Source organism: Carya illinoinensis, chromosome 8, assembly GCF_018687715.1.
Source record: "Carya illinoinensis cultivar Pawnee chromosome 8, C.illinoinensisPawnee_v1, whole genome shotgun sequence".
Lineage (NCBI taxonomy): Eukaryota > Viridiplantae > Streptophyta > Magnoliopsida > Fagales > Juglandaceae > Carya > Carya illinoinensis.
This window is the reverse complement of record NC_056759.1, coordinates 5356397-5424925: the sequence shown is the minus strand read 5'-3', so window position 1 is coordinate 5424925 and position 68529 is coordinate 5356397. Positions and strand designations below refer to the sequence as shown.

The 68529-nt window shown below is 35.5% G+C and overlaps 5 protein-coding genes and 1 long non-coding RNA gene across 8 annotated transcripts; 2 read left to right on the top strand and 4 right to left on the bottom strand.

Annotated features, from left to right (window-relative positions):
* The first annotated feature begins 20751 nt into the window (after nt 1–20751).
* On the top strand, nt 20752–26900 carry LOC122318407 (calcium-transporting ATPase 1-like). Its single transcript, XM_043135713.1, has 7 exons — nt 20752–21586; nt 22114–22168; nt 22250–24201; nt 24325–24483; nt 25188–25359; nt 25471–25769; nt 26279–26900. The coding sequence occupies exons 1-7, from the start codon at nt 21410–21412 to the stop codon at nt 26525–26527; spliced, it is 3063 nt and encodes a 1020-aa protein (XP_042991647.1). The 5' UTR covers nt 20752–21409; the 3' UTR covers nt 26528–26900.
* Nucleotides 26901–28604: 1704 nt separating this feature from the next.
* Nucleotides 28605–31085, bottom strand: LOC122318227 (cyclin-D5-1-like). The gene is made up of 5 exons (XM_043135430.1): nt 30534–31085; nt 30342–30428; nt 29964–30255; nt 29735–29868; nt 28605–29597 (listed from the first exon to the last, which is right to left on the bottom strand). Exons 1-5 carry the CDS (start codon nt 30780–30782, stop codon nt 29385–29387), a joined length of 975 nt encoding a protein of 324 aa, XP_042991364.1. The 5' UTR covers nt 30783–31085; the 3' UTR covers nt 28605–29384.
* Nucleotides 31086–36838: 5753 nt separating this feature from the next.
* On the bottom strand, nt 36839–42001 carry LOC122319146 (interferon-related developmental regulator 1-like). Of its 3 annotated transcripts, XM_043137081.1 has the most exons (13): nt 41778–42000; nt 41379–41535; nt 41059–41139; nt 40493–40575; nt 40293–40408; nt 40032–40142; nt 39722–39831; nt 38672–38984; nt 38521–38598; nt 38382–38432; nt 38225–38311; nt 38010–38087; nt 36839–37148 (listed from the first exon to the last, which is right to left on the bottom strand). In XM_043137081.1, exons 1-13 carry the CDS (start codon nt 41785–41787, stop codon nt 37098–37100), a joined length of 1326 nt encoding a protein of 441 aa, XP_042993015.1. In that variant the 5' UTR covers nt 41788–42000; the 3' UTR covers nt 36839–37097. The 3 variants fall into 3 exon arrangements, with proteins under 3 accessions (XP_042993015.1, XP_042993017.1, XP_042993016.1); XM_043137083.1 differs by lacking the exon at nt 40032–40142 and having other exon boundaries at nt 41778–42001; XM_043137082.1 differs by lacking the exon at nt 41059–41139 and having other exon boundaries at nt 41778–42001.
* A 1827-nt stretch (nt 42002–43828) lies between these two features.
* Nucleotides 43829–45388, bottom strand: LOC122318765 (transcription factor bHLH84-like). The gene is made up of 5 exons (XM_043136370.1): nt 44726–45388; nt 44366–44620; nt 44207–44272; nt 44028–44093; nt 43829–43933 (listed from the first exon to the last, which is right to left on the bottom strand). Exons 1-5 carry the CDS (start codon nt 45386–45388, stop codon nt 43829–43831), a joined length of 1155 nt encoding a protein of 384 aa, XP_042992304.1.
* A 4546-nt stretch (nt 45389–49934) lies between these two features.
* On the top strand, nt 49935–51722 carry LOC122319198. The gene is made up of 2 exons (XR_006245035.1): nt 49935–50140; nt 51520–51722. It is a non-coding gene; the product is annotated as an uncharacterized LOC122319198 (long non-coding RNA).
* Nucleotides 51723–52055: 333 nt separating this feature from the next.
* LOC122319197 (adenine phosphoribosyltransferase 1-like) lies at nt 52056–60385 on the bottom strand. Its single transcript, XM_043137152.1, has 7 exons — nt 60102–60385; nt 59141–59254; nt 58857–58967; nt 58385–58477; nt 56500–56649; nt 56057–56115; nt 52056–52332 (listed from the first exon to the last, which is right to left on the bottom strand). Exons 1-7 carry the CDS (start codon nt 60334–60336, stop codon nt 52279–52281), a joined length of 816 nt encoding a protein of 271 aa, XP_042993086.1. The 5' UTR covers nt 60337–60385; the 3' UTR covers nt 52056–52278.
* Between the last annotated feature and the right edge of the window lie 8144 nt (nt 60386–68529).

Genomic DNA, 68529 nt, shown 5'->3' with positions numbered 1-68529 from the left:
TTAAGTGTCATATCCCTGCAGATTGTGATTGCATTATGCATTATTTCTTGTACTAGAACACTCCTTTAAAACAATGGAATAATTGGTTTTCTTTTCTCTTTTTCTTTTTATCTTTTTCCCTTTTCCATCTTTTTGGTACGTAGTTGCCATAAGGAATAAGCTGAATTACTTTCTAGGAAAAAACTAAAATATATAATCAGGAACCTAGCTATATATATTATATATTAGCAGCACATAAATATTAAATGTATATTATTGTGGCGTGGAGCTTATAATTAAACAAGGGCTAAGACTACTTTGCATCGATCATCGATCGATGTATATACTTCTCGATGATCGAATTCATAGATCAAGTCAGTAGATCACGTACAGCTGTCAGTACAGATATGTGAACGAATATTCAATATAATTAATAAAGAAACTAATTAATGACGCTGAAGACACCATAAAAGTATGCCTAACTAAGGCATGATAAGTACTCATCATCATGTTATTTCTCTTCGAAAACAAAAAAGAAAGTTGATTAATTATTTGATAAGCTAGTATTAAGTGGATCATGATACGTCTTGTCCCGAAAGATAAGAGAAAAGGAGGCCAGTGGCCGGATGATGGTGCTAGCCCTTTGCCTTTGCCTATAATATAATAGCAAAGCTGACGCAGAAGATGATGATCCATGAATAACATATCACATGCAGCGTGTAACACAAATGATAAACGCAAGAATAATATTAGAACAGAAACAAAGTACTCAGTACAAGATCAGGGATCCAAGGATCGGTGCCATATATGCATCTCATCAGGTTCAAAAGGCAAGAAATCATGCAGATGTTCTATTCAAGCAGTCGATGATCATCATTTTGTTGTCGGAAATGCTCGAGACTGTAGCTCGGTGTGAACATTCCATATATATGGAATCTCCATCTGATTGAGAAGTAGTGATCGGTAGGGTCAGGAGAAGAATCAGGTTCAAATATTGTGGGGGGTAGTCTTCAGCCCAAAAAAATATATTTGCATGGCCCATCTTTTTCTCGTTGTCGCATCCAAATCATTGGCCACAGGATTGACATCCCCGACATCGCTCCTGATCATCTCTTTTAATTGGAATTAAGTTCCCCCACATCTTTGACAAAGATTGGCCATGCCTCTCTCTCTCTCTCTCTCTCTAGTCCATAGCTAACTTTTACCTTTAATTTTTGTTGAAGGCACTAGAACCAATGAATGCATGCTTAATTTCAGGAGTAGCGTTATTTATGTTTTCATTAATCAGTATTACGAAGTGCAGAGGGTATATATGTATATATGCTTTGATCTTGATCAGTGTCTTTCTTTCTTAATTTTTATTTTTATTTTTATTTTTATTTTTAATTTAAATGACGCTACGAAACAACAGAGCTTATACAAAATGCTTTTGTGGAGTATAAACTCTATTTCACTTGAACAGATCAATCGGCCATGATGATCTAGTCGAAAGTATTAGTATTTTGTTCATTTTATTTATTAATATATATAATCACTTTTCAAAACATAACGATCAAAATATCGAAGACGGCGGTTGTTTCAAAATAGAGATAATTTTATCTTATTTTATATTAAAATTTTTTATAATTTCATTCTCAAACATTATTTAAATATAATATTTTTTAATTTCAACTACTCAAATTTTTTTATCTAATTATTACTTAATTATTAAAATTTTCTTAAATTTTTAAATAAAACGTAAAAAATAATTTAATATTTTCAAATCTCAAAATAAAAATAAGATTAAAAAATTATATTTCAATGATATTTTAATTTAATAATACTTTTAATCAACTTTTTTTTCTATCATTTCCTAAAACTTAATAAAAATATATATCTTAAGTCAAATAATTTTACTATTATTTATAAATCATTTAACCACTATTCACAGAATTTTCATTTCATATCATTCCCTAAGCATCCCCTAAGGTGTCATTTAAGAACTCATCTCATTTCATCTTATCATTGTGGCCTTACCCTTCCCAAACATCACTAAAACATAAAATATTTTTTAATTTCAAATCTTTAACTTTTTTATCTAATCATTAGTATCTAATTATTACAAATTTTTCAAACTTTCAATTAAAATATAAAAAACAATTCAACTTTTTTAAATTTCAAAACAAAAATTATATTATAACAATATTTTAACTTTATAATATTTTTGTTTAACTTTTTATTTTCCCTTTTTAAAAACCTAATAAAATATCTTAACTCAAATAATTTGATTACTATTTACAAACCATTTCACTATTATTAACAGATTTTTCATCTCATCTCATTCCCCGAACGACGCTTAAGATTATATTTGGACACTTAAATGAGATCATCTCATCTAAAAAAAGTTCATAATTATTTCTTTCGCAAACATGAAATACAAAATACTTTTCAATTTCAAATCTTCAACCTTTTCAAATGAAATATGCAGCATGAGCGTATCCTAATACTGTACCTAGCAAAACTCTATTTGTATTCAATTTTTCTCTATTTTCGCAAAAACTAATAAAACATCCTAACTCAAATAATGTCACTACTATTTAAAAAGTTTTCATACCATCTCGCTACCCAATTATGCCCTAAATGTTATTTCTAATCATCAATATTAGGACGAGAATTATGTAAATTTCATTCTCAAATGGCTGTATTAATTAAGTATGAATAGGAGCTAGAACCAATGATATTGCTTGCAAGTTCTTATTTATGGCACAAATATCTGCAAGTACCTAATTACAAAAGTAAAATACCTAGCTAGTGATCAAAACCTCATTAGATATACGACAATTATGCATGCAGTCAAACTAATATACATCATATTTTCTGTACCTAGTTATCTTTCGATCAGTTTACTTACAAAATTTACCTTAGGAATGATATATAAAATTAATATACACGCGCATAAACCCTAGTACTTGCACCACTTCTTTATGCCATGGGACGAGGGAGAGGGAAATGCTCCTTTTGAAGAATGACCTATTTCGCACTAATCGGCTCCTTCGAATTGTTTCCTGACATTTATGGTGAAAACCTAACTAAGTAATATTTAATATGACAGAGCCCAGCTTGTACCGGCCAATCACGAGACTGATGCCCACGAAATAATTAAAAATCGTGAAAATGGACCGTACCCAACTTAATTTGTTTAGGTTCCATTAACGAGAGAGAATTAAAAAAGCGTGTGTGAAGAAGATGGGATCTTCGCTGTTTGCCGATAAGGTCATAATTAGCGCCACGCCTGGCCTCTGCCCAGCGGTATTGGCCATGCATATTGATCATTCTGAAAACATTAATGAGAGCGAGAGAAAGAGAGAGAGAGTCGTCTACAAAGCTAATTTACAGACGATTCGTACAATTACCTTGTGGAGATCGACCTGTAGAGTTGTAATTGGTTTTATGCACGAGTCATTAATGTGCTCATCATTCTTTAGAAACCGGCAAGCATATCCTAACTTTACGAATAGTTGAGACAGAGACTTGAAACTAATCCGGCCCACTTTTTTTTTATGTTTTTTTAAAATACGGATAGATATTTATGCATACAGAATAGATCATTACTCTAAAACATATAATTATCTCTTGATTAAAGTGATTACTATATGGTTGCATGGGACAAATATGTATATATAAATTAATATGAACATGCACCCCAGCTGGTAAAACGTGCACGCAAACTAACAAAGCTGAAAGCCGCAAACTGATCTGTAACATTAGGGGTCATGCTTAGCAAAATGAAAATTATATATGGGACATGGCAGGACATGCATACCGATTAATAAAAGAAAAGAGCAATCAATACAAACAAATTATAAAACTTAATTAGGGTTTTATGCATAGACAGATGATCAGAGCGGCAAAAAGACTTAAAACCGCTTTGAGGCTCAATCGATGAAAGGTAGAACGACGGAAGGGAGCGCAGTGGTAACAATGATGGAAACTATCATCCAGATTAGGGCCAGGCCTAGCTCGGAGGTTCGAACAAAGGGTCACAACTCACATGTTTATTAATGCCATCGATCCACGGCATGACGGCAAGTGTCTCTCCCTCTTGCAGCCTTGCTGGCCGCTTTTAAAAGGATATTGCAAGTGAAGTGTTAATTTGACAAGTATATGACCCAGCTGCATCAGGCATCAGCACTGATCGATCTCCTGCACTGACTCCTGTCGGCAAGCTGTAGCTTGTGGTACATGATCCAAGTAGTCTGATTTCTGCATGTCACGATTGACGGTCGGATATTGTTGGCGTGAGATCAAGTACTGTATCATATTGGTAACTACAACAAGTAATATCTGTTGAGCAAGGTATGAGTTCGTTGATAAATTAGTAAACTTTGACAGATATAATGCAGATTAATTAAACCTATTTTCAATTTCTAAGTATTATTTCCTAACTTTTGATCGAGTTTTCCCCCCCTAATGCACGGGCCATTAGGAAACATATGAATCATGATATACTTTACTTGTTTACCAAGAAAAGATCTTTAGAGAAATTTATAATAGGATTAGAACTTTAGTTTTGCTCGAGGGCGAGCTAGCTAGCTAGTGCACGTGTGTCGATAAATGTTTTTTAGATTGTCATACTGGATATTGCATGGTCATGTCTCGTGTGCTAAGACAAACATTAGATTACACGATGTGATCTCAAATGATGGCGTGGGAGATTTTGAAAAGAGTAGTACATCCAATCCAATGCATTATAAATAAATGAGATAAAGTCAGCCTAGCATGCGCCTCGAAACTGCACCTCCCACTTCAGCTTGGCCGGGGGATCTCATGCATGTATTTTGACATTTGTTTTTTCTTTCTTTTGTTTTTTCATATGCGCATTTTATTTTCTCTCAGATGATCAAATTATCAATTTTTCTTGCATGTAAGATATGCACCCAAAACTATATTAATATACATTCCCACTTAGAAATCTGACTGGGAAAATTGGTCACGTGATATATATACATTTTTAGTAGTCAATTCTTGAATATATAAGAACGTATATAACATGTTTATAGAAGTTTGGTATTGTAATTTATCAAGGTTTTTGTAGAGTCACTACAACAAAAATGATTTTTTGGGACGAAATTACTTTGGGACGAATTGAAAATCGTCCCAAAAAGTGGGATTTAGGAACGAAATTTGAATTTCGTTCCAAAATGACGATGGTTATGCCATACCGTTCGAACGCGTTCGAACGGTATTCTTAGGGACGAATATTTTTGTCCCAAATAAGTTAACCGTTCGACCGTTAATGATTAACCGTTCGAACGTTTAATTTTCACCGTTTGAACGTAATATTGGCGCGATAGGCAAAATTATTTTGGAGGGAAATTGATAAACCGTTCGAACGGTTAATATTAACCGTTCGAATGATGCATATTCACCGTTCAAACGTTATTTGAATCGTTCGAACGGTGACAGAGTTTTAATTTTTTAAGTTTTTTGCCAAATTATATTTAGATTAACTAGTAATTATAAAAAATTGGTTAATTAAATAATATGAATAATCTAAATTAAGAATTAGTTTAGAAAATATAAAACAATACCATTGCATATAACTTAAATACTGAATTTACAAAACACAAAATATTGTCCATACAAAAAACAGGAAATAAATAAATAAAATTTATCATAAAGTAATTAAGACCCCAAGTCTTTGCACACTTCCTCGACTGCAGCTATACGTTCCTCTATTTGTGTCAGTCGAGTACTGATGGTGACCTGAGTCGCAGACATGGCAGCAAACTCTGTACGAAGCTCAGACACAGCAGAATGGATCTCCATACGCACTGCATCGATCACTGCTGATGTCTGCTCGCTGATCGCTGCACGCACTATGTCAGCCATCTCCTCACGAGTAACACTGTGGACTGATGCCTCGGCCCGTGTAGATGTCTCTGCAGCTGCAGCTGAGACTCCATGATCTCCCGGCTGTGCATCTCTGTGAGGATCAACTGGTTCTGGAACATGTGCACGAAAACGCAGTCTCGAGTGTCCCGTGCTGCGTGAGAGGGTGGTGCTGTTTATCGGTCCCATCGGCTCCCGTTTACGCTCAGCAACATCTGGCACAACACCAGCACATAGTAGATATCGGGTGATCAGGACTCCGAATGGTAGTATATCCATCGAAATGTACCGAGATTCTGATCGAATCCTATCGAATATATATCCCACCAAGTCGATAGGAATGCCACGAGCGACCCGTATCATAAATTTCGTCCGATCAATGCCAACTTCTGTCTTGTGCTGCCGAGGGTCAATATTATTGGCAATTATCAAATTTAATATCTTAAAGAAAGAAGATAAATCTGCCTGTTTGATGCTCTTCGTCCCGTCATACGGTGGAGCATCTGGACCGACAACCAAATCCCTCACCTCGTGATCAGCAAGGGTATCGACCTCATCAGTATAAACTGATGCCTCCTCCTCAGCTGTCTCCGCCTCAACTGAAGGATCAGACTCTCTAGGCACCACATTCGGATATGCATCTGGCAGCCTAGGAATACCGAGATGCTCAGCAAGTCCATCTCGTGAAAATACAACGGGTACTTCTCGGACAGTGATACTGTAGGCCCCAGAATCATCTGCGCTGGCACTGCCGAGTTCTCTATAGAACTCAGCAACAATGTCAATGTAGGAGACTGGCTCCCATGCTTCCTCCCGTTCATCCAAGATAGGTCCCCAACCACGATCACTGAATATTGAGGGCAATGAATGACCCTCCCAGATAAGACTCTGGAAATCAGAAATCTTCACTGGTCGCTCCAGTGAAACTGTCCTCTCCCGAACTGGACCACTACTACTCTCACCAAGATTGCGTCGCTTACGTGCCGGTCTAGAAGTAGACATTATAATCAACCTGAAATTTATAATTACAAACTAGATATATAACATTAACAAGAAAAATACAATAAAGAACTATTTACAGTAGTTTGAAACAAACAGCAATTTAATAATATTTGCCATTCTGAACAACATTATCAACAATAAATATGTCACTCAATATCAATATTAATAATATAAATATAATATTAAACACCGTTCGAACGTTTACCGTAACGGTCGAACGGTTACAGACAAACCGTTCGACCGTTTAGTTATATCGTTCGAACGATGTAACTTAACGGTCGAACGGTTACAGACAAACCGTTCGACCGTTGATTTATATCGTTCGAACGTTTACTGTAACGGTCGAACGGTTACAGACAGACCGTTCGACCGTTAAGTTATAACGTTCGAACGCTAAGCATAGCGTTCGAACGATATTCGTCGATCGGGATTCCAGGCCGAGTCGACTCGGCCATTGAAATCCATGGAATCCTTCGATTCCCTGGATTTTACACCAAAATAAATGCAATAGAAACCTAAATAAATGTTCCTAACATGGATTTATGCAAATCTACCGATTATTTTGATGTATAAATCGGTTTACCCTAACTTAAACAATTAATCTATCAAAAACCTAAATCTAAACGGTAAAATGCTTTAAAAATGAAAAATACCGGTTGTTAGAGGTAGGGGCTTCGAGTGGGCACTGTTGACGGCGGCGAAGACGGCGTTCAACGGCGGAGATCGACGGTTTGGAGGCTTTTTCACGGAGGAAATGCGTGAAAATGACGTCGGGATGGGCTTATATATGCAGTACCGTTCGAACGGTACGTTATACCGTTCGAACGAATTAACTAAATATTGATTGCCATCCCTAATTAATCGGTTTTCAAATATTTAAATGCAATATTCCGTATTAATTATATTAAATATAATAATTAATTCAATTATAATATATTTTAATTGTTAAAAATATTAAATGCAATATATTTAATGCACTTATATATTATTAAACACTATGTATTATATATATAATTTTTTGGCAATTTATAGTATATATTATATTATATTTAATTAAAATATATTATACTATTGAATATTATATAGTATATAGTATAAGTTATATTATATAGTATAATTAATATAATATAGACTACTATATACATGAAGCCATGTTCATGTATTTATATAACATATATATTATATGTGATATTAACTAGTACCACATATATATATACTAGTATAGATGACACTATATATATTAATAGTAGATATTCTATTATTAAATATCTACTATTAATATTATAGAAATAAACATTATATATATGCATGTGATACATATAACCCTATGCTATGATACCATATATATGTTATATATAATAGGTTAATATATGTAGTACTTGTTGATTATATTAGATGTAATATGATATTTTATACTATATATGTTACTAAACTATATAATATATGTTTGATTATATATTATATAGTTATATTACTATGGCTCTAAACTATAGTATATTTAGAAATTATTATATTTAAAGGTATAGTGCAAAAAAAATACAATAAGCAACAATATAATTAAACGTTCGAACGGTTTACTATTGGCGTTCAAACGTTTAATAGTACGTTCGCACGTTTATATTAACGTTCGAACGTTAAATTAGCGGGGGAAATTATTCCTGCTAATCGATTTGACGTTTGAACGGTATAATATAACCGTTCGAACGTTAATTATTAGCCTTCGAACGTATATTTTCACGTTCGAACGTCAAATCGGCGGGGGAAATTTTTCCCGCTAGTCGATTTGACGTTCGAACGTTCATTAAACAACCGTTCGAACGGCAATGTTCTGCATTTACACGACAGAACCTCACAATCTCGGACTCGTTTCAGTCGACCGAGCATCACTCCCACGCTCATTTTGTTCCAACCAACGCCATTATTCTTCAATCTAGCCCTCAAATATTACAAACTCCTATCAATCTCTTATATTTTCGGATTAAGAGGTTGTTTTTACCGTTTGGTGAAGAGTTTTTACCGTTTGGAATTTTTGAAGCTTTATCTCTCCAAATCAGGTATTCTCCTTAAATTTGACCTCATTTTAGTTTTTATATAAGTGTTTTCGTTTGCTTACATGAGTTAGTCATATATTTTGCTATCTTTTGATGTAATATGGACTGTATTACTTGGGGTTTTCGGAGGTTGAAGACGAGTGATTTCTGGATGTAAACCGTTCGAACGGTACGTGTACCGTTCGAACGACTGTATAGGAGATCGAACGGTCACGAACACCGTTTGAACGATTTCTTGGGCAGTGTTAAAATAATTAACATTTTAAATGCAGGAGTGTAATTAAAAATTAAATATATATAATCTACATTTAATAATACTTAAATACTTAAAAGATTCAAATAATCAAATGAGAATGAATTAAATTACAAATCATCTAAGATTTGTTACAAAACTTAATTATTTATGATGTTGAATTATTTGTTTGATACATGTTAAATATTGGCATATCTTATATTGCTTGTTCATCAATATTAGCCTTAGACCCGTTCGAGAGTTATCAATCCGCCTTAATTGAAAGATTGATAACTCTTGAATTGTCCAGAGTGGACAGTTTGGAATTGTAAGATCATTCTCGCAAACTATCGAGCTATATCTGTTATACGTCCAGCATTAAGATTTTGGCAGATTTATCCCTTGTTCTCCGGATATGCAGTTTCGGTGATGTTGTATCGACGATGGATAAGTCGGTGCACACAACCAGACGAGCATATTTGGAGAACTATGGGGATATGCTGCCGAAATTTTGTTGGGCGTGACAGATTATAGAGGATAGGTTTGCGACTATGATCTTACAGTTCCGAATGGGATAGGACCAACTACCCGGTGTAAGGTGGCATACTCCTTGATTGATACATGATACATGCTTGTTTGTTGATGCACACGTGCTTGTTTATAATGAAGATAGTCAGCATGGATAAGAGTTGGATGCGAGTTAGCGATCGTTTGGGTCAGAATTACAACGTATATGCTGAAGGTGTTAAGAAATTCTTAGAGTTTGCATTGGGTACATGTGATAGTGATGGACGTATTAGATGCCCATGTAATACATGTAGGAATTTGCGCTCTCATAAGATAGACTTGGTGAGAGAGCATCTGTTTGTAAAAGGTATTGACAAGGGTTATACTGATTGGGTCTTACACGGGGAACCATATCCAACTTCATTCGATACTCCACATGAAGAAGAAGCTATCGATGAAGATGTACAACCAGATGTTGTTGGAGATGAGTATGATGAGGATATGGAAGAAATGTTAGGTGACATCGGTGCGGGAATGTTTATGAATGAAGGTGGCACGGACACATCAAGTTCAAATGATGGGGGTCATAATACTTTTGCACGATTGTGGAATGAGTCACAACGTGAGCTATATCCAGGATGCAGAAGACACAGTAAGTTGTCATTTACCGTAAGACTGCTACACATAAAATCAATGTGCCGATTATCAATTAAGGCTGTCAATATGTTACTCGAGTTGTTTAAGGAGGCACTGCCATCAGATAATACACTTCCTCGTAACTTCTATGAAGCAAAAAAATTGAAACGAGGACTTGGATTTGATTACAACGTAATACATGCATGTAAGAATGACTGCATATTATTTTGGCAAGAGAATGAGCAGTTGAACGAATGTCCCATATGCCACGAGTCAAGATGGACATCTGACAAACAAAATGTGCCGCAAAAGGTAGTACGCCACTTTCCATTGACACCTAGATTACAACGATTATATATGTCACGTGCAACAGCTGCAGACATGATATGGCACTCATCAGCCAGAGTTAGAAACGATGATATTTTATCACATCCTGCTGACTCTCAGGTGTGGAAGGAATTTGATAAGGAGCATACATGGTTTGCAGAAGAACCACGTAATGTGAGACTTGGGTTGGCAACAGATGGATTTAATCCGTTTGGGAACATGAGTACTAGTCACAGTACTTGGCCAGTCGTACTTATGCCGTATAATCTACCACCGTGGAAGTGTATGAAAGATCCATATTTCATGATGAGTTTGCTCATTCCAGGTCCGAGATCGCCGGGAAATGATATAGACATACACTTACAGCCATTGATTGCAGAATTGAAAGATTTGTGGGAGAATGGGGTTGTCACATTTGATTCATCAACAGGCAAGTCGTTCAAGATGCATGCTGCGGTTTTATGGACAATAAATGATTTTCCAGCATATGGAAACTTGTCAGGTTGGAGTACTAAGGGGAAAATGGCATGTCCAACATGTAACAAACATACTAAATCTGAATGGCTCACTTACGGGAGAAAATTATGTTTCATGGGTCATCGTCGATTTCTACCTGGTGATCATAGATGGCGGGGAAATTCACAAATGTTTGATGGTACTGTTGAATGGGGCCAACCTCCACCATATTTGTCTGGTGAAGATTTACTTGCACAATTTGTAGATGTTGGTTGTAATGAATTTGGTAAAAAACAACGAAAGAGAAAACGAGCTACTTCTGAGTTGAATTGGACTAAGAAGAGTATATTTTTCGATCTTCCATACTGGTCAAAGTTAAAATTACGGCACAGTCTTGATGTTATGCATATTGAAAAAAATATATGCGAATCCGTATTGGGAACATTGATGTCAATTGAAGGAAAAACGAAGGATACATTAAACTCAAGGAAGGATTTGAAGCGGTTGGGAATAAGACCGGAAATGCAGTTGCAAGAAAATGGTTCGTCCGTTTACATGCCGATTGGGTGGTATACATTGTCAAGGAATGAAAGGGCTACTTTTTGTGAGTGGATAATGAAAATTAAATTACCAGATGGTTATGCCTCGAATTTGACAAGGTGTGTGCGAACAAATGATTGGAAAATAACTGGGTTAAAAAGTCATGATTGTCATGTCCTTTTGCAGCGTATCTTGCCTATTGGTATACGTGGGTACTTGACTAGAGACGTGCGCGTGGCTTTGACTGAGTTGGGTTTATTTTTCAAAGACTTATGTGCACGGACATTAAATGTAGAAGCTTTGGATCGAATGGAACGGGAAATTCCCATCATATTGTGTAAGCTAGAAAGTATTTACCCACCGTCATTTTTCGATGTCATGGTTCACCTGGCCGTCCATTTGCCACGTGAGGCTCGACTTGCAGGACCAGTTCAGTATAGATGGATGTATCCCATTGAACGATTTCTTGGGAAGTTGAAACGAACAGTTGGTAATAAAGCTCGCCCAGAAGGATCAATTGCAGAAGCATATATTGATGATGAGTGGCATACCTTCTGTTCCAAATATTTCCACGGAGTTGACACTAGGTTTGATCGGCCAGAAAGAAACTTTGACGTTGACAGAGCAAGACAACGAAATGTGTTTTCCGTGTTTTCCCAACAAGTACGTCCACTTGGTGCAGTGCGTGGTTATGACTTATGTGGAAGAGAGTTTGAGAAAGCTCAGTGGTACGTGCTGAACAATTGCCCTGACATAGAGATTTACTTGAAGTAAGTATTAATCTTTTCTTAATTTAGTATTCGCTCATTTACTTTCGCAAAATTCTAATAATATAAAATACATGTCGTAATCATCAATTTCAGTGATCATATTAACATGCTCAAGGAACTAGGAGTAAATGATATAGACCGGAAACATGAAGAGGAGTTTCCGAGATGGTTTGAACAACGGGTAATGACATTACATATGCGACACTTCATTCAATACAAATAGAAAATATTGATTGTTTTTTTTATTGATATAATAGACGTTTTACTTAATATGTAGGTTGTACAAATGCATGCCAATAATCCAAACGATATATCAGATGAATTGTATGCATTAGCGCGTGGCCCATCGAGACGGGCTACAAGATATTCTGCATGTATTTCTCGTGGTAGTAGGTATCACACAATAGATCGAGATCATTATAGGAAAACACAAAATAGTGGTGTCCTAGTTGAGGGAAGTCATGATGGAGAAAATATTGATTTCTATGGAGTGATTGTTGATATAATTGGAATGAAATATTTGGGGGAGCTTGCAGTGTATCTGTTTAAGTGTGATTGGTGGGATTTAAGCAATCCTCGAACTGGAGTCCGTGATGATGAATATTTCTTGAGTATTAATACATCAAGAAAATGGTACGAGGATGATCCATTTATTTTAGCTTCTCAAGCATCTCAAGTATTCTACTTAGATGACCCGAAGTTGGGAACTCAATGGCGAGTAGTACAAAAATATGCTCCAAGAAATATATATGATGTTATCCCTCAGGCAGAAGGGCGAGATGAAGAAGAAGATGATGCCTCTACTCAAGAAGCATACCAAGAGAGTCAGCCCGTCTTTAATTTGTTTGTGGATTTGAGCCAGTATGAGATGATTCCATTGAATAGAGAAGATATTGAGGCTGAAATTGTTGATGCGACACTTGAGCAAAGTGTTGATTCATCTGAACTATCTACAGAAGATGAGACTGAATTGTCAAATGATACTGATACAGATAGTGATTGACGAATTATATTTTCACATTACGTGATGATGAGCACTATTTTACTTAATGAATATTGTATCAGTTTTTTGAAATTATGCCTCCGAAGAGAAAGGAAGTGCGCAACCCATCTCCACCTGTTCCTAGCTCTCCTTCAGACTCACCATTAGAGATTGACTCTACAGAACAAGGTAAAATTCTAATAGTCATAAAAGTTATTAATTAAGATTATAATAGAAAATTGATTATAATGTTATATATCATGATGACTTCACAGTACAATCTCGTCAAGGTCGAGGCACTACGAGAGGCGTGACGTTGGAAAAATATCGTAAGGTGGGTAAGATCAAAGTTAACATTCTTGATGAACATACCGGAGGCGAAGGACAACCAGCAGCTTGGCTTGCATCGCATGTGGGTGCTCTTACACGAACTTATGCACCTTTGGCAACAAGTTCATGGAAGAAAGTCCCCCAAGATGTTAAGGACCTTATCAAGAAGCGTTGTTTGGTAATGTTTAATAAATGAAATTTAATTGGACTTATAATTTTATTTTACTTTAAAGTTAGAATATTATAAATGATAATATTTTTGTCCAAACTTTTGTCTGTAAGGATGATTTCGAAATAAATTTTGGTCGGAGAGAGGAGCGTAAAACTGTGGAAGAGCTTATGAGTAATGCATTCCGCAAGTATAAGGCGAGGTGTCATGAGCATTATAATAAGTTTGAGAATAGTGAAGAAGCACGCCAACATCCTTTTCAAGATGTGCAACCTTCTGATTGGGAAAAACTTTGTGACATGTTTGAGGATTCATCATATAAGGTATAATTAATTTAATTATTTTAGTCCTATTTTTAATTTCGCTTTCTAATATTTTCAATTCTTATGTAGGAGCGAAGTTCTATAAACAAAACAAATAGATCAAAATTGAAGATTACTCATCATGCAGGCTCAAGATCTTTCCACCGCCTCTCTAAAAAATTGGTATTGCTATTCTTTCATTTGTATATAGTTAACTGAATATATCAATCATAATGACTTTATATCTTAACAAATCTTTATTATAGCAAGATTCAGATGCCAATTATGATCTGACAAAATTATATGCTGCATCACATACTAATCGTAATGGAGAGTGGAGTCATCCTGATGCCCGTGAAAATTATGTAAGTATTATAATTTGTTTTAAATAAATATATTTGAATATTTATGATGATATTAACTCTTTATCTTATGTGTAGGATAAAATGGTTGCCCTGCGTGCTGAATCTGCGTCAGATCAAAATTCCTCAAATACAGATGTTGAGATTTTTACACAAGTTCTGGGTGAACGTTCAGGATATTTGAGGGGTTTGGGTCGCTGTGTAAAACCTTCTCCCTCTTCCTCTTCTTCCGGGTCTGCCTCTATAGCTCAAGAGAATGCGAATCGTAGAATTGAAGAATTGATTGCAAAACAACAAGAGTTAGAGGCTCAATTGGCGAGACAAGGAGACATGGAGATGCGCCTCAAACAACATGAAGAAGAACAAGCAGAGTTCAGGAGAGATATGCAACTCCAAATGCAACAGCTTATGCAACAGTACAGGCCTCCAACCAACTGATGGTTTTTTACGTCTAGCTTATGACATTATCTAATTATGTATGAACAATGCTAGTTTTATGGTTATTTATTTCTTCGCACTTATTATAAAACTTTTGTGAGTAATTAAACAGTTCTTAATTTATATTTTTCAAATAATATGGATGTCTATTTAGTTTTTTTATAATTATTGGTTTTAATAAAAATAATATCCGTTCGAACGACAAAGTCACGTTCGAACATTAATGGGCATGCCGTTCAAACGATAATGTAACGTTCAAACGTCAACTCGCAAACCGTTCGAACGATACCAGATGCTCAAAAAACCGTTCAAACGCATGACATTACCATATCGTTCGAACGTTGATCATCACCGTTCGATCTCTTATACCGTTCGATCGTCTCATTTAACGTTCGAACGTATTTCTACTGATCGTTTGAACGTATCTTGATAACCGTTCAAAACAAACATTGACGTTCGAACGGTATATGAGAAGCATTCGAACGCCATTCTGGGACGAATTTTAACCGTGACAAAAAAAAGTATCGTTCGAACGGTATCGAACGGTCACTTTCAAAATCGTTCCAAAAGATATATTTTGGGACGAAATTGTGTTTTTCGTCCCAATATATCTTCTGGGACAGTGATGTTGGGACGAGCTTGGGACGAAATTTTTTCGTCCCAAAAAATCTTTCGGAACGAAATCGATATATTTTGGGACGAAAATTTTCGTCCCAAAATATGTTTTTTGTTGTAGTGAGTGAATGATAGTGTATATGGAAAGTGCAATATATAATAATTTTAGCAAAAAATCTCAATTAAGTTGTTGATTTTAATTTTTTCATCTTTTCGATCACGACTTCCTTGTATAGCTAAACTAGCATGTATATATGTTTGTATATATCTCGTATATATACTCGGACCTTTGTCTACTTTATGATGCTCAATAAAGTTTTGTTTATTAAAAAAAAAAAAAAAAAAAAAAAACCTTTGTCCATGGGCGATTGCTTTGACCAAAACATAAAACATGTTCATGTGTGGTACTTGATTTTAAAGTAATAAAGAGGAGAGAATTAAGGTGATGAAGATAAGGTTTTGTTTTAAAAAAACCCACAATTTAACTACAGTTAACACTGTCCCGTCCAGTGATAGCTAGCTAGGCCGTGATTGTTGTGAAGCAATCACACATGGGCAGGGCGCAGGGGACCTTGCATGACGAAGTTATCCACCATACTCCTCCAACTGGGGTACACTACAGCTAGTGCGTCCTCTCAGTCGAACGTTACACGTAACTTATTTGGGGGGAAAAGAAGACTTTTTTTAAAATTAAAAATAAAAAATAAAAAATTAAAGAAAAAAGTAGACTCTCAACACAGATTATACTGAGTGATTCGCGAAAAGGTGCTGAAATGAGTAAAAAAAAGAAAGACATGCAGAAGGATAAGAAGACAGGACAGAGAGTCAATCAAGTAAATTGCAAAGGCATATGGATGTGATTAGACTGCGCCTGCACGCGTGCATTAACGTAATGTCCCCCATATTTTCTCCAATGGTGGTGGGGTTTTCCCCCATCACTACCATGATCAACCACTTGCAGACGATCCGGATGCACTAGTCTTTTGTACCTGTTCATATATATATATATATATAATATTTGTATATATAGAACCCTATCATTCCAATCTTTTGATTTCTGTCATAGTTATCGTTGAAAACTTTTTAATCCTTTGTTTTGTCATCATTTTTCCCTTTTTCTTTTGGATCCTGCTACAGCCCAGATGAAAGCAATGGTGGCCACCAATAGGCTATTGATTTTTATTTTTATTTTTTTGCTTTTTTTATACTTTTTTTTATATCTTTAAATATTTTTTTAAAAAAATTCAGCACATCATTTAAAAATCCTTCTTTAATTATTAAATAAAAAAAAAATCGGTGACTTTTATCCGTGGGAATAACATTATTCTTTTCTTTTTGCCTAGGCTTTCATTGCATTGCACATAAGTTGACCATTAAAAAAAGGGTAATTTACTTGTCTTAAAAGAAACGAATGTCTTGAGTTCCTTTCATGCTCAACTTGTGGTCGATACCAAAATATACACTAAACGTAAACCTATACAATTAAGATGGGTCTACTTTACAACCTGGATCGTGTGATACAAAAAACAAATACGACTGGCCCATCCACCTAATCCTAATAGCCCTCTCCGGGCTCCTTCTGCTTTCATGAGTTTCAAATGGGCCGCGACTCTACACGGGATCTGACGACGTAAGAAGTCCATTTCGTGCTATACGGATTTAGTTCATCATGTCCCGTATTAATTTTTTGATAAAAATGGAACCTAGTGGCGAGCTTTCTCAGGCCGGCTGTAACGAGGAAGGCATTGGTTTTTTGGCATTGTGATGTTAATGTGGTCAGTTTTATATTAGGAGGATAATTTGGGCTGGTAGACTTAAACAAATTGAACTGGCCCAGGACGTGACTTCTTAAGTGTGGCCCATCGAGAGAAGTTGTCAGCGATTGCAAACGTGCATAACAGTTGGGGCGGCTCAGACTGCCCGTTGTCTGTATAGTCGGAGTCACCGACACAGATGGTATGGGTGGTGGGAGGGATATTCCCCACCCGGCCCCAGTTGGTTGGGCTTGGGCAAAGGAATCAGGTCTTACCTTCCAGTGGTCCCAGAATCACAAAAAGGGCCCGACCTTCTGGTTGTGTAAAAAAAGGTGAACCGTGCAGAAACCATACAAAGGGGGATAGATGAGATATGTAGACTCTGACATACCTTGTGATATCCAGCATTAAAAGACCTATACTAGTAAGCAAACAGAGGATGCGTACATTCCTTCATTCGTCAATTGACGAATGAGACCAAAATTTACCGCATCTCTCTCACACCATTGGGACGCCATTTGGAAGCCACACCGCATTAAAAATATTACTTTAGACGCCAAGTCACATTAAATATCCAGGCTAAAACAACTGCAAGTGAGACAGTCAAACCTTGGCACAAGATATATAATGTCCTCTCTTGAAATATCGTATAAAAGATGTGTTATAGGTACAAAAAACTCTCTCTCTAAACTTTACAATTGACTAGTTATTGCTCTATACACGAGACACTGACTTCAGTATTGGAGGTTCTCAAGCCCACCTTCGTCCTTGTATTTGCAAGCGGAGATCGCAATATGAGTTGCTAGAGCCTTGTTTACGTTAATAGGTGAAATCTTATTTATCTTTTAACCTACCTTTTCTCTCTCCAATAATTTAAGATTAATCTTTTCCAAAAAAACAAAAAAAGAAAAAGAAAAAGAAGCTATTCCGGGCTAATATGTGAGAGTGCTTTTATGATCTAAAACAAATAATAGGGTTAAAGAAAATATATTTAGAAGTCTTATGTTTTACCCACCTATCACATTGCTAATGTGGAAAATTTTCATATCAATTATGTTAAAAAAATATTTGTGTTTTATTTTTAATTTTTATATACATAATTTTGCGACAGAATTAATGATAAAATTACTTATTAATGATGGATAAACGAAATAATAAGCCGGCACGTCCTTTTGCTATATTAAATCTATTTTTTATTTTACCAATATTATTCCAAATAAGAGCATTGGCAAAATGCCAGTGCGGTATAAATTAAAGCTAACATCCATCAAGATCGACTTTTGTTACAATTCTTCAATAGAGTAATGCTAGTTACAAGTTTTAAATATATAAATCTTGTACAATCCTTTTGTTAAAATGGAAGCTGTATAAACATGAGTTTTTACACTTTTTCATGGTGGGTCTATCTTTTTACAAAAAACTTGCATGAAATTTTATATTTGGAGCTTGTATATATATCATTTCTCATAAGTATATAAGGAAATATAGCTTTAAGCAAAATATTTTTAATTGTTAGTTTCTCTATTTTTTTCAATGGTAGTCATCAATGTAAGATGAAATAATAATAATAATTTAAACAACCTTATGCCTAATTTAGAAATTGATTGAAGATATCTGAACTTGCGCATAAGCTAAAGAAAAACTCTACACTCAGTCGCCTGGTATAAGCGCCGTGTAAGCGGGAGCTGATGTGGTAAAATAAAAGCCTAATGCACCACCGTTTTGAGCAAAACGGCCTTTAAAATCTATCTAAGCATGAGTTTTTCCACTACTACAACCTAAATTATAAGCTGAGCCATTATTAAATATCATTGACACAAAACTACTCACATCAATTCCTACACGATTCTTGACCAAACCATTAGCATCATCCCCTAGTATAAAACTTGACAGCAACAACCTCAATTTTAGTCTTCCCAGATCCTACCTAGGGAGAGCCCAGATGCAGTATTGCAAAGCTCGTTGATGTTGAAACCATTTGGAACCATAAGGAAATCCAAATCATTATTACCCGTAGACATCGAGAATGAGAAGTATGTTGAAAAAGAAACTAGATTTCTGGAGTTACCTTCCACAAGTTTAATGGGGCTCTTGTACATAACTCGTCCAGCACTCGAATTCGCTAGACCTGTTAGTTGAAAGCCGCCATCAACAACCTTTGCATCCCCATACAGAGCGAATTTGGACTCGAGTTTTGAATCATTATGAAATTGTGCGAATGAAAAAGAATAAGACAACGATGTGCTCGGAAATGGATAATGCGGCCATGGGTGAAGTGGGTTTTTGCTTAATCCTGGTTGTGTATGAACTGTTGAGTTTCTAAGGTTTGTAGGGCGGACCCATTTTCATCCGAGATGAATTTTTCTAGGATTCGAGCTCAAAAAAGTATAAGCGTGGCTCAGTATTCTATTTTTACTGTTTTTTTTTTTTTGGGTAATAGCGATTTGACTTGGTATTATGAGAAATAATTTTTACAATCTGTAGATGTAGTCAGTGTGCAGTCGGTTGTAAAAAAGTGAATTAATACGGGACACTGATTGTATAATTATAAAAAATTATTTTTATAATTTTTTTTATTCATTTTGTACAGTCGACTGCACACTGATTGTATTTACCGACTGTACGAACAAAGCGCTGATATTATTATATTCAACCGACTCTTTCGCGACTGTATCCAGCAGAATTGCAAACCAAATTTGGATAAATGCACAACCCAATGTGGGATGAAAAGTACTTTGCATTCAGAATCAGTGACCATGTTGGTGCCAGTTCATCCCATGTGATCCTTTATTGTATTAAGTCAAAGCATGCGGACGCTTTGTAGTATACAGAGTGGATCTCGGTCACGACGGTCAGTCGGTCCCATTATTTTTATATGCGCCGCGCTACATGTATGTCAATTCATATAATCATTATTAATATTTTAAAATTTTATATTAAATATAATAAATAATTTAATTTTTTAAATAATATTAAAAAATAATAACATTTTCATCTCATTTTATTTTAACTATATAACTAAACTGGCTTATACTACATTCATCGACATTGTTCTTTCACGGATTGTACACTAAAATCCCGTCTAAAACATCGGTAAGCATTTTTAAGAAATAAAGTGATATATCTAAAATAAAAAAAATTATAAATTAATGCAATATGATATATTTATTTTATAATAAAAATTAAATAATCCTATTTTATTTCTTTATTTTGACCGCTCATATATATATATTTATTTATTTTTTAATTATTTTATTTATTGATTAACAAAATGACTATAAATATATTAGTATTTTTTTTATATTTGTTAAAAATATTAAAAAAAATTAAAAAGGATAATTTGCCCTAGCCGCTGCCGCACCCTAGCAGCACTCAAAAAACTTTATTTCACAACGTAACAGATCTGTGTGACTATTAGTTATTTATGGAGTTCAACTATGGCAACTGGCTCATCGCTTTTTTGAATAGCCGCCCCCTAGTTGTGTCTCTTCTTATAGTTCTTTCTAGGTAGATGGATATTCCGATAGGAAATGAAGCCCCTGACCATAGTTGAAACAATTTAATTTGTTTTTAAAATCAGATCTTAACCCATACACACTGATTTTGATTTGGTTTGCACGATCTTGAGTTTTCGAAAAAATAAAAATCTTCACTTTATCATTTACTTTTTGAGTCTTGACCCTCGCGTGGACAAGCTCTCATATACAGTACCAGCAGAGAGTATTTTGAAATTTCAATTTTCAAATCAAAACCTCGTGGTCTGGTCAATTCTTGTCTCGTGTTTCAGCTTTCTCTCAAAGCCGTTAGGCAGGGAGTGATACCGAATTCCATGACCCTTTGATTTGAGCTGGTCAATTCCGGCTTCTTCTTCTTGTGCTATCTTACAAAGCCGTCTGGCGGAAAGTGATACCGAATACTTGATCTTGGAATACAATTCCTTTTTCACTGATTTCGACGCGATTCCTTATTCTTACCGAAGCGTCCTTTTCTTTCTATGTGCTAGAATTAGTTAGATAAAGGCTAGGGTTTCTGCATATATAGGAGCCTTTCTTGCTTTTTTGCTTGCTGAAGGGAGGAGGATCCGAGATGGAGAGCTACTTGAACGAGAACTTTAGCGATGTGAAGCCCAAGAACTCGTCGGAGGAGGCGCTTCAGAGATGGAGGAAGCTCTGCTGGCTTGTGAAGAATCCTAAACGGAGGTTCCGATTCACTGCTAATCTCTCCAAGCGCTTCGAGGCTGAGGCCATCCGTCGCTCCAATCAGGTTGCAATCCCTGTTCTGTGGAGTTTTTCCAACTGGATATTCTAGTCATATAACATAAATATTTGCCACTAATTTTGATACTAGTTGCTTAGACTCCAAAATCCGCTGTGTTGAGGATCTGTATGGAAAACCGACGAGCTTTGATCACCTAGGTGCCTCCGAACTTGGGATCTTCATAACTTCACTTGGACGGTTCTTTTTTATGGGAACCTGTCTACCTTTCTTGAAAATATTCATGTCGATCCGTGTATATATATATATATATATATATTTATATAAGATTCTGCTGGATTGAGCATTGGCGATGCATTAATCGGATTTGTTGAGGAGCATACCGAGGGAGAAGTGGATTCTGGTTTGATATTAATGTGATTCTGGTTCAAATGCAGGATAATGATAACGAAATTGAATTTTCTTAAAGAAACTAAATTGTAGCCTACTCAACTAATAATTTCCTTACATATTCTGGCTTTCATGATATATCTTTTCTAATTTTACATCTCTTCCCTTGGTGTTGAACATTGTAGGAGAAGTTTAGAGTTGCAGTTTTGGTTTCACAAGCTGCTCTTCAATTTATCAATGGTAAGAATCTTAAGCTGCTCAAGTTAAAACTTGTATTATGGTTATACTTCATCTTATTGACTCCAACTTCAATTCCTGTAGGTCTAACTTTGTCCAGTGAATACACTGTACCAGAGGAAGTCAAAACTGCAGGCTTCAAAATAAGTGCTGATGAGTTGGCATCCATTGCTGAAGGCCGCGATGTGAAAAAACTAAAAATACATGGTGAGGTTGAGGGTATTGCAAACAAGCTTGCAACTTCAGTCAATATTGGCATTCCAACTTCTGAGCAATTGCTGAATCAAAGAAAAGAGATTTATGGAATTAATAAATTTAATGAAATCCCACCACGAGGTTTTTGGATCTTTGTGTGGGAAGCCCTTCAAGATACAACCCTTATGATTCTTGCTGTTTGTGCTTTTGTCTCTCTTCTTGTTGGCATGATTATGGAAGGATGGCCGAGGGGTGCCCATGATGGCCTTGGAATTGTTGCCAGCATTTTGCTTGTTGTACTTGTCACTGCCACAAGTGATTATAAACAATCCCTGCAGTTCAAGGATTTGGACAGGGAGAAGAAAAAAATCACAGTTCAGGTTACCAGAAATGGATTAAGACAAAAGATATCAATATATGATCTTCTTCCTGGTGATATTGTTCATCTTGCCATTGGAGATCAGGTCCCAGCAGATGGACTTTTTGTTTCTGGGTTCTCAGTGTTGATAAATGAATCCAGTTTGACAGGAGAGAGTGAACCAGTTAATGTCCATTCTGGTAATCCTTTTCTCCTGTCAGGAACTAAAGTTCAGGATGGATCATGCAAGATGCTCGTGACTACTGTTGGAATGAGAACTCAGTGGGGTAAACTGATGGCTACTCTCTGTGAAGGAGGAGATGATGAGACCCCATTGCAGGTCAAACTTAATGGTGTAGCAACCATTATTGGTAAAATAGGCCTATTTTTTGCTGTTGTTACTTTTTCTGTTATGATGCAAGGCCTGATCAGCCACAAGCTGCAAGAAGGGTCCCACTGGATCTGGTCTGGAGATGATGCAATGGAAATTTTGGAATCCTTTGCAATTGCTGTTACAATAGTGGTGGTTGCTGTTCCTGAAGGACTGCCTTTGGCTGTGACGCTAAGTCTTGCTTTTGCCATGAAGAAAATGATGAAAGATAAGGCACTTGTCCGTAATTTAGCTGCTTGTGAGACAATGGGATCTGCCACATGTATCTGTAGTGACAAGACTGGGACTCTAACTACGAACCATATGACCGTTGTGAAAGCTTGTATTTGTGGGAAAATCAAGGAAGTAGGGCGCTCTAAGGAGACTTTAAGTTTTGGCTCTGAAATTCCTGGTTCTGCTTTGAGTATTCTACTTCAATCAATATTTAACAACACTGGAGGAGAAATTGTTAAAAATGAAAACGAAAAAATTGAGATACTGGGAACGCCAACTGACACTGCTCTTTTGGAATTTGGGCTATTGCTTGGTGGGGATTTTCAATCGGAACGTCATGCATTAAACATTGTGAAAGTTGAGCCTTTCAATTCTGTTAAGAAGCGAATGGGAGTAGTACTAGAACTCCCAAATGGTGGTTTCCGGGTGCACTGTAAAGGTGCTTCTGAGATAATTCTAGCCGCATGCGACAAAGTCATAGACTCGAATGGTGAAGTTGTTCCACTTAATGAGGCATCCATTAATCATTTAATGGATACAATTGAGCGATTTGCTAGTGAAGCTCTTCGAACTCTGTGCCTTGCTTATATGGAAATTGGAAGTGAATATTCTGTTGAAAGTCCTATACCAATAAAAGGGTACACATGCATAGGAATTGTTGGTATTAAAGATCCAGTTCGCCCAGGTGTCAGAGAGTCTGTTGCAATTTGTAGATCAGCTGGTATAACTGTTCGGATGGTTACTGGAGACAACATAAACACTGCAAAGGCAATTGCTCGAGAATGTGGAATTTTAACCAGTGAGGGTATAGCAATTGAAGGCCCAGAATTCCGAGAGAAAAATGAAGAGGAATTGCATGAGATTATTCCAAAACTTCAGGTCATTATGTGCTTAATGACATTGTTTTGTCAATATATGGAGTGCTCTTGAGCTGAAATCTAGCTCTTTACAGCAAGCAGAAACTTGTCTACTACGGAAAATCTAATTTTTCTTCGCATGCAGGTCATGGCTCGATCTTCACCACTTGATAAGCATACCCTTGTAAAATACTTACGAACAACTTTAGAAGAAGTTGTTGCAGTGACTGGTGATGGTACCAATGATGCCCCAGCGCTCCATGAAGCAGATATTGGACTAGCAATGGGCATTGCTGGAACTGAGGTGTTGCCTAAACACTGTTACTGTAGTCTTGCCTGAAAATATATTGGAAATAGATTCTTCCTTGCAAAAAATAAAAAAGGAGTAAAACAGATGGGATTGTACATGTTTATCATTGCTAATCATGTTTAGACACAAGGTTTCGCTAGTGCTTTTTTTTTTTTTGGGGGGGGGGGGGGGGGGGGATTGGGGATGTCGAAGTCATTATTTTCTGGTGCACTACAAGACTTGGAGCATATTTTTCATGGGCTGCTCTTTATACGTTTTTAAAGAAGACCTTGAGTGCAAGGCATCAAGTTGTGGGTGGGGTTGAGTCTTAATTGCACTTTCTTATTGTGCTTAATAATGTTGTGAATTCTTTCTTGTAACTTTTGGCATGATAAGCTGTCATATTTCAAAAAATAAACCATGTACAAGAGATTAGGATAATGGTTGACTGTTATACTACCTTTCATTTTAACCATGGAGGATTTGAGCTTAAAACTCAGACCATGAGGCTTCTCCTTCTGTATTTGGACGCCTAGATGCCTCATCTTTCACCTTTAGAACCAATAGGGAATTTTCGTATGGACTAATTGTCTGCTGATTAGGTGCCCTTAATAGTTGATATTGTAGTTTGTTCTTGTGTCTTGTGGACTGGTAACTTGGCATTTTCAAATCTGCTTACTTGAAAACTTATGTCATAAAAATTGAATGCAAATTCTCAGGTGGCTAAAGAGAGTGCTGATGTCATAATCTTGGATGACAACTTCTCCACAATTGTTACTGTGGCAAAATGGGGACGTTCTGTGTACATAAACATTCAAAAATTTGTTCAGTTTCAGCTAACAGTAAATGTTGTTGCCCTAATTGTCAACTTTTCTTCTGCCTGTTTGACCGGTGAGCAGATACTCATCTTCTCTTTCCCGTACCGTTACCATTTTACAATAAGCCACTTCCTGTAATATTCTCTCACATTCACTCTTTTGTCCTCGTGGCATGTGCTCTCAGGAAACACTCCCCTGACTGCTGTGCAGCTTCTATGGGTCAACATGATCATGGACACCCTTGGAGCACTTGCATTAGCCACAGAGCCCCCAAACGATGACTTGATGAAAAGGGCACCAGTTGGCAGGAGAGGAAACTTTATCAGTAATGTGATGTGGAGGAATATCTTGGGGCAGTCTCTGTATCAGTTTGTCATAATTTGGTTTCTTCAGACCAGAGGAAAAGCAGCTTTTAATCTTGATGGCCCATATTCAGATTTAGTATTGAATACAATTATTTTCAACTCGTTCGTCTTTTGTCAGGTAATTTTGAATTCTTCGGGAAGTACCACTCTAATCTGATTTAGAAATTTTTTGCTTTGACATCTAGAGCTGTATGTGAATACATACATATATAAACATTAGGTTGTTGCTAATATTTGTGACGCAAGTTTATGTACTGGGTTCATTATTAATGCATGATACTTACTACTATTATAGCAAATAATATTAGGAGCATACCGTTGGTGACTCAGTCTTCCCTCCATACATGCCATTGTGATATATTCTTCATCTATATTTTTTTTAGGCAGATACTTAATCTAATTGAAGACTGATTTTGATTTATGTATGAAACTTCTAATGTGATTTGATTGTGATGGACTTGTCTAGTTTATATAAATGTCTGGTTGTAACATTGAATCTAATTAATAGTTGGCTGCCATGATTACAAGTATGACTTAAACTAATACCACTCTTTCATCCCTCCTCGTGAGAGCTGCAATCTTGAACTTACTTGGACTATGGAAAATACCCTTGAATGTCTTCTTCAGGTTTTCAATGAGATCAGCTCTAGAGAGATGGAAAAAGTAAACGTCTTCAAAGGTATAATGGAGAACTATGTCTTTGTGGCTGTGCTTACTTGCACTGTCTTCTTTCAAATCATCATCATCGAGTTCCTTGGTGCATTTGCAAACACAACACCTCTCAGCCTGTGGCAGTGGTTCATCAGTGTTTTCCTCGGATTCCTTGGGATGCCAATAGCAGCCGCTCTAAAGATGATTCCCGTGGGATCAAATTGAGATCAGCAAACTGGATACATAATTTGGTTACTACACCATTTTACATCTGTGGTTATAATTCAAAACTGATCTGGGTTTTCGTACTGTGAAATTTGAAAGGCATAGCAAAAATTACAACAAGACCCACGACTCAAGATGGCCATTTCAACATTTGGGGGAGAGTTTCTATTACACGTTAGACTTCTTAACCTCCGAATTTTGTGATATGAATTAAAGCACTTGCCTGATCATGTTGCAGTTGTATTACAATGTCATCAGCCATTATATTGATGATTCATCTCTTATAATCTTAGCTGACAGATGATAGCCCATGTTTTGCACTAAATGGATGCTATTTATTTCAAGTGAAATGGAGATGATCTCATTCCCTGTCTGTCTACATTGCTTGGCCTTTATGAATCAAGGCATTTATGATGGCCAAAGAAAGGAGATCGATCCTATAACATAGCCATGTCGAAGGGGCCGCACAAAGCAGATGACTATAGTTTACTCTTGCCTCTTGAACGGGTAAAAGGAAGAATTGCTTAAAGCAATACCACTTTTGCAAAGTAATTGTCTTATTGAGGCAATCGATCACCTTGATTACTGGGAAAAGTTAGTCAACCCAGTTGACCTTGTGATGAAAACATCACTACTAAAGTAGATGCAAGTCTGAGAAGGAAATGAAGTTGGTAGGTCTAGCAGAGAGAAACAAAAAAACAATGTAATTATTAAAGATTGCAATGTATAAAGCAAACTGAGATAAGAATGTCCTACCTTGGTAATAAATACATAGAGCCAAATTAAAACAAGCCGACAAACACGAGGATAAGTTTAACCATCTAATCCTCATCTATCTATAATTCTCGATTCAATGCAGGAAATGAATTTCTGTGTGTGTGTTAGGAACCTTATTTATGTCGTGGACAGGATTGGATTGTGCAGTGTCAAAAAAGTCACAGCATTCAGCTGCATGCGCGTACCTGTTCCTAGTAGAAACGCAAAGCAGGACCAGCCATATGTAGGGTCAGTGTGTAGTTAATTATCGGCCAAGTTTATTTTATTATTTTTAATATTCATGTGACTTGATATAATATCATATATAAAATTACTTAATTTATTAAAATTTGATATGTAATAGAGAAAAACAACTTTCCCAGAAAGTTGGCATTAGGATTAGGAACTTTACTCGACAACGACCAATGGTAAATAACGTGGGCATTAATGTCTCACTTCGGCCCCTACACATGCAAGGAGCAGAGCAATGGTTCATCATGTCAATGGCATCAATGCGATCACGAACACCTTACTCTGTACCAGCCACGTCTCGTCACAGAGAGAGAGAGAGAGAGAGAGAGAGAGAGAGAGAGAGCTTACGATATTATAGGACGGAGATCTGGACCGTATGATTGTGAGTTTAATTTTTAGCACTAGTCAAGATGCCATTTTCATGCCAGCAAAGAATGCAGCTGGTGCAGATAACAATGTCAGCCAAAGCACTAAGTACTTTTTTTCCAGTTTTGACCGAACAGTATTGATCTTGTCTCGCCCCTACACAAACACAGTTTTATCCCTCCGAACGTCAACCTGATTTGACCACATCTTTGGGTTTCAGCCAAAGATCATATCAGAGAAAATAACCTTTTTGTGTTTCGATTTGTTTTTTGTCTTTCTCCTTCTCTGTTTTACTATTCATTTTTACTTCATACAAGGCAGCATATTCCATCATTCCATCCTATCTTATTTTCTATAAATTTTTGTTCCTCGTCATCCTATCTTTTTCTTCAGTGAATATGCAAGCTTTTATCTTCATATCAGAAACCAAATTTCTCAAAATTGTTCGTTAAAACATATAATGAATCCATTTCTTTGGGGTCTAACCGAGCAGTTTTTAACTTTTTAAACGTTGAGACGAGAATAGTATGTTAAGATGAGTTGATTTGAATTGTAAATAATAATATTTTGTAAATTCCATGAGATGAATGATTTTTTTAAGTTGAGATGATTTTAAAATAATAGATTTTATTATTAATTTATTTGAAATGAGTTGAATGTTTAACAACCAAACATAACATAAGTCAGGATCACTCTCTCCAAATAAAAAAGATTATCAAAAGTTATCCTTTTTAATGATGTAAGAACAGAGCTAATTATATAGAAACTCAGCTGGCTACGAAAAATGTAGCCAACAGTGTCTCGAGTTTAATCAACAAAGAGAGATATTCCTATGGATTCCACAAACAATGTCTGGAGTTTCATGTGCCCTCAACCCAGCCTAGCCAGATAGATCTTAACCAGAAAAAAGAACGGTGCCCACCTGAAAGGCATTGCCCCGAACATTCAAACAAATCCAATCACATTCAACTTTTGCACGAGCATTGATCCATTAAATCACACAAACAGCTCCTTGCCCCTCTTTCTCCCTCCGTCTACCTTGCTTTCAGCCTTTTCAAAACACCAACAAAGCATCCCACCAAAAGGCAGCTCGCAACAGTCATTGCAGACCCACAACCCACAAAGAAGAACCAGGTAGAGAATTGATCATGAAAAAAAGAAAAGAAAAGGATGAACAAAAATGAATTGACACTCGACTGTTTTACACGCAGCCTCCCCCAACACACACACACACACACACACATTCCCCCAGTTTTCCCCCCTTACACAGTGGATCAGCTTTTATATGTAGCCCAGAGCTTTGCTTTTTGGTCTCTCTTTTTCTGCACTATTTCTCTCTTCCCTTGTTGTTCCTAAGGGTTCAGGTAAATCCCAAACCATGTGCATCAATTGAAGCAATTAAAGAACGTTCAGAAGACCAATGATGATCATTGAAAAAACCAAAGTTATAAATGTTTGGAAAACTCTTAACAGTCAAATTTCTCTAGCAGAGTTGATCATCAGGTATGCCGCAACTTTGATCACAGGCACTGAATGTAAGCCTTCTTCTTTTATTGGTAGTAACCGAAGAATTTTCTACAACACCAATAGGCCTCAATTGGGTTGGCGAAAGATTAGGCGAATTTATAACCTTTGGGATTTTAAGATTCTCCATATCTAATCTTCGCATCATATCATAGCATGAACACACATCATCCTGTGACAGAAAAGGCCAACACAAAGTCCAAACCCCATTAACAGGAATCTACTTCCTTATTTTTTTTTATTAAACCATATGAGAGAAATAAGTTTTAAAATAAAATATAGATACAGATATCCGTAAAAGGGACTCACAATTTCGAGAAATCTACGATGGGAAATGGAATTCATCTTCATCTCCAATGCTCTTCTTGTTAATCTATCATCCAAAGCCAACAAGGCGGAAGCAGCAGCTATAGCAGATGGTCGATGACCAATTAAATTGACCTCTAGATTGAAGAACTTACATCAATACATTTATATATAAACATATAACAAGATTAGAACAATAATATGAATTCTAACATAAATGTTCATGATGTACCTCTCATTAGAGCTAACGTGATCTCCACAGTTCTAGACACTATATTGCTTGGTGGAGACTCATCGCACAACTTGGTGAGGAAGAAATAAAGAAAAGCAAAAGGAGTGATTGAGCACATCCGCCATTCCAATGTGCTCAATACCAGAAGCTCCATTCTCTGAATGACTTTGCTGTCAAAGTTATAATCCTCTAACAGATACTTTGATAACACTGGAACTTTTACCTCCTCCATCTTCGCAGCCAAAGAAAGACACGCCACTGAAAGTAATCTAATAGCCCACAATTTTTCACTCTGAAAAAGATTAAAAATTCATTATTGATAGATGGATTGCGTTGAAACAAAACACAGTCCATATCGAAAAAGAAAATAAAACTTACAGAGATGGACCTCCTTGAAAGGAATCTATCGAAGTATGTCATAGACATATGAACTGTTTGGAAACTAAATCCGAATTCTGCTCTGATCTGGATCCGCGTATAAAGACAGACAAATCAACCCGAATTACAATGGTCATGTTAAAGTTTAATCTAGCTAAATGAAAATACAAAGGAAATTGAGGTGAGACTAACTTTGAGAATCCATGTGATAGCTTCCAAGCGAGCACGTTTGACCCAGTTTCCAAAAACCAAGGATTCATTTTTGTTGAACCCATAACAGATTTCTCTTTCAAACATAGTGTCCATGTACTCATCTTCACAGTCATCGCAAGTCGTAAAGTTAATGAACGTGTCCTCTACCAGCTTGTCATCCAAACAAGTCTCACTTTCTTGACAAAGGAGGCCAGAGATGGAATCATCATCCACTTTTAACTCCTTCATTTCCTCTCTCTCTCTCTCTCTCTCTCTCTCTCTCTCTCTCTCTCTACATCAAACAGAAAACCTAAGGCATGGTAGGAGAGATGCATAAAACTGCTAAATCCATGATTTGGAGAGAGAACACGTGGTTTACCGCCATGACCAAAAGGAAGAAGTAGATGGAGAAGTGGAAATGGGGACGGGGAGCTATAATTCAGCAAAAGATGTGAGAATTTTTAGCGGTTATAGATATTGATTCTGCGTTGTCTTTTGATGTGGCGAGATTGTAGGAGTTTTTTGTTTTGGGGTTGGGCGTGGTCGGGACTCGAGAGAGTGTTTATAAATGGGTAATGATACATTTAACCTCATTTATTACTATTTTATTATATAACTGTTTTTTTCCTTTTCTTTATGATTCAGAATTAAAACTTTCAGAATTTTTTTTAATTTTAACAAAATAAATTTAATTAATCAACATAATCATATAAATTAATTAAAAATAAATTTAATTTTAATAAAATTGATTCGAAGAGTAAAAAAATGTTTCATTTTTATATAAAATTAAATTTATTTGTAATTAAATTATATAATTATGTTATTTGATTAACTTTTTTTTAACTATATAAAAATTTTAATATAAATTAAAAAAATTAGATGTAAGCTCTTATTTTTAATTTTATTATATAAAATGTGATATATTTATTACTATTATATAATTATTTATTAAATAATTTTTTATTATTTAATAATAATAAATATATTACATTTTATATAATATATAATGAGAAAAAAAAAATAATAGTTTGTTGTATAACATTTTTATATTATAAATTATATCGAGGAAGACCATAATGTTTGACTGTATGCTTTTGTTTTCAGGGCACGAACTGTTCGGGGGAACTGCAGGTTATACGCGAGTTCTTGGAGCGTGTGGACACGGTCCAATGGGAAGAGATTTTGTCACTGTTAGTGTCAGGTGAGCGCCGTACATGGGGCCGTACCCATGAGGCGTGGGTTGTAACTTGTAACTTGGTCTTATGTGATTGGAGAGAGTTGGGATTCAGTGAGGTACGATCCAGACGGTGGCGTCACCAGTCAAATTATAAAGATTAAAGGGCCTGCCGCATTGCTACAATCACACCGATCAGCCAATTTTTTTTTTTCTCAAATATTTTTTAAACTATTTAGATATTTTATAAAAATAAAAAAAATCACATATTCATTTAAAAATACTTACTTAAATATTAACTAAAAAAATAAAAAATAATTTTGATAAAAGATTTCGGTAGAAATCTTACGTGGAAGAATACTTTTCCTAATAATCACTAAAATAATAAGGAATTGACAGAGGAGATTTATATAGGAAAATTATATAAGTAAAACTATTTTTTATAATTTTTTTATAACCACGTCTTAAATGAGTGATATTTTAATAAAATAAATTATAAAAACAATATTATTTTATATAAATACAATCACTTTAACACATGATTGTAAAAAAATTATAAAAAATAATTGTATTATTACTCATTTATATATATATATATATATATAGAAAATGTTTTGTACACCTATTGAAAAAGTGTACTGATAAGTTATTTTTTAATATATTTTTAAAATACATAAATATTTAAAAAAATAATGCTGATTGGTACATTTTCAGTAATCATTGGCGTTCCTAACAGGACCATATATATATATAATATATCTAATGAATTTTTTAAATTAACATCAGTTTATATATTTATTTTGTATAACATTTTTATGTTTATAACAGTTCTAATTAATGTTACCTGCCTATAGGAAACTTCTAACTTTGAAGCTGACTACTTTAAAATGAAAAAAAACCTCAACTTGGACTTCAGCTAATTAGTAATAGGAGATCCGTGTGGTACTGTTGCATAAGCTTCATCATTCAATATATATATATAGATATATGGGTGGGTCTGCACCCATCGTTGGGACGAGAGCTTGGAGTGAGATCTCTAGCTTTTCCCATATATATATATATATATATATATATATATATATAGGAAGATTTGCCAATTAGGGAGTCGTGCAATTAATCTGAATTTTAACACGAATCTTTTTTTTTTGACATAAACACGAATCTAGTACTACTGGAGTACTTTGGAACGACCACCCGCTTAATATATAATTTTAGAGTAATATTATAAATAGTAAAAGAATATGTAAGTATTATATAATTATTTTTACAAAAAATATAATTTATTATTAAAAAATTAATTTTTTATATGAATGTTATATTTATTTATTTTTTTAAAAAAATTACACAATATTTATATACTTTACAATTAGAAATATATCATTTCTCATAATTTTATGCTACTGATCGTCAGAGTACCAACAATTAATCTTTACGTCTTCTAATTTTACGTAAAAACCGAATTGAAACTCATGTACGTACCAGCTACCTAACCGAGCTATGTATGTCTCTAGCTAGCTATGATCTTCGTTAATTTTCTGGTGCGCCGTTAACGATCAGAAGTCTGTCTATATATATGTACGACTCTTGAGTGTCTGAAAGCGTATCCAATTCCAACGCTTTTCATGTAATTATCTTCTCCATTTTCATTTGTTTTTTTGTTTTTGAAAAAAACTTCTGCATTCATGTCTTGGTTGTTTAAACATTAACCAAGTCATGAATGCAGATGAACGCAGAAATTTTGTTAGATGATCGAAGTTTAAGGATCGAAGTTTGTTAGATGATCACTTATTCCCTTTACCCCTCCTCATGAGCTGCTGTTTGTCTTCATTCATTATGTCTTCTATCTAGCTTGAGCTGTGCGGTGGGATCCAAGCTAGCTAGACAATATTGTTGGAAAGGACGTTGAATAATATTATATATATATATAGATTATGCTGCAACAGTCGAATTTGCATGGCTATAACGTCATTACTGATCTCTTTTTGTAAGTGTCTGCATAAACTAAAGAATAAAACTTACATTCATCACCAAATGCTGATTAAACAAATTAGTCCATTGCCAACGGTTTTTCTTAAAGATAGAATTAGAAAACAGAAAAATGCAGGCAGAATGAATCAAAGTTCTCATGGTTATAAAGAGCTAGCCTATGGCAATTATGCTGATTCCATTTGAGATCGATGTTATGAAATGTTGGGTTCTTTTTTTTCTTTTTTTTTTCTCCTTTTTATGCTAACATGATTTGCCGGATCCCAAAAATGATGTTTTGTTGGTACGTACTCTGTGCTAATTAGTACTATATATCTAGGATTATACAACATTAATTCTCGTCGAATGACCGAAACAAATTGAATACAACTGTGGCTAGGAGAAATTGTTTTTCATGCAATCATTCAAGGAAAAATAATCATGAGAGATAGGAAACTGTGGTTAGGAGAAAAGAAAGTAGCCAAGAATTTTTCTCGCCGGCCCCAACATGTTTTATTTTGATCGTTTTTGTTCTTCAGTCAATTCTAACGAAGATAACTCCAAGTGCATGATCAGCATGCATGATATCATGATCAGTTGGCCCAGAAATTTGCCAATAATTCCACTTGTTTCTACCCGGCCTCCATTTGTTTACCATTTTTTTTTCCTGTTAATACTGTTAAAATTTGATGAGATTCTTCATTAGCACGTTACAGTTACATGAACCCAACTTAGCCACATGCTGGTGTTTGCACCGATCGAGCTAATAGTCACGTGGACCAGAAATAGAGAAATTGCACAGGCTGAAATTTAAATAGTGCATGCATTTAACGTGACATGGTCCATCCACACCAGCCATGATCAGGATCTTGTTAATGCATGGGAAATAGTTAAAATTGAGCATTCGTAGTTAATATTTTAATGCAAGCTATCCCCAAGTACTCCTGAACTGCACAGAAGTTCTAGCTGGATGTGTCGATCTGCGCCCACCACCACATTATTATCCTCAACTCTCTGCGATAGATTCACCAAGAATCAGACGAAAAACGTGGAATTATAAATGGTATATGCATGTTGTTGATCCCTCCCCATAATACAATCTAGAACTCGCATTTATTCCAAACATTCATGATTAGGTGCCCCATTGATAAGATGTTCATGTGCTGCACGTAGAGCGTGGGTACAATAAAGTCTGCAAGTAGTTACCCCGGATTGCCCTAAATTCTTTGCTGCTGTACCTCGCCTCTCACTTGGATTATAGCCTCGCTTAAATAGTATGATCACTGTACGTATAATATTAATATTGGGGTTCAAAGCAATGAAAGCATGCATGCAGATCATATCAGTATACAAATTCATGACTAGAATTCATGAGGTATATTTATAATAATAGTTGTTAATGGGTGTTTTTCCAAATCCAAAACCACATTAATTTGAATTCAAATGATTTGAAAATTCTATCTTGGTGCACGTGCATTAATTCGTAATAGAATTTCTATCTGCATTGTGGTTCATGTTATCCACCATTTGAACACCAATCTAACCAGTAGTAATGTATTAATTAATAAGGCCTGCTTAGTAGATCAAAACCATTAAAGGGCTTCCTAGAGCAGATTACCTTGGCTGTGTTTGATGTGTCAATAAATACGCTTGTAAATATATATATTTATATATATTTAATATTTGTTTATATTGTCTCGCGCCCACCGATAAAACTTGCATGAGAAAAAAACTCAAATACTAATAAAAGATACATGATCTGGAGTTGGTGAACCTGTAATTCTGAAATTAAACTCAAGTTATAGAATTCTGAAACTGGAAAGTAAGAAATTAAACCAATATAATGATGCCTGGAAGAGAACATAAAGATGGAGGGTAACCAATTAACATGCATGCATGACTTTGATACCTTGAAAAAATTAATGACAAATTAAAGGGTTATAATTACCTAACAAACAGTACTACACCAGCTACGCACACTTATAACTTCCATTCCATATCTCGTTTGATCAACAAATTAAACTGCCTGCCAATTAATCTTGCCTTGTATTCCAAAGCAAGGCAGGAGATCAGCATTAGCCATTAGGGGTGCCTTGGATTCGGCCCAATGCTTTGACTGCTTTGCTTTCCCACCAGTGACCCCCGCTCAAACTTGCCACTCCCAAAACGTACGGGCAGTGTGCCTCACACGAGAACAGCCCCAGGACCACCCCAAACCTTCACAGGGAGGATCTGGTATCCTAAAAAGAAATGAATGCCTGGGCTTCTTTAGTCCAATTCCAGCGTATGGGTCTCTTAAATTGAATGCTTTTTGATATCATAAAAAGAGTAGCTGGTAACAAGCTGCACCTGTTATAACGACCGGCACAATGACTTCTTGAATAGGTTACAGTGAAGAATGAGATATCCCAGCTACTCCCCATGCCCGATTATTCTGTCACAATAATGCATGGCCTACACGGACTTATAAAATGAATGAAAGGTGCAGATACGTGTACTATAATCGGCTAGTCCTAATTTTTAATTTTGAGAAATGTTTTTTTTCGGTACCTTCATCGTTTCTGATAATTTTACATCAAATAATTAAAAGATTGTATTTTATTATTTTTTACTTACGTACTAATAATTTGATGCATAGAGAATTATTGTTTGCATAGCTATAGGGATCTAGTATTTCTTGGAAGACGGAAGCGGTGGTTGTTTCCGGCCCTCCGACTCTGACAAGAAGGAAAAATCAGGCCAGGTTTTATCATATATGTAAAGAATAATTAATAGTCCAGATCATATGGGAAACAAGATTTCACATTACTTGTATACCAATTAATTTCAATGCGGAAACAAATTTCCACTCTATTTACTTTAACGGACCCAATTAGCTAGCTAGGAACGTACACCACATGCAACCCATGTAAAGACTAAGGTTGTATTCAGATAATAAAGTAATCTCAAATATTCTGTAAATAGTAATGAAAAAGTGATGATAAAATATAATTAAAAAATATTTATATTTGTAGTGTACAAATATTAAGATAAGATGAAATGAGATAAAATGAAATACGAAACTTTTGCTATTCAAACCAGGTCTAATATATTCGACCAGCTCAAACCACCAAAGAACCGGCCATGAAGGCGAGGGAGATAAATATTACCCATATAAAGCTTTTCATAATCCCAAATAACATTTTGCTTTATGTATGTGATCTCAATTAGTGCCTCAAAAAAGAATAATGTTCCAAAACTATTGTCCAAGTTCACAGTATACAAATCTGATGTATTTAAATCCACCGCGTACATAAATTTATGTGGGGATGCTAATAGAGAAGTTCTAGCAAGTATATATATAATAGATCATGGTTGAAGTCCGGCTAGCATGTCATTTAGGATTAAATCAAGTAATAAAATAAGTGTGGAAACATCTTTGCCTTTTAAACCTCTTCATCACCCACGTTGACTGCAAAGTGGCCAAGATTTCTACCCTGTACGAACGCCAGAAAAGGAGATGAATGAACATAGCATTAAGATCATAAATTATGAGCATATTCGGTGGCAGTGTGAGCAAACATGCCAACACCTGCTGGATATACTACTTACTATCAAACTATTTACTCCAGAACAAAACCGGGCTTGCAATCTTAAACATAACAAATGAGAAGGCAAATCTTAAACATAATAAATCCTTTCCATGGACGGCTAATGAGACAAACACAGATCCATCATGCTCACGCACACAGATTTTGTCATCATCCAAATCTTAAAAAAAATAAGTGTGCTCTCTGAATGCGGTAGGTTGTACTTGATTAATCATGTGCGAACTGGTCGAGAGCATTTTTTTAATATATAGATATCCATACCTTAAACATTAGTCCTCCTTCAGTACTGAAACAAGATAATAACACCAATCCAAATCAAGTCCATTTAGATTCTGTCTCAAATTTCTATCAATTGGATATATTGGACTTTAAATTCCACTAATACATGACCAACTTTAAAAGCCCTCCGTTATCCATAGACTTGATTCAAGCTAGGATTTTCAGGGAATGCAACTTGTACAGCCTCCCCTCCCTGCCCCTGGGCTCTGCACCTCCCACAAGATGAATAGAAAGGAGGAAAGAGGAAAGAAGTAAAAGGAAAAATATACACGGCAACTAGAACTACAAATCCTAACCATGTTTTAAAGGCTGAATATGGTGAAAATCAAGTAAATCAACACATCCTATCTTAAGATGAGATAAAAAATATAATGTGTACTACAAAACCCAACCAAACAAAGTTCTCAGAATACCAGTTGCAGGTGTGTAAGGAAGCATGTACATATTTTTCACAAAGGAAAAACTCACCTCAGATAACATTCGCTGCTTGTTAAGTAGCTGGGTCCTAGCCTTGTTGAGAACCGAGTTTGGTGACCTATACATCCTCTGTAGAGGCATGAAAAAATAAAATGAACCTCATAATATGTGAACTAACAAATTCAAAATGATGACTATTATTCCAGATATAGGCCAAAGCAATGGGATATGCACAACTATAAGAAACCAACACCAATGGAACCAACCTTTTCTGCACTAGATATATGATGTTCATCATCTAGAAAATACTTCTTTGGTGTGAACCCGAATACATCGTGTAGGAATTCATTTTCCTGTATTTTCTCCATGATTACTCAGCCAGAAAAAGGAAATGAAACAAGATAGAATATCCAGGATACGAACCTTCATATGCTTAATGAAGCCTCCCCCAAGAAAACGCTTCAAAAAATTCAACTGTTATAATTGAAATTAGACAAACACTCAAAAGTTGGCGACATTCACAAAACCAGTAATGCAGGATAAGTGGCAGGTAGTAGAAAACCTGTATTTGTTCAGACCATGATGATGTCTGTAATGATTCTCCACCAATCTTCACTGTTGTCTCAGGACAATAACCATACTGATATAATAAGTAATAACATAGTTAGTTCCCAAGTCCCAACTGCAATAAGGCATCAATGCTTGTAAAGTACCTCAAAAAAATCCAAAATATCCCGAAACAACTTCCGCTGGCTGTTAAGATCTTTCTTAGCAGAACTTCTACCACCCGCCTCAGCAGAAAGGTTTCTAACTTGATTTATGATTTTCCCCTTTAATCCTTGTATATGTGGAAACCCTTCCCGAGGTTTGATTCCATCTTGAGTCAAGCCATTGCTTGAACCTTTAGCTTCACCACAAAACTTCTCCACACTTCCTATCTCAAAAATTAGAGCAAGCGCTTCACCAGTAGCAATGCGTACAGACCGATCATCCTTGTCCAACAGACTTGATAAATACGATATCGACCTGCATCATTACCTAAAGATGTCAATAATTCCTTAATTATATTCTTGGCAACCAAAAATTTTTGGGTTTTGTGGGCAAAACAGCATCTACTATCTAGACTGTGCAGATGCCATCTCCCTCAAGTCTCGTGCGTAGTTAGGTGCCCTTGTAAAGCACCAAGCATCAGATGGTGTAGGTGGTACAGTGGGCCGGTAGTGCTCGTAATAAGTTTCCAGGCAGAAAGAATTGCTATCAGTAGGCCTGTAAGGATTTTGGTCTGGACCAAAAAAACCGACTGGACATACCGATTTTTATATATTAAATGTATAAATAATTATAAAATTTTCACCTAACCTATTACCATTGACAATATAAAATTTTAAATATGCAATTACTATCAATTAACTAACCTATCACCATTAACTAATTACAGGGCTAAGTAGCACCTAGCCTAGCCTAATATCTACATCTAATTAAAGTTATTAGATAATTTTTTTGTAAAATACCTAAGTTATTAGATAAATCACCATTTGGTATTGGGTTGGACTGAATGGACCTACGGATTGATCGAATTGATATCGTATGGGGTTCGGTTCGGTCCGGTCTACAGCGGGAAAATCTTGGACCAAAGGGGTTCGGTCAGGTCCCAAAAGCCTCCAATGGACTGACCAGACCTGACCAAATTCACTCCTAGCTATCAGCTAAAAGAAAAGGAGGGCAAAGAAAAATAGTGTGTTGGACTGGAATCAACAACTCACTCTTGCCAATGCATAGGATTTAGACTAAATCCATCCATGGTGGTCAAAAGAAACGCCCAAGCAGACACCACTGCAGTTATGACAGCTGCCGAGGGTTTGGACGCAACAACCTGAAATATGAAACAACGTTAATTCATCATATAAAAAAACCAAGATCCAGAAAAACAAAATAAATGATAAAAATGAATAAATTCTTGTTTCAAGTTCTGATAAAAAAAAAAAAAAAAAAAAAAAAATGCCAAGTCAAAAGCAGGAAAATTGGCACGGTCAGACATCCTCAAAACTAAATACATTGAGCACAAATACGTACATTTGAACTCAATTTCGGATTAACCACTTGCCACATTATCTGCATTGACCTTTCTGTTTCCTCAGTGCCATTTTCACCAACAAAAGTGATTATGGCCAAGCACTCCAGCAACTACAATTACAATCGATGGAATGCAGAAAACAACAGGCTGAGTATCAATATCCTACTGACAATCAAGGTGTAACCGGACTTTTTTTTTTTTTTTTTTTTATCAATTGTAAACAAACATAAACTCAATAGAATTTTGAAAACATCCCATACCGAGGATATCTTTGATGAATCTGACTGAGATTTAAGAGCCTGTGAAAAAGGAGTGATTGAATCTTCTAAAATTTTGTGTGCATCATTCCCAGAGCCAACAGTCAAGGCCAACAATCCTACAAACGTTATTATATTATTGAAATGTAATTCAATTTAAGAGAGAATGCAATCAAGTCAACACAAAAGATTAAGCGACTAACCAATGGCATGGGAAGCTAAAGATATCTCTTTAGATGACCCACGTTTAATGGAATTCAAACATTGATGCAGTAAGGTTGCAAATCTGAAGAACAACATAAGATTATGAGAGTCCACAAAATACACATAAAAATCGATTTCTTGAATGTCTGAATATATACATATGTGGAGCACCAAATCGAGACAATAAAAAAGGAAATGGATGTACAATATGAAACTTCACTTATATCTCTCAACTAACAAAATATTTCTTGCAAATATGGCACATGGGTGACACCAGAGTTTCTTTAAGATAGTTGCATGGTTGTAGTATGATAAATCAACTGAATGAATCCCAGTGCAAGGTGGTTGTAATCAATAATGGCATAATACTTAACAAAGTAAAATGTGAACCCTTTGCTATAATAATCAGACAGCCTAATTACTAAACCCCGCCCTCCGCCAGGCACAAATGAAGAAGAAGAAGAAGAAGCTCCTCTCCCTGTGTTTCTAGTTCATCGTGCCCTATACACCCTAAAAAAGGACAACAAAGAAGAAAACTAAAAGACAGAGAGAAAAAGGCTCGTACTTCTTTTCCAGAAACCCGTGCTGCAAACTGCTATTAAAAGCATCAATAATTGATGCCAGAGCCCTCTCTCTTGTGGAACCCCTTTGCCAATAACAACAAAATAAGGAAAAAAAAAAACTATATTTAGCATAATTCATAGTCGCAAAAATATAACCAGTGAAAAACGAAAAAAATTTAAAGAAACCGATATAATTTCCTCATAAAGTTGCAAACTTAACGAGAAACAAGTCTCCCAATATCTAAGTTTAGTTACTTCAACACAAATATATCCCACTCATTAACTAAAATAAATTCAACCGAAACGCAAATACTTAATACACCTCTTTTCATACAGAGCATCTAAAGCTTGTTCCAGTAAACTATCTTTATGTACTTGGACTTCTTCAGTGCCCCATTCGGACATTCGATCCGACGAACTCGAGCTGCTACTATCATCATCGCTCTCCAAAATCGCAGCATTTTTACGCTGAGAATTGCCTGCGAGTTGCAATAACATCAACAGCCAATGAAATACCGTATATCTCACATTGTTCAAGCGATTGTTCAAGCGAGAATTTAAGCAAACTAAATACCAACTAAATATACCAGAAGTGGAATATAATAATAAGTTTTTTTTTTTCCTTATCAATTTCAGATAAACAGATAAAAGGCAAGTCAATCAGAAACCCTTAGATCAATTTAAACGGGAAAAAGAAAAAAAGAAAGAAAGAGAGGCATACGCTTTCCCATCGGTGAAGGCTCCTGCTTCTCTTATCGTCAGAAAGGGCTACAAGGTCGACCGAGAATCAGAGGACGGGAGGGCTTTGAAAATATTAGATCGCCCGAATTGAACCGAATGGAAAGCGGTGATTGGAAGGAAGAACGAGCCATTCAAAATTGGAAGGGTAGGGTGCACAAACACAAATCTCTCGGTAAGAGAAATCAGGGAATAAATAGTAAAAGGGAAGGGAGAGGCCTTAAAACGGGACAGCAAATTTATTTATTTATTTATTAAAAAAAAAAAAAAACCCCCCGCGGGGTTGAGAGGTGAGCGGTCGTTGTGTGGAATATTCGGCGAGATTCTGTTACGGTCGGTGATTGAGGTCATTTCGTACGTGGCACCTTTGGGACCGTCAAATTTGGTCCTTTGGAAGAAAAAAAAACTAATCATAATTTCACGAGTACATCTATTTTATAATCAAATAATTATATATTTTATGATAATTTATTTTTATGACATATTTTTATAAAAAAATTATAATTTTAAATCTTTATTTTGGGTATTCTAATTATACCGATTAATAAAATATATTTAAATATCTAAATAAGAAATTATTTAAAATGTACGTATTTGACAATAAAAACTAGAAAATATCATTAAAGAGACTATATAGGCATTATTGATTATCGATCGATCTCTACTATATATGATCATCATGATCAAGTACCCTTAACTTGTATGCATCAGTCACTCGATCTTTAATTTTGTAACGGATCAGATCCAAATACCAATGAGTACTCATGACATGAGATAATCGAGATTAAGTTTATATATCTTCAATGAAATTAATGTACTTGACAAATATATTTACTTTAGATCTTTATGAGATTTAAATATAATTACTAGTTAGTCATGATGAAAATTCCGAATATCAGCCAATATTCAACATATATTATATATTTACAGGAATCAATGCTATTGCATTTATAATTGATCAAGTAATTCATATACAATTTGCCTGCGAAGTAATTGATGAGTGCATGGATGGCCGAGTGGGCGAAGATAAGGGAGCTGGGGCTGTCATGGGGTGGCCTTTTGTCTAATCCATGGCCACAAATAAAACTCTATGCGCCGTTGACAATTGTGCGTTTTTCAATCTTGATCATCATCATCAACGACTACGAGTACTTTACTGTATAATATTAAAGAATATTTTATCCTCATGGATCGAAAACAGTCAACATATTTATTTATTGGTAGCTGTATATTGTATTGATCATCATATGTTTATAATTAATGTACATGATCATGAATCCGAGTCAGGCTTTAATTAAGAGATCGAGGGTATCGGTATCAAGTTCTTAACTGTTAGAAACCTCCAAGTATGAGTTGACATTTGATCTTACAGCCACCTACTCATCTACTAAAAGTCTTTAGCAGCAAATATTGACCAAAATTTGCTGCACAGAAGGCTCCCTCTTGGTTAAGAAGTGTGAGAGTTTGTCCCCCATGACTTTTCCTATAAAAGAGGTCATTTGTTGAAAATTAAATCCATCCTCACAGCGGTGAGAGATCAAGCAGAGGGTTGGGCGAAATTTAAGTTTTGAGAAAATCTAGAACAAAGGCCATTTGAGAGATAGAGAACTTGTTTATGAGTGTTTGTAATTTTGTAAAAACATATTGAAAATACTGAATTTCTGCTTCAGTAGACGTAGACAAGTTGCTGAACCACTTAAATATTGTCTCTCTATCGTCTTGTGTGATTTTTGAACAGGCCAAAAGCGCAACATTAACCACATGCAATTAAAATCATATGAGTTTTGGAGAGGGCCATCTGCTTCAATTTAGTGTTAATTTTAAAAAACGTACAGAAGAAATTACAGGCATAGACATTATATATAATAAATCATACAAAATGAGGATTCTCCTCGATCGTGATTAATTATATATCGAATTAGATGGATCAGGTGGAGAAATATGTATTTTCTTTCTTCTAATTTGCTATGATATGACTATATTATATAATATTATTATAACATAAATGATACACATCATGAAAAGCATCCTTAATTAAAGGCATAGATCAGGTGGGGAAATCTTCTGGTAATTGAGACCAATATCCATTCCATTGTAAGCGATGGGAGCAAACATCCACAGATCATCGGAGCTTAAAAGCTACAAAGACAGCCAGGAAATTAAAGCTGTTAATGTTCAATACGTTTTGAGTAAGTTAACACGATCCTAAGCAACTCTTTGATCTTATAATTACCTTGATTTGGAGCTGCAAAAACTTCACATAATTGACTGCCTCTTCGAGCATTGTGCTGATATCAACCTGTCAATGAAATCCCATCCATACATAGATATGAATTTAGGGTTAATTGGATCTTAAAGATCAGATACAAACACCGACTGGGAATCATAAGTATTTGAAAGATCATTACTCACCTTCGTTCCATTGGGGACCAGATTCTGTAAGATTCTCAATCGCTCATTTATCCTTTCCCTTCTTTTCTGCAATAGTTAATAGAAGATGAATCAATAAAATTAAACTTGGTTTAAACGACAGCATATATATGCATTACATTCAGAAGTACGTTTTTTTACCCTTGCATAGAGGCTTTGTGGATCTGTGGCAGACCCTCTACTGGCTCTCGTCTTCCCGCCACTCAAGTTGAGAGGTGCAGAGGCTTCGGAGTCTGTGGTTGCTCCTGCATTAGTCTCCTGGGAAGCATCATCTTCTGAGTTCATGTAACTAGTAGAGCTCTGTCCATCACGTCCAGCATTACTCTCTTCTTCATGAGAACTGTTTGAGAGCTTCTGCTTCTTCTTTGACTGTTCATTCTTCTCACTCTTTTGTACCTGCGCGCAATTAGAAACCAGAAATAAACTATATGTTCAAGAGAAATCCCCTCCACTAGTACTGGAATACAGAAACATGACTTTATTTCGTTTTCAGGTACTTACATCTCTTGAAACCCGAGGTTTCTTCCTTGCATTCTGATAAGATGACTGGGAGCTAGTTTTTTCTTTAGCCTTTCTGTGAGATTCTTGCGTATCAAACTTCCTTTTGGGCAGCAACTCCTTCCCAGAAATAGCAACTTCTGCTGGACTGCCATCATCTAATTTATCCTTACCGTTAAGGCTAATATCTTCATTGATGCCGGCCGTCTCGCACATTCCAGCACCAGGAAACACAGTCACAAAAGAGCCTATATTTTTCTCATCCATCATACAAATATTAAAGAACATATCGTTTGCTACCGGAATATGGTTATAAGCATCACTAAAGTAGTTCTCATGGCTAGGATCAGTGGCAATAAAGATATTGCTGCTACTACAACTTTTACCATTACTACTTTCTTGAGAAAAAAAGTTCAAATTGGGGTTAAGACTCTCTAGAGTATAATGTAAACTATCACTAAGTGATCCGGTCATGCTCGTGTTAGACTCAGAAGTGGGGCAAAAAGATGACGGGACTCGAGCGTTCAAATCCTCATCATGCTCGAGCAGAAATGAGCAATACTGACCAAGAACTTGTGGTGTGAAATCAAGCTCTTGATCAGTGGAGAACATCTTGCTAAAGGAATCCCAAGATTCTCCATCAGGAAAGGCTCCAATAGGCTCCATTTTTTTCCGAACACCTGGGAACCTGTGTTGAAAGAATCGAGTATTCTTCTGTTTGTTTAGTGCTAGTGCTAGAAGCTCAAATGTGTTTGGAACAAGCGAAGATCCTGGAGACAATATTTATACCCGACCCCCCCATATAACATGATAGTAGGGAATGATAATTTCATTTTCATAGTGAATATTTAATTAATAATCATTGTTCATGGGTAGGTCCTAATTCCATGTAACTAATCTTGGGAGTCTTCGGTGGGACCGATACCAGGCCAAGGACAACTCAGAAGAGGCAAGTTTTGCAATGGCTGAAATTAAATATTTCAGAGCTTTATATGACCTTTTAAACACAGTTATGGCTTGCTAAACTGCCATAGAATAACAGAAAAAGGGTCAAAAAGCAATCATTGAGAGGCGACTAACTAGTTTAATGGGTCCCTAAACGGGCATTTAGTATGGTGACATGAGAGTAATTAATAGCATAGCCTGCGTGGAGCAAAGACTCTAGCATTTGATATGGTGATCAGAACGTGGAATTAAGTTCTCTTGAATAGAATAATTACAGAGGGAATTTGGTTGGCATATTAAACAAAACGCAGCAAATGGACGGCCTATATCGTGGGAATGAGTATGACAAATATATATTCTATAGAGGTACGACTGAAAGCCAGACAAGGTCACCGCATAGCTCGTAATTCCTTGTCTCCTCAATGGATTGAACCTAGCTAACTGCAGTTTTCCTTCGGCCAAAGTCGCATGCAGTACTGATTTTTATAATTAAGCAGTACTTGAACTGAGTTATTCATGATCAGGATTCAGGGCACCTGAGCTGGTGATCCTTATTTAGCAGCATCGATTATAAATTCTTGTTGATCTAAAATGTGAAAGACGAACATATATGTATATATAATATATATATGAAGTGAACCCTATAATAATTATTACATATTTAATGTTGTCCAATAACTTCGCTTAGATAATAATAAATGTTAAAAGGATCATAAGTTATTGAATAGTACAGCATAACATTAATTCATGTCTTGAGTAATATTACGAGCGTGTTAGAACATACCCCGGCCTATTATTTGCTCTCAAGTTTTTCTTTTGTTTCTTACTAATTATATGTTTTTTTTTTTCGGGACCAGAATGGTGTTGACTTACAAATGAAAAACGAGGACCAGAGAGTAGAGGTGACATTCCCTTTTATATGTAGTAGCTATACTCGTACATGGTTAGTTTCTAATAATAAGCATTAATTTAGGGAAAAAAAAGGAGTAGCTAACTAATACAGTTAAATAATATAAACATAGTTAAAGTTCGTGAGCTTAATTAATGCTTAAGATCATGATCAGGATCATATTATACCGGCCTGATGCATGTGAAAAAATGTCTGTGGAACGATGAAAGTACTACATGATCGATACTTGAGCTCTTACATGAAAAAATTAATATGAAACAATAAGCAATGTAGACAATGATATATATAACTCCCATGCATGCAGTACTCCCAGTACTAGCTACTCAATTGACAATCGAATATCTATGCAAAGAGAAAGATCGAATGCATGCATGCTCGGGAGTCGGGGCTTCGTTCCTTACGTCTCACACCATATCGATCGTTTATTAAAAATAATGCCGATGGCTTATTAATCCAATAGATCATCCAGGCCAAGCTGTAAAAAAATGGGGACAAAAATACGTAGATTGCAGTAAAAGAACGTGCTGAGAGTTTCGTTGGAGGAAGATTAATATAGATTTGACAATTATACCAATTGAGCATTGATTAAGAAGCACATGAAGAGTTTTTGACAGAGCAATACTACTCATGGGCACAAAAAACTTATACATTCTGACTTTCTCACAAACATCACAGCTTTCATTTAAAAAACAAAATAATATAAAAAACAGTGAGAAGCCACGTGGATATGAAAGTCTTTTTATACATTTTTTATGCGTATTTCTATTTTTAATATCATCATTCACGACTCTGTACATTTTCAAAGAATATGTAATAACTTTTACATTAGATGCTTTAAAAAAGAATCACTTATGATCATATAATTTCCTCCGACCCATTTTAAAAGAGGACGTGTCAAATTTTGAGTGCCGGAAGTACTTCCGATGAAGAAGAAAACTACACTCCCAGATGTGCCGTACTAACTCATGTGCATGATATCTCAGATAAGATAAATCCAGTTCAAGAATATATATATATATATATATATATATAACAATTAACCTTATATTCACTGTGAGCCATTCCATAATGACCTGAACGTATATACGAAGCCATGAAACACACATACACACACATTACATACTGTTCTTTTTAGTCCCCTGCCCCCTAAGATTCTGCCGATTCTCGCGCTTTGATTCACACGTACATAGATATATAGGGGCCACTTTCCTCATCGTCTCTAAATATTTATGCGCTTCTTCGATAAGGTCTTCGTTTGAAAATTGCACCGACCCAGCTTTCACGACCTTTCAATATGTATGTGTATATATATATATATATTTAAATGAAACGAAACCCTAAATATTCCCAAAGCTTGCAGTTTTAATAAATGCATAAGAGAAATATTAATGGAATAAAATCCAGAGATTCACAGCAGAAAGAAGAACAAAACCTCAGAAATCTGATTTTATTCCTCTCCATCAATTAAAAACTTTGCTTTATATATTATGTATGTATATATATTTATGCACTACTGCATGCGTTTGCGCCGTCTTGCATTATTATGAAGTCTTGCATTAAGTAGAATAGCTAGGGTTTGTCTCTCGCCAGTTTTGGAACATCATGATCACTAATTTTCAGCATTAGTAAATTAGAAAACAAAACCTAAAAGACAGCTCCTCGATCTTAGTTTTTATCAATATGGTTGATTTTAAATGCATAAAAAACAATAAAATAGTAACGCAGGTTTAGGTATACGTAAAGACAAGTTCAAGAGCTAGGACGTGTTTGTACACATAACGATCGATCGATCTCCTAGTTTCTTAATTAATCATCTAAAGTCGTCGATCACGTTTGTGGGCCCTGAAGGCCTAACAACCAATTAAAATAAAAAAACATAAAAGTCTTAAACCGTAGTACTCTAGATAAACAAAACTATTAGGGAATTAATATACATTATTTGAGCTAATTAATGAATTTTTCGGAAAAAAAAAATGTGATCGAGAATTCGATTGGTTTAAAATAATTATTAATTTCATTCAATACAGCTTATTATATTTGTCTTTATTCAATACATGCAATAATTAATAAGATATAGAAGTCCATTTCTCACATTTTATATATATATATATATAAACTGTCACATTTCTAATTAATTTCCATCGTTTCTTTTATAAGCTAAGTACTGTCAAAGTATATATAAATAAAGGTGTAGGGAACTGCGTGAGCTAGGGACCAGTTCCAAAATTCCAAGTCGGCAATCATGCATGCATTGTACTTGTCTTGCTTTAGGCTGGCAAGATAATGATTTAAATGTACCAACTGTTGCTCCAAACTCGAAAGTCCAAAAGCATAGGTTTATTTTATTAAATAATTGTACACAAAGTGCCTTTTTTTATTATTGTTTTTTTGTTCTCTTTCGAGTCTTTCCCTTTTCTTTTTAATTGTTAGAACTACACATCAAACAGGTGTTAGAAAGTACACGCGTTTTTTTTTTTTTTAAGTAAATTTATGAACCAACGTAAGCAGTATTTCATTTAAAAAATAAATAAAAAATAAATAAAATTCCAATTGGAATTGAACCTTTCTCAGCCGCGAGACTGATCTCAATCACAGGTTTATTTCAGGAATCGAATTATTGTAATGATTTTATTAGATATTTGGACTAACTTTTTTAGTTTTAGAATAAATATAAATGACATATATTTGTATTAGATTATAATTAGGAACCATCGTTTTTTTAAATGACTCAGGGTTGAAGGAAAAGGATTTTTTAGAGTCTTTTTGAAGTAAGAGCTAGAAATTTTTGGATATTGGTATATGTGCATGTATGTGTTCTCTATAGGTTTTAACTTTTAAGGGTATACAACATTATATATATCAAAGCTAGTATCCCAGATAATTCCATTGTAGAGCTATAGGGATTTTTTTCGAAAAAAATCTATTCATCATTTTATTTTACATCATCCTATGATGTGATATTAGATGATAAGTTTACAAGTAAAATATAATAAATAATTTACAATTATCTAATACCATATAATGAGAGGATGATGAGTAACATTACTCTTTTTCTCCCAAATAATGAAACAGTATCTTCTTCTTTGTTTGAAGGACTCATAACTTTGTTGCACATCGTGTCAGTTAGGGCTGTGTAAACACTCAGCCTCCTCTGACTTCATCCTACTTCCGCTCCAATTCTGACTCTGATGAAGTCAGGGTTGTCTGAATTCGGAGTCGGAGTTACTTCAATAATAGATGTTTGAGTCAAAGTCTGTCCGACTCCAAACTCTGACTTTTAAAAAAATAATAATAATAATAAATAAATAACCAGAATCTGGGCTTTAAAAAAATAATAATAAAAACTTTTGTGTAACGATGTCATTTTCCTCACATGGGGGTCCAAAATGCAAGATCGCCCTTACGTCCTTCTTCCTTCTTCATCTTCTCATTCTCAATTCTTTGTTCTCTCTCACAGCCTCTATTACTGTTATTGCGTTTGCGCCATTTGCTGTCGTTATGAGCCCAAGCCCACTGTAGCATACTTCCCTTCATCAGAGTTGAGTCTCCTCGACGTCGTAAGGGTATTCTTCAGCCCTAATTAATTTTTCCATGATTTTAATTACCAAGCCCTAAATTCTAATGATGTAATTGTTAATTTGTTACTTGTTGGGTTGCTTAACTTGCTTGTAATTGTAAAATGTAATGGATTACGATGGAGTGGAAAACAAGAAAAACTGGTGTGATGAATGCAAGGAAGGTGTTTGTGAAAATGAAAATTTGAAATGTTGGGTTGCTTAACTTGCTTGAAAATGTGAAACCGGTCTCTGAAATCTGCTTTTACAGCATCCTTACCTTAATACAACCAGATTCGTGGATTATTCTTAAGTTTTATCCGTATAGTTACATGAGATGATGTAGTTTCTCAACCCCATTTCTCTGTTTACATGATGCCGTTGAAGTCTTGGTTCAATGCATATACAAAACGATATATGATAATTGATGTGAAAAATCTGCTCATGAAATTGCCTGCTTAGCAGTAATATTTAATAAAATTATTTTAATTGATGATGGTATGTGCATGCCACTAGACCTCTCTTAAATTCATAATCTTTGGTCCGGTTTACATAATTAAGGAGAAACATACGACACATATGCATATAATGTTTATAATGTTGTGAATGGGATCAAGAACCATTAATATGTGACTCGTTATAACTCACCTTTAAATCCTCTTTGGGTTTGCTAGCTTAAGAATTATGGTCTTTAATTTTCTTTTTGTCAGCTACCATAATTATGCAAATCAGGCTTAACTTTTCAAAAGCACTTATTTATTATTTATTAAACTAGTTTTGATTTTATTTTTCTACATCTACTTCTCAACTTCTCAAGGTTTTGACAATCACTCACACCTCATCCAAGGGAAAAAAAAAAAGAAAAAAGAAAAAGAATATTAAAAAAAAAAAAGCTAAAATTATTAGTAACTACCCTTTATTTATATATATATATATATATATCTTTGGGTGTCCAGACCAGCTTATGTGTACCTCGACTAATCCCACGAGATCTTGAAGTTAACGACCAAGTAAACTTCCAGTAACCTGAGATTACTCGAACTGATGATCATTAGAAAACAAACCCAATGCCTAACTAACTGAACTACCCCTCAGGATTAATTATCAGTAACTACCTTGCTACTGTGATTGTCATCCTTCTATTAAATTGATGCTGCAGTTTGTTTACTGATAAGAAAAAAAGTACTGATGAAAAGGGGAACCAAACCCATTTTGGTTCAGAAATTTTGCAATCAATTTCTTTTTCATTGCCTTCTGAAATATTTTCTTCTTAGAGATCCCATTTTATGAGTTCTTGGTGGTGAGAATGTCAGGATTTTGGTACTCTGATAAGTTGATATTCTTGAAGCATTGACTGTGTGTCTATTGGTTTATTGCTACAATCACAGGGGACCGAGATTCCTTGGCTTTGCACCAAGAAGTTGATTCCTTGACACTGTCAGTAGTATATGATCATTTTGATAACAAGACCAAGAAGTTAATTGGTCAGGACAATTGTTCAATGTACCTGAACAATAGTCTTGTTGGTGACTCAAGTGGTTTCTATCAATTTAGAAAATAATTCTGCTGTTTCATCAAACTCGCTAAATAAGCTGAGGGTTAAAATTAAAAACTGCCGACAAAACCACTTTAATTTTAACAGATCAGAGTCTTAAATTCTAATCGCCTCAACCGCCTCCCCTCATCTCACCCTTTTACAATGCAACAGATGGAGTCTGAACAACCAAATATCTGTTGTAATCAAGAGAATGTGTTCTTGCACAAGGGGTGATGGACGAGGAAAGTTTTGAAAAAAGGAGTCGGAATTAATTTTGAAAAAACATCGACTCTATTCAGAGAGAAATGGTTCTCTCATCACATTCAGTTACTAATCACGGGGATAAGGGTGAAAAAAAAAGGGGGGGAAAGGGGGGAGGGGTGGTTATGTCATACCCAAGTCGGACTTTGAATAAAATACAAAATCACAAATTCACAACAATAATTTTGTTTACTGCTTACATCAACTGCCTGAGTCTCTTCCACTTCAACACAAACAAACCTTTATTACCCATCCGATCGTTCCCTGTTAAATCCAAGTAGTGTTCAAAATTCTCTAGCTTGAAGAACACCTCTAGCATTTATGAAATGGTATGAAAACAAGCTCTAGATCAAGCTGCATTAACAAGAACGAACAATGGCTTGTCTCCCAACCGCTCCCTACCCTGAAATATGTCCATAATGCACATCAGGAACACAAGGACGGACTTGGTCTATGTACTTCAGTAGCTCTAGCCATCATTGCAAGAAACAGAAAGTAGTATTTTTCTTTTTGTTTCTAATTATAGATTTCATCTTTGAAGTAATATTCTAAGAATATAAATATAGAAATTCTCAACTTAATCTTCGAAGTCATTAACTACACAAATTATTGAGGTACATAAACCAATGCAATATTGTCCGGCAAATAAATACTCAAACATGTCAAACCACAATGAACCTAAGAGGGGAGGTTTAGATAGTGAGTTAAGATGAAAGTTGAAAGTAGAATAAAATATTGTTAGAATATTATTTTTTAATATTCTTATTGTTTTGGGATTTGAAAAGGTTGAATTGTTTATTATCTTTTATGTGGAAATTTAAAAAAATTGTAATGATTAGATTAGATAAGTTTAGACGAGCTAGGGGGACTTTTGTATCCAAACTGGGCTAAATGCAAGTTTGGTCATCCTAAAGAGTCGTGTCAAAAGGCAAGGTTGGCAAGCAACTTATGTTTTCAACAATATTGCAGAATCAAGCATATTCCATTGCCAAAGCATCCATGGCAAAGCAAAACATGGATTGACATATCACTCGGATCCTTGGGATTGTATCCTTTTAAACATACCAACCACATATTAAGATACTTAATAAAAAACAGCAAAGATAATTTCTCTACTATTACATTGGATTATAAGGCAGCTCACCACATTCCTCCTATCAAAACCCTGAGTCAAAACCTTGGTCTAATAATCGGGCGTGGTCTCTTGTCTAGACAGATTTTTGGTGTCTCCTTCATGGGAGGCACATTACTCTACAATGTTGCAAAAAAGAATGGATAGAGTTTGCTCAGACCATTTCCCCATTGTACTAGATTGTGGAGGCATTCAAGAGGGTAAACGCTACTTTAAGTTTGAAAATATGTGGCTGAAAGTTGAGGGCTTTGTGGATAAAGTGAGATCGAGGAGGATCTTATACTACGTTGAGGGTTCACCTAGCTTTATATTGGCTGGGAAATTGAAAGCATTGAAGGAGGACTTGAAAAGGTGGAGTGCCGAAGTCTTTAGGCTTATTGATAATCAAAAAAGGTCTCTTATGGAGCATTTAAAGGCATTGGAGGAAAGGGAGGTGAGTGCTCCTCTTTCCAAAGAAGACCCTCGTAGGAAACTAGCTACCACTTCGGAGTTGGAGAAGGTGTCACTAATGGAGGAAATTTCATGGAGACAAAAGTCAAGAGCCCTTTAGTTGAAGGAAGGGAACCGTTGTACGAAATTCTTCCACAGGGTGATGAGAATTAGGATGATAAATAGCATTACTCTATAACAAAACCGCAAAACGCATTTGTGAAGGGGAGACCAATTTTGGATTCGGTGTTGATTGCCTATGAATGCCTAGATTGTAGACTCAAGGAGGGACGACCGGTCTTTTATGTAAGCTGGACATGGAGAAGGCCCATGATCATGTAAATTGGGATTTTTTGTGCTATCTACTCGAGAGATGTGGCTTCGGGGAGAGATGGATTTCATGGACTCGGCATTGTATAACTACGGTTCGCTACTCGGTTTTGGTGAATGGAGCACTGGAAAGATTTTTTAACAGCTCCAGGGGATTAAGACAAGGGGATCCCCTCTCCCCTTTGTTGTTTGTCATTGTTACGGATGCTTTAAGCCGCATGTTAAGTGCAGCTGTTAGTAGAGGTTTTATTGCTGGATTTTCGGTGGGAGGGATTACTCTATCTCAATTATTATTTGCTGATGACACGCAGCTGTTTTGTGAGCCGGACAGTGTTCATATGCAGTATCTGAGAGCTGTTTCGCTTTGTTTTGAAACAATTTCAGGTCTGAAGGTAAATCTCTCGAAGTCTAAAATGGTTCCTATGGGTGCTGTGAACAATATTCAAGGCTTGGCATCTATCTTGGGCTGCAAGATTACTTCATTGCCTTTGCAGTATCTCGGTCTTCATTGGGGGCAGCATTCAAGACAGAATCTATTTGGGATGGAGAAGTAGAAAAAATTGAAAGAAGATTGGCCAGGTGGAAACGGTTATATCTGTCCAAGGGTGGTAGATGGACTCTCATTAAGAGCACTTTATCTAATCTCCCCACTTATTTCCTATCCTTATTCCTGATACCCACAAGTATGGCTTCTTGTATTGAGAAAACTTTCTGTAATTTTCTTTGGGGAGGAATGGGGGATGAAACTAAAGTCCACCTTGTGGGTTGGGATAAAGTTTGTTCTCTAATAAGATGTGGAGGGCTGGGGTTGCGTAATGTAAGGGTTTTCAACAAAGCACTTTTGGGGAAATGGTTGTGGATGTATCATAGTGAAAGAGAGCGCTTATGGAGAGAAATGATAGAGTCTAAGTATGGGAGCATTCAAGGGGGTTGGTGCTTTAACGAAGTTAGGGGAGCACATGGAGTGAAATTGTGGAAAAAAATAAGAGCTGGATGAGACAGATTTTCTCAATTTTTCAAAGTCGCAATTGGAAGCGACAACAATGTTTACTTTTGGCACGATGTATGGTGCAGGGACATGGCTCTTAAGCAGGAGTTTCTTATGCTTTACCAAATTGCTTGTGATAAAGAGGCTATTGTGGAATCCAAGTGGAAATAAAAAAATTCTCGGTGGACTCTTTTAAACTTTTTATTCGGCTCTCTTGGGATTTTCTAACTATCATATCTATCCTTGGAAGGCTCTTTGTTTGGACAGCATCTATTGGGCGGACTCTCACCTTGGATAATATGAGAAAACATTTCAAATTGGTGCTATATGTGTAAGAGTGATGGGGAATCAGTTGATCATCTCTTATTATATTATGAAGTGGCCCGGTGTTTATGGAATGAGATCTTTAATAGGATAGGGGGTGTTAGGGATTTTATGTGCTGCTGGAAAGGTATCGGGGGAAATGCCCAAATCGTTGATGTGTGGAGAATGATCCCTCACTGCATTATGTGGTACGTGTGGTTGGAGCAAAACAAGAGATCCTTTAAAGATATGGAGCATTATGTGGATGGACTGAAACATTTTTCTACAATACACTTCTTTCTTGGGCTTCGGCTATTATTTGTAACACGAATAACCTTCATGATTTGCTTGTAACTCTCACTAGCACTTAGTTGTAATCAGGCATGTTTTTTGTATACCACTAGTGTACTTGGGTAAGGCCTCTTATATCAATAAAATTTACTTTTACCTATCAAAGCAAAAAAAACCTGAGTCATTAAAAATAAAAAGAAAAAAGAGCCATTGTTGATCATATGCAAAAGTCCAGTCCTAGGCACTAACTTTGACATCAGATTTTCACCTATTTTGGCAAGGAAGTTTTTGAGTTTCTTTAGCACTCAATTTTATAATATTTTTTATGCCTAAATTTTCTAAATATGGCATATTTGTATGCATATCTTTTTTGTTTACAAACTGTAGATCTTGTTTGCTTATAAGTGCCTCCTTGGTAATTTACCAACTGCAACAGAAATTTAACATAACTTAGTTTAGTAATTGCAATTTGGCATTGAAATCCTAATTTCCATGGATGAACCACATGAGTCACATCAAGTTTTTTCAGATCTTGCCACAGTAAAGTTTTCATGCATAAGGGTTAGTTTACATAAAACTCGGCACATTTTAAAGCTTCGAATCTCAATCATTCTTGATAGTAAGGTACAAGTAGCTTTCTGACGAGGGACATACCTTCAGCTCTGGCAATTCAATAACACAAGCGCACTCAACCACATGAACTCCAACACGCTCTGCAGCCAAAAAAGTAAAATGAACAGGCAGTATAGAGGAACCATTTGAGCAGTATAGAGGCCACTGAACAAGATTCTGACACTTATCAAGCCAAATTGTCTATATTGAAACCATGTTTGTCACTGACAATGAAAGATAAAAGAACACTAAGCCTGTCAAAAGGTAGCTACAATCTCTTCCACCAATACTATTTGAGATGAATTGTCAATTGTAAATTGCTGACGATGTCCATGGACCTGCCTGATCCATCATCCACATTATCAAGCAAAGTTCCTTGTTAGTTGGCTTGCCAATAATTTTACCATATGCCTTTCTGTCTAAAATACACCTCCTCTACACATGTATGTTGTATGTAAAATGTAATTCAAAATCTAGCACATTACCAAGTAGGTTGATTGCAGCACACAAGGTTCCCCCAGTTGCAATGAGATCATCTATTACCAGTGCACGCTCTCCTGCTTGAACGGCCCCTACATGCATCTCCATTTTGTCTGTTCCATACTCCAATGAATACTCTTCCGAAATAACCTCTCCTGTCAAACCATCAAATTGTTAACCATTCCTGAAATCATCTATGGCACCCAAAAATTTCTTGTCAGGTAAAAAGTAAAATGACTTGGGCACAGGAGTACAAAGGAATTCAAAACTCCTTCACACCTCATGGGAATCCAGATATTGAACCTTCGATTACAGCTGCACCTAGGGGTGGCAATTCGTATTTTTGGGTCGTGTTCGTGTCGTGTTAAGTCATGAACATTCGACTATATAAGTCAACCCAAACCCGATCTGTTAAGCTAAACATGTCAAACTTTCAAACCCTAACCTGACCCATTTATTATTGATGGGTTGTGTCATGTTACCCGTTTTGATCCGTTTAATAATTAATTAGAAATAGGTCAACATGACATGACTCATTTAAACCCATTTCATGTAAATGAGTTGAACTAACATGCATAACCCATTCACCTAATTAACAAATTTTCACAAAAAAGTTAAATTTTATATTTATTAGTAGCCACAATATCTTAAAAAAAAAAAAGACTACCGATTAACCAAAAATATCAATAACATATAATAAAACCAATATTAAAAACCCTGCAATAACAAATATGAGCATAGGTCCAAAATTGCAATCCCAACAATAAAAACATAAGTATACTGAGAAATACCAATATTACAACTCAACTATAATAAAATTGTAATTTTGAAATAAATCTAAACCGGTCAAAATAGGTTGATTTCAGGTTGAGCGGATTGATCCCTTATTGACCCGTTTATAAATTGTGTCTTAATGAGCCAACCGTTTTGACCCGAACCTGTTAACATCAAACCTAAACTAGCTAATATCGCGTTGAGTTCATGGTTGTGTCACATATTGACACCCATAACTGCACCCAATTGTATGCTGTATTATGCCAAATGATAACCTTTTCTTTCATTCGAGTGCCCTCTTATTGTTGTTCATGATAAATGAACAATATTCCCTCCTATCTACGATGACTTTGCCTACAGGCTAATGATCTACAAATAATATGTTCCTTTGCTATTACTACCTATATTTCCCTTTTCTCCCAGTTCGGATATGCTGTACTAAAGCATTTTTATTTTCCTTTCTGTTTTAGTATTTGTTAAACTTGATATGCCAACAAGCCAATTAGTAATTGCGGGCACATAGTTGGATTTCTGGGAGTTGAGAGGACTAGTTTCCTCTTCATATTCTTTTTTTGTTTCTCATTTGTCTTCTTTTATAAGCTTTCAGCCCTCAAGCTTAGCATATCTTTTCTTTACATCATTTTTACTGATGAATGATCTATTTCTCATCGAAAGGAAGGATGCACAGACCATCATCATCTTGAGTTTGAAACAGTTGCTATCAATGGATCTTCAACCCACTGATAATATCTAAAGATTACCACCATTGAAGTAAACGCTACAAATTAGAAACGACACACTAGAAGCCTTTCACTTAACTACAGCCGTATGCATATTGAGTTAAGTTGTTCCATCAAGCTTATGACAAAGAAATTGTTGAGAAAAATATGGCTATTTTCCGCATGCAACAATGGGATAATTCCTTGGTATTTTAATGCCTTAGACCCCATATATAGTTTGATTGATCAAGATACGTTGTGTCCGTCCAATTAGTAATTAAAGATGCCATGAACTTCTCATATCCTCTAAAAAAACACCAGGAACATATTAAAAAAAAAAAAAAAAAAAAAAAAAAAAAAAAAAAAAAAAACAGAAAACGTGTGGTCAGGAACATACCAGGCAACTTATTCGGCTTTCTCATGGGGACAAACTTTGCCCCTATAGCCAATGCAATGGGAGGGCCAAAGATAAAACCTCTAGCTTCAACACCTGCATTCATTAATATTACAATTGCGAAATTATTTACAACCCATTACACATGTAACTTACATGCAAGAAAAAATAGTCGATCCAAGAAACATAAATTACCAAACTTTCACTAGTCGAAGATAACCAAAGAAACAAAAATTCCAATCCATACGTTTGAAAATTCGAACTTAGCTGGACATGCCAGCCAACGGAACCTATTATCGAGGAACCGTCCAAATATATGCTACGTAGACTAACAAAGCCAACAGTCTCAAGCTTGTTCGAGTTTTAAAAAAAATAAAAAATAACAGACGAGAATTATTAAGAAGAAGCCCAAATCAAGCAATATCGCAGAATGGAATGTCGTATCTTATCACATGGACCACATATGAGAGAATACCTGCAACCACGGAAATCTCTTTGTCCCTGTACCTCTCAACGAACAAATCGATGGTGTCTCTGAAAGCCCTCGTGTCAAGAAGCAAGGTGGTAATATCTTGGAACATGATCCCTGTCAAATTGGGTAGCCGTAAGCAAACCGAGCCGTCAGGGTTCAAATGCTATAACTACCATTAAATTAGCCCGGCTGATCAAGCTGAAAATCTGGATCTCCCAGGTAGGGCAGTAAGAAAATAAACGTTAAAACATAAAATATACGAAAGCACGAATGGAAGGCAAGCGCACCTGGCTTAGGGAAGTTTGGGATGACTCGGATGGCAGAGGCAATTCTCGCTATGCGATTGCAAGGCTCTTGGCGCTCTTCAGAAGCCATCTTGGGTGGTTTCACAGAGTCACTCGCTGCCCAGTAGCAGTAGCAATGGGAATGTCAAGAAAGAGAGAGACAGAGAGAGAAACTGAGTTGCTTCCTCTTTACCCTTTTGACGCTTAGAGCATTAGTAGGTTGCTGGTCAAAATTGAATTAAAATTTGAGTAGAAAATTTATTTTTATAAATTTAATTAGTGACTTTTTAATAATATTAAATAACAAATTCTTCAAATTTATTATTATTAAAATATTAATTATTTAGTCCATTATCATTATTATGATCCTTTAAATTCTAAAATTTCAATCAAAAAAATTTCAACGCCAACTTAAAAGGTAGAAGACAATAGAAAAAAAAGAAAAACTACAAAATATACTTAGTCTAATTTTACGATTCTGAAAATATTAGAAAATGTTTATTAATTTATTGAATCGTTAAAAAAAAAAAATCACGCAATTAGAAGAATTTGTTGTAACAATGAATATCAAGTAATAAAAACTTCCCAGAAAAAAGAACAGGAGACCTTAAAAAAGAATCGAAAAAGTTTTGAAAGGTAGTATCAATAATGGCGGATGTTTTGTTTTCTCAGATTTTTAAGCAACCTAATTATAATTCGAGCAATATTTAAATTTGGTTAAGCCACTACTAAAGCTTTGACTTGGACCAGATAAAAAGCAGACAGAAGACAAGCAAAATGACCAAGTTACCCACTCCCTAAAAGTCACTTTTGACGAGTAAAAAGAAATGAACTTCCCTAAAAAACCTCTTTCGACGAAGACGGTAACACTCGAAATGGACAATACATTTAAAAATACAACAACGAATGATCCAAACTAATGGAGGATCAAATGCCAGAGACAGAGTCACAGACACAGATTTACCAGAGCAGCGCAGAGGGGAGAGAGCGGAACGGTAATTCCGAGAGCTACTCGAAATCGATTGAGCGCGGGAGGAAGCGGAGTAGCGTCGAAACGGAGCGGCGAGTGGTCGGCGGGAGGCAGTGGGTGAGGGAGAGATTGAATTCGAGCATAAGAGAATCGAGGCTCTTCGCATCATTGTTGACTGGGTTATACTTGCGATCATTTGGGGACTGTGCAGTAGTCCGTACGTAGCCATGGGAAAGATGGGCGTGGTAGCTCTGGATCAGAACTCTGAAAAAGTGAGTGTAAAATTATAACATCAGTTTATGATTTAATTACGAAGGGCATTTCGGTCCAACCGGCGGCTGCTCCGTGGAGCAAGGTCCATGCGCTTCTTGACTTGTAGTAACCTAAGAAATTGGAAATTATGTATACGTTGAATTAAATTTTTTAAAGTTTAAGTTATGATGTCCAAGTTTTAAGTAGTTTCTTTTTTTAAAACGAAGTTTATTATTAAAAAAATAATTTTTTACATAATTTTTAAATTTAATTATTTTTTAAAATAAATGTGCAAGAGTTGTATATCTTAAAATTACAAATATCATTTTATGTGTTTATTACTTTAATTTTTTTGATTTGTTTTTTATTTTAAAGTCTATGACTTTATTTTCTTCAACATATTTAAGTTACAGAGTTAATATAAAATACTCAATTCTTTCTTTAAATTTTTCCTTTTAATAAAAGTAATTAATTAATTTCATATTTTATATTTAAGCTTTTTCTATCATTTGTATAGACCTAAAAATGGGAAAATTAATATGTTTTTAGTGTTATAAACTTTGATACAAGAAAATAAAAAAATAAAAACAAATTCACTCAATTACTCAATTTTAGTGTAATTCTCAATTTTAGACAAAGTATAAAATGAAGTACTCCGAAAAACTCTAGAATCTCAATTCCAATGTCACTGGGCCGGCTAGGTGGGCCCCCCACATCGAGCCCATCTGCCCATCCCCGCATGAATTCAAGCGGGCAATTTGCCCGACCCAAGTAAATGGGCAGGCGAGATTTTGTTAAAAATAAAAAGCGTGGATGGGGCTAGAATGAGTATCCTCACCCGCATAAGTTGTATATATAAACTTAAAAAACCTTAATTCATTCCCTTCATCCCTTAAGCACCCTAACATCTTTCTCCATCCCTCAATTCCCTCCAGCCATTTATGACTCCCTGTTTCATTGCCAATCCCAGCCCCTCTTCATCTCCTTATCCACTTTTTTTATTTTTTTTCTTCGAGGTAATTATCCACAATTATCCCCACGGGCCATAATGTGTCGCAAGTCTACTCAAAGGAACAAGGCTCCGACGGCGTGAGTCTCTACATAGACTCATTGCCAATAATGCTACATACAGGCACAAAATTGTGCGTGTACACAGACTCTCACTATGTGGCAACATGTATTTATTTTATTTAAAAAAAAAATATGACACAGGATGTATATCGCATTGGTAGTATCAACTCTTCTCTGATTTCCGTTTCAACTTCCAAAGCAAGTAAAGAAGTCTAGCTAAAAACTGCAATCCAGCAGTCAAAAACCACCATTCATGATCTACAGTCTTTCTTTACCACCCTATTCTCTCCCCCCCTCTCTCTCTCTCTCTCTCTCTCTCTCTCTCTCTCTCTCTCTCTCTCTCTCTCTCTCTCTCTCTCTCTCTCTCTCTCTCTCTCTCTCTCTCATGCCATACCCAAACCTTCCAAACAGGCTACATAAAAGTGTTTTTACACTACACACAAACAAACCCTCTCTCTCTCTAAGAATGATCGAGCCAAAATTTGTAAAGAATGAAAAAAGAAAAAAATAGAAAAAAATAAAGAAAGATAGAATTGGAAGGGCGAGAGGAATGAAAGAAAGATATGTCTTCTATTGTCCTCCAACCACAGCACTCATTCCTCCCCCTTTATCCCCCATTTCTTTTCTTACTCCTATAAGGTGAGCTTTGCAGTTTTGTCTAGTCTCTAAGTTTTGGTCTTGGAATTGTGGTTTTGGAAAAGAAATCGAGAAGGGTTTCAATGGGTTCTCATCAATCTTCAGTCTCGACCTTTACATCTCTAAAAGTCCCAATTCGAATAGGATTAATCTATTTCTTGACTGAGATTGGAGTAGTGAGTTACCTAGGACCAAATCGAACTTGGAGAAAAATCCTCAGACAAACAAAAAAGGTAGATAGGGTTAAGAGTTCTGTAATGGGTAGGGGAGTCACACAAAAAGGGTAGGGCAGACAGAGGGCTGGGGGAATTAGAGCAATCTAGAGCAAAATGTGAAACGCATCGTTTCAACATGGATAGAGGAATTCATCAGCAATTCAGCTTCAACTAAACGCACAGTTTCATTTAACCAAAAATGATGAGTTTTACTCCATGTAAGATGTCATCCGTGGGGCCTTCTGTCCGTATGCCTGGGTTTAGAATTTTTCACTCATTGCCAATTATAGTCATGGTTCTCTATGCAAACCAACAGGCCATAGCATCATCGAGATTTGCTTAGAGAACTGCGACCACAATGGGTTGTGGGTCTCTGCGTAAACACATTGTCGTGGTTCTCCGCGCAAAATCATAGTCAGTGGCCTGCTCAAATCCTTTATTTATTAGCTTAAGATATATTTATTTCATTGGATTTGTGTATTTAGTGTTTAATCTATCAATTTGGTGGGTGAATTTGTTAATTTGGTGGATAGATCTATGGATCTGAATTGTTTGGCGGATTGTAGACTAGCTACAAGGTCATCCATCTATCCAACAACCAAATAGGGGTACCCATATAACTGGGATGGGGTTGGAAAGTGGAACTGAAAAGTGTTCCACTACCTAGATAGGCACGAGTAGCGAATTGGACAGCTGCTCGCCTGTAGGTTACTGCAGGTTGCTTTTTTTTTCCAATTTTCTTTTTATATTTTTTTAATCATTTTCTTAATCACTAAGTAAAAAAAAATACACCAATATATTTAAAATCACTTTTTTAATCACTAAATAAAAAAATAACGATCAAAATGGACGGTCAATCCCAAGCGGCACAATAGATTTTACCTCAAGGAAAAAATGGTGCTTTTAAACCTGAAGATTTAAAAACATAAAAGAATACAGTGACCATGTTTAGCTTGAATGGGGTATTCTTTAGACTAGCCCGCCTCGATGGAGATCCCTTAAAAGACACGTTTGATTTACACCAATAATTTTTATCAAAAATTCTATACGCAGTCATTTTTGTGGACTCCTTTGTGCACTTCAGTGATATGATTGGTTGTGTATTAAAAAAAAATTAATCCAGCCAATCATATCAATGGAGTGCGCAGGGAGTATGCAAAATTGACTGTATGTAATATTACTCAATTTTTATTATTCCTTAGGGAGTAAAAACATTTCTATTCCCATTCTTTTAATATAGGAATATCTACTTCTATTCTTTTTGTTTGGTGACAAAAGATGACTATTCTAAATAAAATAAAATGAAAATTTCAAAATATCCGATCATTACAACTTTTTACAAAAATGCCATTATTCTTTCTTTAATTTTAAATATTGAAAAAAAAATGGTGGCTAACTAATAGGGTTATAAATGAACCAGTCTGTTCGATAGACTGCTTAGTATTCATCTAGTTAAACTTGAATCGAACTCGAGTTATTAAAAAAAAATCACTCTTAAAAGCAGATACTCACTCGATTAGTAAATGACACGTATCTAATAAAACTCAACTCAAATTGGTTGAGACTCATTAAGACCCGCTCATTTATGTTCGAGTCGACTCGTTAACTCAATTTAATTAAAACACATTTATATATCGATAAATATATACATACATCTATATATACATATATATTAGTTAATAATATAAGCATAACACTTGCATAATTAAATATATAATATATATTATATATTTAATTATATAAAATATATATGTAATCTAATTACTTATGTCTATATGTTAAATATACTTCATAGTTATATTTTATAATTTGCATAATAATTAATCGATAAGATTTAATAACTTCGTATATTAGTATATGGAAACCATATATGAAATAAATATATACTATCATATTATGTGTATGTATTAATAATTTATGTAAGCAAATAATATATTGTTATTATGAATAAATATCAATTAGTTAGATATTAATTATTTATAAATTTTTAAAATCTTATAATTCAATAGAGGTTCTATTGGTTAGTTGTACAAATTTAATATTATATTTTTTTTATTTATCTTATTTATTTATTATTAAATCTTATTCAAAAAATAAACAATTTGAACCGAACTGAGCTTGGCTTGACTTGAGCTCGAGTTAAAAATTTAGCTTATCAAGTCGAGTTCAAATAAAGAATAAATAAAAATTACGAAGCTCGAGAATTTTGAATTGAGTCAAACTCGACAAGCCAAAGACTGGCTCGACTCATCTTTATTACAGCCCTATTAACTGTTGGGTTGCATGTAGAGACTGGTATGCGAGCAAGAAATGGAGAAATAGAAAGTTCACTTGACTTTGCGTGACTTGGTGCTTAAGCGAAGCTCAACCCGTGAATTCGCTTGAGTTTCACGCGATAATGGGCTCAAGCGATACATAAACTCTAGTGTTCGATCGAGCCAAGCTCGACACCCCGCTCGAACTAATATTCATTGGTTGTTTGCTTGAGGCGCACTCGACACGCCGCTCAAGTGAATAATATATTTTTACTAAATTAGGGTTTCTAATATTGTTTATTATAAATATGTAATTTTTGACTCATTGTATACAATTTTTTCAACATATTTTGAGTGAAAATAATTGTCAAGTGAGTGCATGTTGGGTGAGAGAAAAAAATCCTAAAAAGTATAAGTTGAGATTGAGTAATTATAGTCTCCTTTAGTTAATAAGAATTCTACAGCACTGTAGATATAAGTAATTTACCAAACTACATATATTGTGTATCGTGTGTTTGTTTTTATTTTGTTTGTCATCGTTGGTATGTGTTTTGCAAAACACACACCCACCTATCAGCATGAGGGTGGCCGACCTCCTCCAAAAAGCTCTTCCTAAGTGGTCTAGCCACCTCATAGGTTTTGGTGCCCGGCCAACCAACGTAACTTTAAAATCATTATTAAAGAAATAAGTTGTAAGAATTTTACACATTTTCTTTAGAATAGTCATGAGTGACTTTCCTCGTATTGAAGAATGGCTAGTCTCATGGAATGGTCATTCCTTATCTAATAGAGACAACGAAACAAGAAAAAAAGAAAAGAAAAAAAAAAAACAGTGTTATTCCTATAGTTTATCTATTATTTTTCAGTATCCCATTCCGCGAACTTAATATGTAATTAAAGTTATTTTTATTAAATTCTATTAGATCTACTTTATATTTTATTTCTCTTCCACTTTTTAAGTTTTAGAATCTGTCCCCAACGACAAGTCGACAACTAGGAGATGGGAAGCAATTTTCATTTTAAAAAATGTTGTTTTTTTTTAAGCTTACATAAGCCATTACCATTTTGAAGAACATTTTCAATGGCTAACGTATAATATAAAAAATATAAATTTTTAGAATAATTGTTTATAAAATGAGTGCCATCCGATTATGTAGAACAATATGTAAAATACAAATCGCAATAGTAACATGTTACATATTGTCATATAGTAAATACTGTTCATCTTTTAAATAATTTTTTTATTATTTATATTTCATTTACTCCTTTATTTCTTTTTACTTTAACATTTCATACAAATTCTTTTTATTGTTAATCATTTAAAGCAACTCTATTTTATTTTTTCTAAAAAATATCTTGAAAATATTCTTTATCTAATTTTTTCATATTTTGATTTTATTTTTAATTTTTATTTGATTTATATATTTTTGTGTGCCACTTTGAAGCTGTCGGGCTGGTCTTCTGGCTTTAACAGCCCTCAATCACAATCTGCCACATCAGTTTTTTTCCTAAAGCATGATAGACCTTATCACAACAGATCTTTCGAACTGCTTACACCTGATAGAATTCAATTCTTCAACATTCAAGCCTTTAGCACCACCACAAGAGTGCACTTCAGCAGCGTCATTCGTCACTGTCGTTCTGTGGTTTCTGGACCACCTTAACTCTATTTTTAACTCTGTTTTCATTACATATCACTGCTGAGAAGAAGAAAAAAAAGAAGGAGAAGAATATGACTGCTTTTTTTCCCTCTTAACGACAATCCCCTTTTCACAGAAGGCAATCACTTTGTTATTGTTGAAGTTGTTCAGTACCACTTCATATGATTAATCAGTCTCCTCGTGGACTTATAATTACAAGCACCTTTAAATTATCTTGACATTTATTACAGCCAAAAAAAGAAAGAAAAAGAAAAAATAAATATTTTTGCTCAATGGGACAAATTTAAAGCAAAACAAGATTGCAAAAAGACTGGTATTTTGAGGGGGAAAAAAACTGGGCAAAATATTTTGGAGATGAAAAAGAGTCCCTTAGTACAACTAATTGCACACTATTCTCTTAGATCGATCATTCTTTTCTTCTCTTGAAAGTCAGTACTCCAGCTCGAGTCTCTTGTCCCGTTTCAAAGCCAACCTTATCTTTTATTGGACATCGATGGTTGAGAGGGAGTTCGCCAATGAAGGTTCTGAGAGGTGGGTTTCGAGCTGGGATAAGCTACAAGGCTGCAAATGTGAGGTTTGGACAGGGGGGTTATAGGTGTTCAACAGGAAGAAGAGATCTGCGCATGAGAGGGGGGAGATCTGTTGCTTTTTAGTCAGAGAAGAGATTTTAGATGGGGAGAAATGAGTATGAAAGTCGATTTTTTTCTTGAAGTGCGGTCTCATTGAAGTGTAAATAGAATGCTTATGTGTCATTAAATTATTGGAGGGCTGATTTTTAGTGGAAGTTAGCCCGACCGGTTATAAAATTAACTCTTTTTATTTTATGTGTGTAGGACTGAATTATATTGCATTGTATATAATAATATATTGTAAATATAAAAAAAAATATAGATATTATAAATTTATTGATAAAAAAATATATTTAAAAAGAATAAAAAATATTAATTAAATGATATGAAAAAAGTTGATATATGATATATTGTAAGGAATAAATCTACCCAACCCCCGGTTCCCTCACCCCACACCACACTCCTGACGTGGTGAACCCGATTCTTCACACACGTCACGGTTCAATCTCTCGTTTCTCCCTTCTCTCACTCAGCTCCCTACTTCTCCAGTTCCCCCTCTTCTCATAACCAAAACAACGAGCATACAGTCTCTTCTCCTAGATCTCTCGACACCGAGCTAATGCTCATCCATGAAATACCCTAAAAGACTTTTTCCTCACCTCTCACCCAGCCCCTTCTTCACGTCTCTTTTGCCAAGTTTTTCACCATTCGCTCGGTGTAACTCGCATTCCCATTACCGCAAAGCTTCTCCACCATCATTAAAAGCAATTCTTTGTCTCGCTTGAGCTCGTAATCAATCTCCATTCTCTGGAAAAATTACACCACATCAGTCGACCTCTCAGCACAAATGAGCCTATCAATGGCAGATTCCAGGATTTTAGACCCAACGAGTACCTCCATTCATGAGGAATTCATGGATCTCCTTGAAATATTTGCGTCGGCCGACGTAATCGACGAAGTAGGACATAGTTAAATCTATGTGAGTGAAACTAGGGTTGGAGATGAGCTAGTGATTAAACCCCAGGACCGTACGGCTAGCATCGGGGCAGAGATTGATTGTGAAGAGGACCAAGTAAGGTATTGGATTGATGTGCGAGAAGCTTAGGTGGAGTCTTTCGGAGATTGGAAACGGTTCTGACTCAGGATATTTTAGTAGATCGGAAGAGAGGGGGTGGGGAATGGGATTTGGTTCTTGTGGCGTGGAGGAGGACGGCGATGAAGCAAAAGTTCTCAACAGAGAGAGAGAGAGAGAGAGAGAGAGAGAGAGAGAGAGAGAGAGAGAGAGAGAGAGAGAGAGAGAGAGAGAGAGAGAGAGAGAGAGAGAGAGAGAGAGAGAGAGAGAGAGAGCACGAGCTTTATGGTTTATTGGGGAAAAGAAGCTGTCTTAAAAACCTAGAACTAGGTTTGCCATATGAAGAGTCTGTTTGAAGTTCAAACAGAAGAAGGAGAATGGAGAACTCAGGCAGATGAGAATCCATGACCTACCTTCATTCCTTGGTCAAAACGCACGTTTCATGTTAAAAAAAAAAAATTAAATGCCACGTAAGCTGGGTGTGTGGAGGTTGCAAAATAGTAGGTGGTTGTGTAGAACGACTCTATTGTAAGTAAATAAGAAAAAAAAGTGAAGTTTAGTGAGTATTTTAAAAAATGAGATAACGTGAATGTTTCTGGAAAGAGTTTTAAATGGACTAAAGTCCACTTGGCCCAACACCACGCGTATCGGTACTTTCTTCTGGAAAGAAGCACAGCAAATGTCATGTTTT

Bases quoted from the DNA above. Each gene is read 5' to 3' on its own strand.
- LOC122318407 (XM_043135713.1), top strand. From the start codon at position 21,410: ATGGAGAGCTACTTGAACGAGAACTTTAGCGATGTGAAGCCCAAGAAC. The intron at 25,360-25,470 runs GTGAGCAGATAC...ATGTGCTCTCAG, and splicing joins TTCTTCTGCCTGTTTGACCG to GAAACACTCCCCTGACTGCT. The intron at 25,770-26,278 runs GTAATTTTGAAT...TGTCTTCTTCAG, and splicing joins ACTCGTTCGTCTTTTGTCAG to GTTTTCAATGAGATCAGCTC.
- LOC122318227 (XM_043135430.1), bottom strand. From the start codon at position 30,782: ATGAAGGAGTTAAAAGTGGATGATGATTCCATCTCTGGCCTCCTTTGT. The intron at 30,256-30,341 runs GTAAGTTTTATT...AATCTTTTTCAG, and splicing joins TTTCAAGGAGGTCCATCTCT to AGTGAAAAATTGTGGGCTAT. The intron at 29,598-29,734 runs GTGAGTCCCTTT...TTTCTGTCACAG, and splicing joins ATCGTAGATTTCTCGAAATT to GATGATGTGTGTTCATGCTA.
- LOC122319146 (XM_043137081.1), bottom strand. The intron at 40,143-40,292 runs GTATGGGATGTT...TTGTAATTGTAG, and splicing joins ATTCATCAAAGATATCCTCG to TTGCTGGAGTGCTTGGCCAT. The intron at 38,433-38,520 runs GTTTTCTACTAC...CAATTATAACAG, and splicing joins CATGGTCTGAACAAATACAG to TTGAATTTTTTGAAGCGTTT.
- LOC122318765 (XM_043136370.1), bottom strand. From the start codon at position 45,388: ATGGAGCCTATTGGAGCCTTTCCTGATGGAGAATCTTGGGATTCCTTT. The intron at 44,273-44,365 runs GTAAAAAAACGT...TAACTATTGCAG, and splicing joins CACAAAGCCTCTATGCAAGG to AAAAGAAGGGAAAGGATAAA. The intron at 44,094-44,206 runs GTGAGTAATGAT...TTTCATTGACAG, and splicing joins TGGTCCCCAATGGAACGAAG to GTTGATATCAGCACAATGCT.
- LOC122319197 (XM_043137152.1), bottom strand. From the start codon at position 60,336: ATGGCTACGTACGGACTACTGCACAGTCCCCAAATGATCGCAAGTATA. The intron at 58,478-58,856 runs GTATTCTCTCAT...TAATGAATGCAG, and splicing joins AGAGATTTCCGTGGTTGCAG to GTGTTGAAGCTAGAGGTTTT. The intron at 52,333-56,056 runs GTATGTCCCTCG...GACATATTTCAG, and splicing joins TTGAATTGCCAGAGCTGAAG to GGTAGGGAGCGGTTGGGAGA.